The sequence below is a fragment of the Pleurodeles waltl genome, chromosome 11 (genome assembly GCF_031143425.1).
Source record: "Pleurodeles waltl isolate 20211129_DDA chromosome 11, aPleWal1.hap1.20221129, whole genome shotgun sequence".
Lineage (NCBI taxonomy): Eukaryota > Metazoa > Chordata > Amphibia > Caudata > Salamandridae > Pleurodeles > Pleurodeles waltl.
Window position 1 is genome coordinate 621,904,971 of NC_090450.1, and position 72,089 is coordinate 621,977,059.

Here is a 72,089-nt window from a genome sequence, read left to right on the forward strand (position 1 = left end):
TAAATGGCATGAGTCACAGGGGGAAGGGCACCAGCCTTCACCACGGAGGAGCTGGAGAAGCTGGTGGACAGGCTCCTACCCCTGTATGCTCAGTTATATGGGCGACCAGAGGTGCAGGTGAGTAGGCGGTTGATGTGTATGGATGCGTATGATGGTGGCGGATGACTGTATGCATGTGTGGTTGGTATGTACCTGCACAGGCGTAGAATGTGTGGCGAGTACCGTGAGTGAGGTGGTGAAATGATTTTGTGAAGTATGTGTCCCATAGGGGACGTATAGTCAGCGGTATCACAAAGCCAATTTCTGAACTCTGTGTTCCCTGATGGCAGGCCATCGCCAGGGAGGTGCAGACCCAGGGAGTCTACAACCGGTGGAGCACCCACTGCAGGAAGCATTGGGAGGACCTGCGGCGCTGGTTTAGGAAGACCTGCGAGGCCCAACTAGGGAAGTCTTCCCAACAAGGAAGGTGTGCCCGTCGGACCCTCACCCCCCTAGTGCACTGCATTCTGGCAGCGGCATATCCAGACTTGGATGGGCCCTTGAAGGCTGCACAGCAGCCACATGGGGGTGAGTACCAACACCATATCATGCCAATTTGATAGATGTCTGAGGGTGCTGGCAGATGTATGCTGTCTAGTGCCAGGTACTCTGACAGGTGTTTTACAGCCCCATGTGTACGGAGATGTTTAGGGGCAGGTCTGCAGTTCATCAGGTCCTTGTATCATGTGGGAGAAGAGTTGTATGCTAGGGTTGTGGCCACTAGTCAGGGGCATAGGCATTACTATAGCTGTAGGTGCTGAGTGTTGGTGTATACGCTGGGTGGGAGTATGAGTGAACCACATATGTACATCCATTGAGGTATTTACATATATCTCTCATGTCTTGTCTCCCCACCACTGTACTCTTGTGTTATCTGTGTACATCAGCATCATCTGGCGAGGGAGCAGTGGCACTAATGAGTGGGGATGCAGCGGCCCATGGTTCCAAGGAGGCAGAGTCTACCAACGCTAAGGGGATCAGTGGGTTGGAGGGCGATGGGAGTACCACGGGGGAGGCTACTACCACTGGCGGTAGTGACTGTGATACCTCCTCCGATGGGAGCTCCCTGGTGGTAGACCCTAGTGGGCCCACCCATTCTGTGTCATCTTACGCCCCCATACCATCACCACCCTCCCAGTTGCTCCCCACTCAGTTGCACGTGCCCGCTCACCCAGAAGGGTGGGCGTTTCCTTCGCCCCAGGTACCTCATCCCTACCCCAGTCAGCCCTGCTGCCCTCACGGAAGAGGCTATTGACCTCTTGAGGACCATGTCTGTAGGGCAGACAACCATCGTGAATGCCATCCAAGGACTAGCATCCCAGATGCAGCAGTGTAATGCATACCTGGAAGGCATTCACAGTGCCAAGTCTGGCCTACAGAGATCTTTTCAGGCTCTGGCCCCCTCTTTGATGGCAGCCAGTGTCCCTGGCCTTCCCGTCTTCCATCCAACCACCTCTGCCCCCTCCAGCACCTCACTTCCTTCACCCATCTCAAGCACACGTTCAGACAGCCATGCACACACCTCATCACACAAGAAGCACACACAAAAACACAAGCACCACACTTCCCACCACAGGCATACACACAGCCAACATACAAAGGCACACACAACACCATCCCATTCCCCCACTGTGTCCACCTCTCCTGCCTCCCTGTCTGTCACCTCTACATGCACACCCACAAGAACTGCACCATCATTCACTGCTGCTGACCTCATTCTTGCAATCAACACAACATCAAACATTCAGTCATGAACCCCAGACACCACATCTGCACTCACCACAACGACATTGACTGACACATGCATCATACTCACCAGACCTGCAGACACCAAGACAATATTCATGTACACTGGCAGCCATGTACATTGTCCCACTTTGTCCACCCCCTCCTCACAAAACACTCAAACGTTTGCAGACACCCACCCAACACACATCCACCACACCTCAGCATACTGCGTAGGCACCGGCATCCATGTCCAGCACACCTACACCAGTTGCATGCACCCCCTCTACCTCCACTCCCACACCTTCCTCCAGGTCCACCCCAACTGCCCCTAAAAACGCTTCCTGTCCAGTGTTGACCTTTACGAACCCACTGGCCCACCCGTCTCATCCCTAAATGTGCCCACCTCCTTGCCCTGTCCACTCCTTCCACTTCTAAGTCCGCCCCTGTCCGTCCTTCCCATTCTCGTGCCCCTTCCCCAGTGAGCAAGAAGCCCCGTGCTGGGCCTGGTCCATCTGCCACCCCCTCAGTCCAAGCCCGTACCCCCACCTTCTAAGGCTAAACCCAAACCCCCTCCACCTCCCAAATGTAAGCCCAAGCCCCCCACCCAGACATAAGTCCCCACCCCACCACCCCCTGTTCCTGTTCCCTGAGGTGCCTGGCTGCCCCATTAATGTCCCTTTATGGTGGAGTACCATTGGCACAAGTGGGAGTCAAGTTCGGCCCATTTGAGCCCTTCATCCTTTTTATGTTGGACTGGCCATTGGCCTTATTTGAACATTGAATTTGCACAATTTATTAAAGTTTGTGTGCCCAGTGTTTCTGTTGGCACACTCTGGAGACGTGGCTCATTGTTTCATTGTTGTGGTGTGAAGTGCACATGTGTGTGCTTTGGGCAGGTTGTATTGGCCTTGTGTCAGTTAAGTACCTCTTGTTCTGGTGTGTATGGCTTGTGATGGTGTGAAGGGTTGGGAGTATGTTTGCATTGGGTGTGTAACTGTGCCCTTTCTTCCCTAGTTTAGTAGGTTGCAGTACTTACCATCATCGGCTTCGTCGACCGTCATGGTCGTGGAGGTATATGGCAAGGAGCAGCACTGGCATGATTTCCAACTCTCTCTCCATGTCTGCTTCGGTGTGTTGTGTGTGCCTACAGTGAGTGTTTCCTTTTATTTGGTTTGTTTCCGCCAGGCTTTGAGTAGTGGTGATTCCTGCCCCAGAACTGATGGCGGAATTGTGCGTCATTATTTGTTGGGCGGGTGATGCCTTTGTGTCGGCCTGTGGGCAGCCTCTTCCATCGATGTCGGCACTCCTCTGCAGGCGGTGAGTAGTTTTCATGCTGCCTGATTTTCATGTGCTTTATTATTTGGTGGTCCAGACCCAGCCAGCCTGTTGGCGGTTGTTACCGCCACCGCCGGCGGTGCAGTCTTTCCCACCATGTTCATAATGACCACCTTAATTTGAGAATTATTGAAAATTTGAGGATGGTGGTCTATGAAATGAAGCCACCTCCTAGACCTGCACAATATGAAGCACCATGAATTCTTGGGAACGTGATGCTCATGAGAGGAAAAGGAAGAGATACCAATGTAGGGAGAAGAAAGCTATGCATTTTTATGCAGGTGGTAGATGGAATGCTGAGCAGACAAGGTGGAGAACGGATATAATAGAAGGGGCTAAATTGTATCTGGTATTGATCACAGATGTTTGAAGTACAAGAACAGAAATTGAGCTACTTAACCAATACTACACGCTGTGAGGATAATATATGAAGCAAAAAACAATGTAATAAATTCAACCAAGATATTTATTAAATGTGTATGGCCATCAGAACAGAAACCAAAGATGGTACAAACTCATAAATGTACAGAACCTGCGCAGAACAGTATTTACAATTTTAAAATCAAAAATATATATCTAATCAATACAAAACGAATTCATTTATAAATAGTAAAAAAATACACTTAAATACAAAAAACACAAGTAATACGACAAAAAATTAACACACAACAATTACTAACAAGGACAATGTGCCACACAAGACATGACGATGTAACTGTGATACCACAACAATCAACATACGCATAAATAACATTTAGGTGTTTATTACAACCATGGCGGCCGGTGTTAATGCAACGGTAAAACCACCAACAGGCTTGTGGTAAAAAAAATGGAATCACGACCGTGGCGGAAACCACCAACATAGACAGCCACTTTAATACTCCGACCGCCACAGCGGTAGAAACAAACACCCCAGCGGTAACCGCCAACAGACAGGCGGAACACAATGTACCGCCCACAGTATTACAACAGTCCAATCTGTCACCTTTTCCGGGGCGGATTCACTGCGAACAAAAACACAGTGGAAACAGGACTTGGAAGGGAAAATGCTCACCTCTACACACCCCACGAGGAGCCAGGACGCCATGGAACCAGAACTCCAGATTGTCCCTGCCTTTGTCTTCCTGCTCCTCTACCAGGAGCACGAACGCCGGCGGCGAAGACCACAGTGAGTACTGCACCTTTGACACAGGGGAGGGGGGAGGGAAAAAAGAGTGACACACACGCAACACCCCCACCCCCACCGTCACCCACTACAACACACAAACTAATACATCATGATACATTACAGTTACACCCCCCAACCTCCCCGGAAGAATGCAAAGACAAAAGGAAATTATTTGAACGTTTGTAATCTATTAAGATCCAGTACTCAAAAATATATATACACTATAAACATATATATATACACCAAGAATACAAGTCGAAGGTATTGCACCATTAAAGTCCGTGGACCACTGGGCCCAAAATGCATGGGCGAGGCCCACACAAGATACCCGATCAAAACGGAGAGAACACTGCAGGGGCATCAGATAGAAATACAACAGGCACCTCACGGGGATGAGTGCATGACGCCAGATCCACAAGGGGGCTCCATGCCCACTGCTGTATCCTGGGGAGTGCAAAGCCGCAGTCTCACAAGTCTCTCAAGTGGGTGGGTTACCCACTGCTGTATCCTAGGGAGTGCAAAGCCGCAGTCTCACAAGTCTCTCAAGTGGGTGGGTTACCCACTGCTGTATCCTGGGGAGTGCAAAGCCACAGTCTCACAAGTCTCTCAAGTGGGTGGTTTGCCCACTGCTTTATCCTGGGGAGTGCAAAGCCACAGTCTCTCAAGTCTCTCAAGTGGGTGGTTTGCCCACTGCTTTATCCTAGGGAGTGCAAAGCCACAGTCTCATAAGCCTCTCAAGTGGGTGGTTTGCCCACTGCTTTATCCTGTGGAGTGCAAAGCCACAGTCTCACAAGTCTCTCAAGTGGGTGGTTTGCCCACTGCTTTATCCTGGGGAGTGCAAAGCCACAGTCTCTCAAGTGGGTGGCTTGCCCACTGCTTTATCCTGGGGAGTGCAAAGCCACAGTCTCTCAAGTCTCTCAAGTGGGTGGTTTGCCCACTGCTTCATCCTGGGGAATGCAAAGCCACAGTCTCACAAGTCTCTCAAGTGGGTGGTTTTCCCACTGCTTTATCCTGGGGAGTGCAGAGCCACAGTCTCTCAAGTCTCCCAAGTGGGTGGTTTGCCCACTGCTTTATCCTGGGGAGTACAAAGCCACAGTCCCCCAAGTGGATAACAGTCTCCACTGGTTCTGGAGGGGATCTGTGGCCAGAGTGCTTCATCCTGCCAAGGACTGAGGTAGTGGATGTCTTTCTCCACTGGTTCTGAAGGGGGCTTTGTGCCCAGAGTGCTTCATCCTGCCCGTGGCGGCCTCAGCAGCACCGGTGCTTTCGGCACTCATTGGCCTGCGGTGCTGGTGGCGGCAGAGTCCTTGGCAGCGGTGCTGGTGGCGGCGGTGTCCTGTGAAGCGGTGATTGTGGCGGCGGTGTCCTTGGCAGCGGTGCTGATGGCGGTGGTGTCCTTGGCAGCGGTGCTTGTGGTGACAGTGTCCTTGGCAGCGGTGCTGGTGACGGCGGTGTCCTTGGCAGCGGTGCTGGTGGCAGCGGTGTCCTGTGAAGTAGTGCTTGTGGTGGCAGTGTCCTTGGCAGTGGCACTGGTGACGGCGGTGTCCTTGGCAGCGGTGCTGGTAGCGGCAGTGTCCTGTGAAGCAGTTCTTGTGGCGGCGGTGTCCTTGGCAGTGGTGCTGGTGGCGGCGGTGTCCTTGGCAGCGGTGCTTGTGGCGGTCTTGTCCGCTGTGCAGGTTTTCGACGACTTGCCTATCTTTCTGTGCCCCTTCCCCACCTTGGATGGTGGCGCAGCTGTCTTCCCACTCCCAACTGTACTCCTGGCAGAGCCTTTAGCGGTAGATGTTTTGCCTTTCTCCCGCTGGGTAGTGGCCAACCTTTTATGCTTTTGAGGTTGGGGACTGTCCGTGGTCTGGCCCCTTGGCACACTGGCTGTCCTGCTGCTTGGCCCACTCCAGAAACCGGTTACTGGTGGCATCACTGTTCCCGCTGATGTTGTGGCTGAGGTTCTGGGTTGGGACCCGGAAAGGCGGGCCCTAGGGGACTGAAGGGGTGGGGAAGGGAGGGGAAAAGGTCAAGGTTGGGGAGGAAAAGTTTTTTGGACACACTGGGATGGGTAGATGGAGGGGGTTTGGGAGTGGAGGAAGAGGTAGTGGTTGTAGGAGGTGTACGTTTGCTGACTTTGGGTGAAGGTGCATGGGCTGGAGGCTGTTGTGAGGTGGATGGCTGTTAGGTGGGTGTGTGGCTTCATTTGTGTACCTTGGGAGGTGGGCTCACAGACACACTGGGAGAGGACACAGGGGATGTGTGTATGGTAATGGGGGTGGTGAGTGCAAGTGAGCGGGGTGTGGTGATGGTTGTGCTGGTGATGGACGTAGTGGCTGAAGGTGTAGTGCATGCAGGTGTGAGTGGAGACGAGACAGGGAGGGAGGAGGGAGACGAGGAGGAGGGGGACACAGTGGAGGCAGTGGATGTTGGTATGTCTGCATGGGTATGATGCTTGTGTGAGTGCCTGTGGGATGTGTGGTGCTTATGTTTGCCAGAGCTTCCCTTGTGTGTTGAGGTGTGTGCATGCTGGTCTGATGGTGTGCTTGGGATAGGCTGAGGTACAGGTGTTTGGGTCTGGGTGAAGGAACTTGGAGGGGGGAGGCTGGACACAGGGACAATGGCTGCCATCAGTGGTGAGGCCAGAGTCTGAAAAGGTTGCTGTTGGGCTGCCTGACCAGAATGCCCTTCAGGTATGCATTGGTCTGTTGCAACTGCCTGACTACACCCTGGATGGCATTGAAAAGGGTAGACTGCCCAACAGTGAGGGACCTGAGGAGGTCAATGGCCTCCTCACTGATGGCAGCAGGGCTGACAGGGGCAGGGGCTGAGGTGCTTGGGGCGAAGGAGATGCCCACCATCCTGGGTGAGCAGCCACGGGGCACACGCTGAGGGGCTGCTGGGAGGGCGGTGCTGGTAGAAGGGGTGGCAACTGTACCTGTAGATGCGGTGGGCACAGAGGGGCCCGCCACCGCAAGGATACAGGGATACATGGTGCGACGGGCACCCCTCCCACATTGGGAGGCCATCCCAAGCTGGGCCTCCGCCGTCTTCTTGCTCCAGCGGCGAATGTCCTCCCATCTTTTCCAGCAGTGGGTGCTCTGTCTGTGGTGGACCCCCAGGGTCCGGACTTCCTTGGCGATGGCACACCAAATATCCTTCTTCTGGTGGGCGCTGGCCTACAGGAATAGTACAGGGGAAAAGGAGAAGATATAACCGTCCGCACCGTCACAGTCATTTACCCGCATCCCTACTCTTGCCATGACGCACATGCACTCACCGTTGTTTCATGCACGCCTCATTCTCCCCCCCCATCTTACATCCACACCACTCCACACAGGCATTGCCCATTCGTCATGCTCACAGTGTACTTACCTGTTTGTCTGCAGGACCATAGAGTAGCGTGTACTGGGGGAGGACCCCATCCACTATTTTCTCCAACTCCTCTGTGCTGAAGGCAGGGGCCCTTTCCCCAGACACATGAGCCATTGTCTCTTCCAGACTGAGGTCACAGCAGCACTTGCAGTGTAGGTCCTCTCCTGTCGAGGTATCAAGTGAGTGAACAGAGAGAAAATGGTGGTGACATCTGCGGCTGTGCGTACCGTCACCGCCGGCGTACATCGTCATTGGCTCCTGGGACCCATAGGGTCCAATGTTAACCAATGCAGGATTGCGCCGCTGTCTTCTACTGCCTACCGCGACGGTGTACAACGCCAGTGCAGTTACCTCATATCCCCTTGTCCCACAGTACAGGTCAGGCAGCCGCCATTTCAGGGGGCCACATGGCATTAATTTTAAATGCATCACACATATCTAGGCCTTGCATACACACTAATACAGGCACATAGTGGATTAAAAAAATTGTGGAATAAAGTTGTGTTTTCGTACCTCAGTGTTGGCTGACTCTCTGCTCGCTGTTCTCCTCCATAGAGCACGTCCGCTGGGGCAGGTGAGGAGATGACGGCATCCTCCGGTGTACAGACCGCTGGTGGACCTGTTGACAATGGAGGAGCGACATGTAATTGTCACCTACAGACTTGATCATGCCACAATCCAGGAACTGTGTGCCCAGTTGGAGCCAGACCGGATGGCAGCTATCCACCATCCCACAGGAATCCCCCCTCTAGTGCGGGTGCTGTCAGTACTCCATTTCCTGGTAAGTGGGTCTTTTCAAACTACAGTGGCCATTGCATCAGGGATGTCCCAGCCTATGTTCTCAAACGTGTTGCCCAGAGTGTTGTCTGCCCTGCTGAAACACATGCGCAGCTACATCGTTTTCCCACAGGTGGAGGATTTGCCTACAGTGAAAGGTGACTTCTATGCTCTGGGACATATCCCCAACATCATAGGTGCCATTGATGGGACACATGTGGCCTCGGTCCCCCCCGCAGGAGTGCATAAGTGTACAGAAACCGGAAGAGTTACCATTCGATGAATGTGCAGATGGTGTGTTTGGCAGACCAGTACATCTCCCATGTGAATGCCAAGTTTCCTGGCTCAGTGCATGACGCTTACATTTTGAGGAATAACAGCATCGCTTATGTGATGGGGCAACTCCAGAGGCACCGTGTGTGGCTATTAGGTGAGGACATGGACCCTATACAGTGTGACTAGGTGTCTGGGTCTGGGTATCTCTCTAAGAGTTAGTGTGTGTCTAACAGTTGTCCCTCGACATTTGCAGGTGACTCTGGTTACCCCAACCTGTCATGGCTACTGACCCCAGTGAGGAATCCCAGGACAAGGGCAGAGGAACGCTACAATGAGGCCCATGGGCGAACTACGAGGGTTATAGAACGGACCTTCGGCCTCCTGAAGGCCAGGTTCTGGTGCCTCCATATGACAGGTGGTTCCCTATTCTACTCACCAAAGAAGGTGTGCCAGATCATCGTGGCCTGCTGTATGCTTCACAACTTGGTTTTGCGACAACAGGTGCCTTTTTTGCAGGAGGATGGTCCAGATGGCATTGTTCTATGTCTTTGTCCTGGATCTCAGGGACTGTTTGCGGGGTGGTTCTCCATCTGCAGGGGGTGGGGTGCTAGTGTCATGGTCCTGTGGCGGTGCCTCCTGTCCACTAGCGCCGGCAGAGGTGGTGGGCAGTTCATCATCCAGGCTAGTGTCAGGGGCCCCTTGTTGTGCCACAGTGTCCCTCCTGGTGTTGATGAGTTCCTTCAACACCCCTACAATGGTGCCCAGGGTGGTATTGATGGATTTGAGTTCCTCCCTGAACCCCAAATACTGTTCCTCCTGCAGCCGCCGGGTCTCCTGAAACTTGTCCAGTACCGTTGCCATCTTCTCCTGGGAATGGTGGTAGGCTCCCATGATGTTGGAGAGGGCCTTGTGGAGAGTGGGTTCCCTGGGCCTGTCCTCCCCCTGTCACACAGCAGCCTGCCCAGTTACCCTGTGTTCCTGGGCCTCTGTCCCCTGAACCGTGTGCCTACTACCACTGCCCCCAGGGCCCTGGTGTTGTTGGGGTGGTGGGTTAACCTGGGTTCCCTGTAGTGGTGGACACACCGCTGCTTGACGTGTCCTGGGGACAGAGGGATGGGCCCGCTGGGTGGGTGCTGTGCTGGTGTTTGCAGAGGGGGAGGCTCTGTTGTGGCTTATGCCAGTGTGAGGGGAACTGACTGTCCCGAGGTCCCAGATGGGCCGGGCTGGTCATCTAGATCCAGTTGGACAGAGCTGCTGTCATCACTGTGGGCCTGTTCTGTGGGTGGGGTGGACATGTCTGGACCCTCCTGTCCGGTGACGTTGGGTAGGGGTCCTGCAGGGGTGTAAAGGCATGATTATTGCATCTGTGTGTGCCATGGTGTACAATGGGTGGGTGACACGGTACCCCAGTGCTTGCATTCTTGTGTAGGACCTTGTGTGCTAAATGTTTAGGGGTGTGTGTGGGTAAGTGCAGTGGCCATGCATTGGTGATGGGTGTCCATGCTTTGGTGTTGCATGCAGGGCTTGGTGTTGGGATGGGTGGGTTGTGATAATGGGACATATGTGAGGAGTTGGAGTGATGGGGGTAAGGGCGAGGGTTGGGTATAATTGATAGCATGCAGGTAGGGTGGGTAATGAAGTAGTGAAAGATTTGCCTTACCAGAGTCCATTCCTCCAGCTACTCCTGCGAGGCCCTCAGGATGCAGTAGAGCCAAGACCTGCTCCTCCCATGTTGTTAGTTCTGGGGGAGGAGGTTCTGGGGGAGGAGGTGTGGATGTTGTGTGAGTCATGGTGTTGAGTTCGTGTGGATGCTAGTTTGTAGATGGTGGTGTCTCTCTATGGCCTTCAGTCGCAATTGTGGTCGTAAGGGTTTGTGGGTGATGTGGGTGTGTGTTTTATATTGTATTGGGTGTGTGGGAGTGGTGTGTGTATGTGTATCAGGTGTGTGTATTTCGATTTGTCCAATGTGGATGTGTTTTGTTAGCGTGTGTGTATTTTGCGGCGGTGTGTACAGCCAATGGAATACCGCGGTTGAAAGACCGCCGCGTGGATTAGTGGGTCGTGATAGTGTGGGCGTATTCCTTTTGGTGTGACGGTGGAGGTTTTGTTATCGCCAGTTTATCACTGACCTTTGGTGTGGCGGACTTGTGTGGGTGTATAAATTTTGGCAGATTCCCAGCTGTGGATCATAATAGCTGTGGCTGAATTCCGCGGCCGCAGTGGTGTGTTGCTGGTCTTCTGCACGGCGGTAAGCGGCCTTTACCGCCAATGTTGTAATGACCCCCTTAATCTTATAGCTATACCCAAATACAGTTCAATACAAATATTTCATATTTCAACTATAACAATAGTACAATTCAATATAATGCAATCTTATTATATGAATAACAGTTGTCAATTAGTCCTGTGTTGCAACAACATTGAAAGAATCATCCATTCTGTAGAATAATCCTTACAAGATGAAACAATAGATCTTCACACATACAATAGTACGAACCAAGCCTACGTGCGTTTCAGCGGTATTCCTCTAAATAGGGAGGCTGCCTTCATCAGGGCAGTTCCATTACCACTTGATAATACAAAATAATGCAGGTTCCGCCAACACTGAAAGCCCTTCAAACGGCAGATAGCAACAGGAACAATGATAAAGTATAATTCAAAAGGAAAAGAAGAGGCGACATTCTCATTCAAACAATCCTCACAGGAAACCTTTTTTGGGGGGGCCACACCCCTAGAGTAACATATCCAATTTTCATTTAAAATACCTTTTTAATTACCAAAAGTGATGAATTTTACGATGGAAACGAAACCGGGGGCATCCTTCGTATGGTCCATGCCGGTCATAAACATTATACTTCCATCTTTCAATTTGCGGAGGTCTTCAACCGGGTATTGCGGAAACAACAACATTGATCACAGGTGTGACTGAGGGAGAAGGGGAAAGAAAGACAATCAGATAACAAAAAGAGATGAAGCAAAAAGAGTATGATGACATGAGCATAGACAGTGATGGCGATTCTGAAGATAGTCTTTTGGATGTGTTATTATTTGAACATTCACTCCTGTATAATGAAGCTGGAGGTAACGATGGGGACAATCGTATTGGAGGCGGTGGCAAAATTACCTTTCCTACTACTCCCGATAGGAAGGCTGTTACTCCAGTGGGACCTATTTCTACTAGTGTGCCTTGCAAACCAAGAAGCGAGGGCTTGTGAGAATGTGTCCCAGTTGATCCTGCTAGCGCACCTGACCTTTTTGGTTTCTTATCTTTAACTTATAAGGGGACGCGTTAGAGGTTCGATGGACCTTTTGACTGCGCTTAGAGAATTTCCCACCATAAATCCCAATAAATCATGAATCATCAATGAACAGCAGTAAATACCTTTGGAGACAGTAACTCGTCATGCACCAGGACCCATTAGGCCATGAATAATCACACAGTATAGTAAAAGTTAGAAAGTTTATTTCCCTAGATTAACAATGCTAATATCATGTAAAATAATCTCAACACCACCTAGTACGCATATAAGAACAACACTGGTTTACCAAACCTTCTAAAGAACCTCAATTTAATAAATGCATTGGTCACTAAACATTCTAAAGTCACCATACACATTAGCAATGAAAGAAACTGCACAATTGAAATAGCATATGTTAGAAATGGGGTCTTTGGTTGGCAGTCAGGTAGCCCCCTGTCCAAGCCAGGACCCTCACTCTAGTCAGGGTAAGTCACACACAGTCCAAATTATCCCGTGTCCACCCTTTCGTAGCTTGGCACTGAGCAGTCAGGCTTAACTTAGAAGGCAATGTGTAAAGTATTTGTGCAATAAATCATACAATACCACCTATAACACCACAAAAATACACCACACAGTGTTTAGAAAAATATATAATATTTATCTGAATAAATCAGGTCAAACATGATTAAAGATAAAATAAGCAAATGTAGGGATATCACTGAAAACAATATCAAGTAGAAAAAGGGGAGTTTTGGGCTTGGCAACTACCCTTAAATGGCAAGTCAAATTGGCAGTAAAACTGCACACACAGGCCTTGCAATGGCAGGCCTGAAACAAGGTTAAGGGGCTACTGAAGTGGGTGGCACAATCAATGCTGCAGACCCACTAGTAGCTTTTAATCTACAGGTCCTGGGCACATATAGTGCACTCTACTAGGGTTTTATAAGTAAATTAAATACCCAATTGGGTGTGATCCAATGTTACCATGCTTAAAGGGAGAGTGCATATGCACTTTAGCACTGGTTAGCAGTGTTAAAGTGCGCAGAGTCTAAAAAACAGCAAAAATGAGGTCAGAAAAAGAGAAGGAGGTAGGCAAAAAGTCTAGGGATAACCCTGCAGAAGGGCCATTTCCAACAGCATACACCTAGGTTCAGTAACTGAGGAACATCAAGTATTTGTAAATAGCAACTGTCAACTTGTCAGGGTTTCCCTTACTAACCTTATGATTAGAATAGCTTGTTTGGGCTTCATGCAAAACAATTTTAGTCAACATAAATTTGGAAAACATCTAACTATGGCTCTATATTAGCATTTGTTATACCTCTTCTCATAGGGATCAGCAAGCTTTGATTCTCTTTGTCGGTTGGACATCTGTTCAGTCAGCATCACCAACAGGTCATGAAAGGGAATGGTTTGAAAATGGGAGATTCTAAGTTCTCCAGAACATCAGAAAGCAATGTCTAAGGGATCAGCATTCAGCATCAGAAGTCAAAACAATAAAGTTAAGTAGAATCCCCTAAGGAGGAATTGAAATAGCAATGAGCATACCTCTACGGAGGTACAATAAGAGTGATTCTCTTCTCTCTGTGCAATCGGTTTAAGTTAAAAGCTTCTTGAGAACTTCCCACCTTGCCATTAGTCAAAGATTCATACGTTTTCAATTAGTCCAAAGAAGTAAAAGTTTAAATCTAAGATATAACTAAACTGTCTTTCACATGTCGATGATTGGCTCTCTTATCCTGTTCCCACCGTCAGGCTTGTCAGGTAACATTTCAGTATCCATCCGTAATCCAGTTAGTGCATCCATTATTAGCTCCTGGGAACATCACTGTCTCATGCATTAACTATCCAATGTTTCAATAACTAGTACATATTCTGCTAGCAAGCAGCTATCTTGGGAAAGTTAAAGTAAGAGTCAAACTATTGTAAATAACTCCCTCCTCTACTGATGAAGGAATCTGTTTGCAGACATAACAATCTCTTGCATCTATTGTATCAACATAATCATACAATAAGCGATAGAAAACATTAGAAGAAAATTCTCCCTGTGCATTATTTACATGCAAATATTTCTCATCTATCCTAAATCAATTTCTGTGAGTGTAGTATTTGTCTCTATAGCTGAAGTATGGTTGACCCCATTCTTGTCAAGAAAAGTTATACTCACAATCAATAACAGAGTCAATATTATGCATCCAATCACCTAACTAATACCCATATATTTACAGCATCTATTCTTCCTACCATTTTGGCTAAGGTTAATCATGATCTGTAAAGAATCAGAAAGTAGAAACAAACATTTATAGCTATGCAGCAAAAATCAAAAACAAAACCTTCTTTAGCAGTTATTTATAGCTTTCAGTCTTTCTTACAGAACCTTTGTCAAAATCAGGTAGCTTGTTAAAATTGGCTTAGCAGCTTGTCAAAGCAGATTATCGTAGTCTTTTCAGGTTACTCTCAATAGTCTCTTTTTTTTCTTTCTCTCAGTTTACAGTTTTCACAAAGTTCAGTTCATTTATCTTTTTCATGTACCAAAATATTGACCTAAAATGTCTTGATCAAAACAAAAAGACAAAAATCATTTCTGCCACTCACTTGTTGTTACATACACCCATACAGGACCTGCATACCTTCGACTTGCAATTGTCTTTCTTTTCAATCTTCAATCTCCATTTAACTCTCCATCACTCAAATATTATTTCCTTGTTGGTTCTACTTCCTCCTCAATTGTTGTCATGTCACTGTCATTACTTCCTTTCTCTTTTCTTGTGACTTCGGCCACTTATCTCCTTTCAGTGGACCTATTATCATTGCTCTTTTCAGTGCTGGATTTGCAATTTCTCATTGGTCTGCAGGATTTTCTCTTGATGTACCTGCGACTGGTTCAGGAGGAGTCAGAACACTTTGGCTTTGATCTGCCTCAACTCCTTCCCCCTCTGGGCTTGTCATTTGCTCTGTCTGACTTTCACGACTGCCTGCTTCTGGAAGAGCCGTCCTCTGACTAGACTCTCCTGCTACCTCAGTTGAGGTTGATTCGCTATCACTTTCCTGTGGTTCTTCTCCTTCGTCTCTCGCAGGAGTATTTGCACTGGCTTCAGTTTGCTCCAACTCAGCCTCTGATTCTCCTTCTCCCCTCTACAAATATGGAGACTGCCTGGACGTTGTTAGTTCTCTCAACAACTCCTCTTCATTGTCCAACAGACATGGCACTTTCTGAGTATGGCTGGCATGAATCCACTTTGAAACTCCAGCTCACTTCACAGCTGTAGTAGTGATCAATACTACTTGGTAAGGAGCCTTCCACCAAGGCTTCACAACCCAATCACCCGCTCTTAGGGTGTGGCCTTGGTCTTGAGAGGGTTTCAGTGTGGTGGCTTCCACCTGATGAGAGAGAGAGCGAACCACATCAGCCAGACCTTTGTAGTAGTCCAGCACCATCTCATCTATAATGTTCACAAGAGCATTGGGCAGGGACTGCTGGCAACCCTATTGCTCTGCCCATGAGGATTTAATGCGGCAACAATCCTGTTTTCCTTTCGGGTGTCTTTCTCATGGTCATCAGAACTAGCGGTAGTAAGTCAGGCCATTTCAGATTCGTGGAAACACACACGTTCGCCATTCTTGACTTACAGGTACTATTCATCTGTTCCACAAGTCCTGAGGCTTCAGGGCGATAATTACAATGCAATTTATGCTCAATGTTTAAAGCTGAACATAACAATTTGATTACTTCATTGTTGAAGTGACTTCCTCTATTTGATTCTAAAGAGACCGGAATCCCAAAATGTGGTATCAGTTCCCTAAGCAGTAACTTGGCTCCTGTGAGGGTGTCATTTCTTCGTGTAGGATTAGCTTCAATACAATGACTGAACATGCAAATAATTACAAACACACATATCTCAAACTTCCACACACATGCATCTCAATGAAATCCATCTGCATTTTGCTAAATGGACCTCCCGCTCTTCCAGTATGGCTCATGTTGATCACTGTTCCTTTACCCACGTTCATCTGTTGGCAGATGATGCAACAATGGCAAACTGCTTCAGCAACCTATGTAAATTTAGGATTTAACCAGGTTTGTTTGAAGGTACGGACCATTGCTTCCCTCCCAAGATGTGCTTGACCATGAAAATATCTAGCCATTTGAGTTTACAGGCTATTAGGTAGAACCACTTGTCCATCCCCAGACACCCAGCTGTCATATTCGCATTGAACACATTTTAGTTTTATCCAATTCCTTTTTTCATCTTTGTCAACATTATCCTGTAATTTCTTTCAGCTCTTCTATGGTATCTACAACATGCAATGCATAATTTGGGCACATTTCATCTTCTGGTACCAACTCCCACTTATCTTTGAATGATATACACTTCAATGCGCAAAATCTTGCGACTTGATCCGCATATCCTTTTTCCATTGGAACAAAATATTGTGATTTCAGGTGTGCACTGCATTTCACCATGTCAGTCTTCTCAGGTAATTGAAAGGCTTGTAACAACTCATGGACTCTTTCACCATTTCTCACTGGTGAACCAGCAGAGGTCAGGAAACCTCTCTTTGACCACAGCTGACCAAAGTCATGGACTATTCCAAACCCATACTGGCTATCAGTATAAATGGTAACTTTAAGCTGTGCAGAAACATGGCATGCTCCAGTAAGGGCTACCACTTCCACCACTTACGCAGAATACATTCCTCGAAGCCAAGACGCTTTGAGTATACTACAAATTGTGTACACAGCATATCCTACTCTCAACGTTTCCGTACTATCTCTTAAACAGGAACCAACAACAAAAATAATTTGGTCATTATCCTCTAATCGGGTATCTCTAATATCATGCCTTGGTTTTGTGCACAATTCAGTCACTTCCAGATAATCATGTTCATCTTCATCCAATTTGTCAATTTCAACATTCTCCTTTGGAAATAAAGTTGTCTGGTTTAGGACTGTACACCTTTTGATGGATACATTAGGGGACCCCAGGATGACCGTCTCATAACGCATCAGCCTGGCACTGGTGAGATGCTGAGTTTTGGTTCTGGTGAGTAAAACTTCAATGGAGTGAGGGACCATGACAGTTAAAGGATCTCCCATCACAATGCTCTCACTCTGAGTGAGGCTCAGTCCAACCGCTGCAACAGACCGCAGACAGCCTTTTAAAGCTCTGCAACTGGGTCCAAAGTTGCTGAAAAATATGCTACTGTGCGGTTTACACCACCATGGACTTGAGTCATGACAGACAAAGAACATGCATCATGACAACATAAAGGGTTTTGTGTAGTCAGGCATTCTCAAAGCCTGGGCTTTGCTCAGACTTTCTCTTAGCTCAGTGAAAGCTTTCATACAGGCTTGGTCTAACACTAGGGGATCAGTAATTTCCTTGTGTGTCAGCTTCTGCAATGGCTATGAAATTACTTAAAAACTGGGAATCCATTGGCGACAGTAGCTCACCATTCCCAAACACATCCTGAAATCTCTCTGTGTTGCTGGTGCATTCATCCGCAATATGGCTGTGATCCTTTCTCTGGATATCTTCCTAATTCCTTTCTCGATTACGTGGCCCAAATATTTGACTTCTTCCTGACAGTACTGCAATTTAGTTCGGGACACTTTGGCCCTCATTATGACCCTAGCAGTGAGTGATAAAGTGGCAGTAATACCGCCAACAGACTGGCAGTAATTACTGACAAACTATGACCATGGCGTTGATAACTCCCATAGACAGCCAATGTACCACACCATCCACCAGTCTGGAAAAACCACACACTCCGGCGGTTGCCATCAACAGCCAGGCGGAAGACAAAGTACTGCCCACCATATTAAAGACCCTACAATCCGCCACGTTGTCCGGGGCAGTACCAACACCATCAAAAGCCTGGCGGAAACATCACTGAAGATAAAAGACTCACCATCAGAGACACAGGGGAAGAACAACGCTGCCATGGCACCCGAAGTGCAAGTTTTTCTGATGATCTACGTTATGCTCCACCTGGAACACCAACGCCGACAAAGATGATGACGGTGAGTACAGCCGCATAGCACACAAGGGAGGGATGGAGCAAAACAAGAGTGACACACACAGGCACAACACAAACCTGATACACACCATACACACGTCCAACTGCACATGAAAAACAACTTGCACCCGATGCACAGCAGAATAATGGAAGGACAACAGGAATGCACCAAGGTGAATATATTAATGTCAACAGCTAATAAATAATCAAACTGTCCATGAAATAGATATGTACACATGTACACAAAGGGACACTGCCCAGTCCAATGTTCAAAGGGCCCACCTGGCCACAAGACACACTCTAGAGCCCAACTCAAATCATGACTTCATCCGGATAGAACTCTGTAGGGGCATCAGTTTGCAAGTAGGCAGGGACCTCAGGGGAATGGGTGGCACCTCAGCCGAAGTTGGGAACCAGCCCACTGGTTCTGGAGGGGGCTCCATGCCCATTTCTCTTTGCTGGGGAGTGCAAGGCAACAGTCTCTCAGATGGGTGACTTTGCCACTGGTTTTGGATGGGGCTCCATGCCCATTACTCTGTCCTGGGGAGTGCAAGGCCACAGTCTGTCATATGGGTGACTTTCCCACTGGTTCTGGGGGGGCTCCATGCCCATCACTCTGTCCTAGGGAGTGCAAGGCCACAGACTCTGGAGTGAGTGACTTTCCCACTGGTTCTGGAGGGGGATCCATGCCCATTTCTCTGTCCTGGGAGTGGAAGGCCACAGTCTCTGGAGTGGGTGACTTACCACTGGTTCTGGATGGGGCCCCCGGCACAGCAGCCCCTGGAGGGTGGCCTACATGGCTTCCGCTGGTGTTGATGGCTGCAGTGTAGTGGCCGATGGATGTGCCTCCTGGGCAGCCTCTGCAGGTGGTGATGGCTGCAGTGTGGTGGCAGATGGAGGTGCCTCCTGGGCAGCCTCTGCAGGTGGTGATGGCAGCAGTGTGGTGACAGACGGAGGTGCCTCCTAGGCAGCCTCTGCAGGTGGTGATGGCTGCACTTCCTCAGCTGTCTGTAGGGGCCCCATGACTGCTGGTGGTGGTGGAGGTGTCACCCTGACATCCTCCGCTGGAGTAGAAAGCTTAATCCTCTCCATGACATGGGGCATGGAATGCTTACCCTTCCTGGCAGAGGTTGATGGCTTCTTCCCCTTCATTGCAGGTTGTACGTGGTTCTTAGCCTCCTGGGCAGGAGTCAAGGGCTTCTTCCCCTTCAAAGCAGGAGGTGCAGGCTCCTTCCCCTTATTGGCTGGAGGTGCAGGCTCCTTCCCTTTCTTGGCTGGAGGTGCAGGATCCTTCCCCTTCTTGGCTGGAGGTGTGGTATCCTTCCCACCACTGTCCCATGGACTATTTGGCTGAGGTGCTGGGCTAGATCATTGGTACCCTGCTCTTACGGGCAGGACGGGAGGGGGAGGGAAGAGGTCAAGTTGGGCAAGGAAAAGCTTCTTACGGATGGTGGGGCGGGAGAAGGGAGGAGTGATGGGAGTGGAGGTTGAGGGAGTGGTTGTAGGAGGTGTATGTCTGCTGGATTTGGGTGCAGGTGCATGGGCACTATGCTGATGTGAGGTAGATGGCTGTTGGGTGTGTGAGTGCCTGCGTTTGTGTCCTTTAGCAGGAGGGGGACAGACGGGGGGGAGAGGACACATGGGATGTGTGCATGAATGTTGTGGAGGTGTCTGCTAGTGAAGTGTGGTGATGCTGGTGGTGGATGTTGATGTAGTGCATGCTTGTGTGAGTGTGGACGTGACTGGGAGGGAGGATGAGGAGGAGGGGGACACAGTGAAGGCAGTGGATGTTGTCATGTCTGCAACTGTCTACTGTTTGCGTGAGTGCTGTTGGGATGAAGTGTGGTGCTTGTGTTTGCCTGTGCCGCTCTTGGGTGTTGTATTGTGTGCATGCTTACCAGTATGTGTGCCTGGGATGGGTTGGGGTTGAGGAGACTGGGAAGTAGCAGTTGGAGGGGGAGACGGTAGAAACAGGGACAATGACTATCATTAGAAAAGAGGCCAGAGCATTAATCAATCTCTTTTGGGCCGCCAAACCACTGTAAATGCCCTCCAGGAATGCATTGCATTGCTGCATCTGGGATGCCAGCCCCTGGATGGCATTCTCAATGGTTGATTGCCCTGCAGAAATGGAGCTCAGGAGGTCAATAGCCTTCTCACTCAGGGCAGCAGGGCTCATTGTGGCAGGGCCTGAGGTGCCTGGGGCGAAAAGAAATGCCCACCCTCCTGGGTGAGCGGTCACTGGCAACTCACTGAGGGGCTACTGTGAGGGCGATGCTGGTACAGGGGTTGGTGGCTGTACCTGCAGCTAGGGTGGTCACAGAGGTGTCCGCCACCACCAGGAAGCTTCCATCAGAGGAGGTATCTGAGTCTGTGTTGTCACCTCCTGTCTCCTCTCGACCACCGTTCACTGATTCCCTTGGTGTCGGTGGACTCTGCCTCCTGGATCCTGTGGGATCCAGCACCCTCTGTCTCCAGTGCCCCTGCTCCTCCACTAGACTATGCTAATGCACACAAGGACAGGATGACAGAGCAAAAAAGGGGGGGTTGAGAGAGAGAGGAAACACTGAGTCAATGTCTGCACCAACACAACAGTTGGCATACACAGCACCGTCACACACAGGGAACAGGCTTAAGCACTATGCATTGCACTGCCAATGATATGGCTAGATGCTAAGACAAGATGAGGGCCACACACCGCCAATTGCACCCCTCCTGGTACCCACAAAGCCCTGCCTGAAATGGAATGCTAGATTAGCTGCATTTGATATGCACCCATTACCATAGAGTTAACCCACACTGCAATGTCTGGCCTGGCCTTAGGGGCACACACTAACTCACATCCACCACCCAGATCCCACCCCACCTGCCAAAATCTTTTGAATGATACCTACTGTACTCACCCCCCCAGGTGGCTGCTGTGATTCCCTCAAGCTCCCATCCAGCTCAGGGTAGGCCACCGCCAGTATGCAGCCCATCAGGAGGGTCAGGTTCCGATGGGCACCCCTTCCTCATTGGGAAGCCATCCCCAGCTGGGCCTCCGCGGTCTTCCGTGCCCAGCATCTCAGGTCCTCCCACCATTTCCGACAGTGGGTGCTCTGCCTGCCATAGACCCCCAGGGCCCGCACGTCCTTGGCGATGGCACAACATAATCCCTACTTTTGATGGGTGCTGACCTCAGAGGCAATACAGATGGGAGAACACCATTAAACACACAGTCCAGCCTGTGACACAAATGGCCCACCATACCCGTTTCCAACACCATTGGCACACACATCGCCTGGCGCACACCATGTACACCACCACAAGACAATCTCCCTCCCACTGATGACACAATGCTTGCACACACATCTCCATGCATCCTTTCCACATGCATTGTGTCCAATTTGTACTCACCTGTTGGTCTGAAGGCCAATACAGCAGTCCGTACTGGGGTAGGACCCCATCCACCAGTCGCTCCAACTCCTCCAAAATGAAGGCAGGGGCCATTTCCACGGTCACACGGGCTATGGTGGGTTCCAGAAACAGGTCACAGCAGCACACACAGTGTAGGTGTTCTCCTATTGAAGGTCAGGAAACAAATGAGGAATCAGATAGAAAATGGCGGTCACATCTGTGGCGGTGTACACCGTTACCGCTGGCACAGATCCCCATTGACCACTGTACTCCATAGAGCCCCATATTATCCAATGATGAATTGCACGGCGGTGCAAGACCGCCTCCGCCACGACACATAACATCGGCATAATTACCTCACTTACATCTGTTCTTACATACAGGACAGGCGGTCGCCATTTCAGGGAAGGGGACAGTCATATCGACACTAACTGCGTCACAGATTAGATTGGCACCTACCTCGCCATTAAAACTGTCCCATTACATAAGTGCACCAAATATACTGAAGTTGTGGTTCCATTGTTCCAGTTGTGACAGCCTACTCACTCTTGTGTCCTTTAGATACCTACCACTGCAGATGAATAGGAGGTGGAGACATACCCCCGTGTATAGACCCCTTGTGGACTTACTACACTGGAGGACAGGCACAGTATCCTCACCTATAGACTGGCCAGGGTCACAATCACAGAGTTGTGTGCCCAATTGGAGCCAGACCTGATCTTATCTATCCGTCATCCGAATGGGATCCCCCCTCTTGTGCAAGTGCTGTCAGTGCTCCATTTCTTGGCAACTGGTTCTCTCCAAGTGCCAGTGGGCTTGGCAGCAGGAATGTCACAGTCAATGTTCTCAATCGTGCTGGCAAGAGTCTTGTCTGCCCTGGTGAGACACATGTACAGCTACATTTCTTTCCCCCAGGTGGAAGATTTGGCCACTGGGATAGCCGGATTCTATGCAATGTGACATATCCTCAATATTATTGGGGCGATTGACGGGACACATATTGCGTTTGTCCCCCCCGCCAGAATGAACAGGTGTTCAGGAATCATAAGAGTTTCCACTCACTGAATGTGCAGATGGTGTGCCTGGCGGACCACGTCAATGCTAAGTATCCTGGGTCGATGCATGATGCCTTTGTTCTGAGGAATAGCAGCATCCCAAATGTGATGGCCCAAATACAGAGGCACAGGGTGTGGCTAATGGGTGAGCCTTGGTCCCCACCCACTGTATGTTAGTGTATGCCTTCTGGTGTAAACTCCATAGGATTGTGTTAGGCTAAATGTTGTCCCTCAATACTTGCAGGTGACTCTGGCTACCCAATCTATCGTGGCTGCTGACCCCTGTGAGGAATGCCAGGACAGGGGCTGAGGAACGTTATAATGAGGCACATGGGCGAACCAGGTGGATCATTGAGAGGACCTTCGGTCTGCAGAAGGCCAGGTTCAGGTGCCTCCATTTGACAGGTGGATCCCTGTGCTACTCACCTGCAAAGGTCTGACAGATGGCAGTGGCATACTGCATGTTGCACAACCTGGCCCTCTGACACCATGTACCTTTTCTGCAGGAGGAGGAGACTGGAGATGCCCGTGTGGCAGCAGTAGACCCTGAGGACATTGAGGATGAAGAGGCTGAGGATAAGCATGAGGACAATAGAACATAAGTTATCCATCAGTACTTCCAATGACACACAGGTGAGACAGTGCAACTACACATTCCTATGACTATTGGTGTATTCTGTGTGGCTGTAGCATGATGGCATTAACCTCCTTTGCATCTCAACTTACTGTCACCTATGCTTTGTCATTTTACAGCTGTTGGTGATATAACAACTGTGTACTGATGTGCTGACTACAGCCAGCTACAGGTCATGATTTCTATGCTCTCACATTGTACAGTTCATTTGCACTAAATGTGACAATTTCCATAAATACACATTTCTAATACATAAATCACTAGTAGTCAAGTTGTGTTCAAGGTGTTTATTGTAGTGCTAAGAAATTGAGGGGAAAGTGAAATGGAATGAGGGTGATGATGGAGGAAAGTCCACGGTATTGTTCCAGTGTGTTTGTAGCACAGGTGCAGTGTCCAAGGGGCCATAGGAAGGGAAGCAAAGGCAGTTCAAAATGGACAAGGTAACTGAGTGGAAAACAAGGGAGAAAATCAGTAGAGTCTCATTTTCTGGCAGTGTCTTGGCAAGTGTCTCTGGCTTCTGTCTGGTTCGCAAGGAACGTTTGCGGGGAGTAGAGGGTTGGTCAATGGAGTGGCTAGTGGTGGGGGCTCGCTGGTGTGCTGTTGCCTCCCTCATGATGTTGGCCATGTCTGCCAGCACCCCTGCTATGGAGATCAGGGTGGTGTTATTGGCCTGCAAATCCTCCTTGATCCCCTGCAACTGCCCCTCCAGTAGTCGTCTGTTCTCCTGCATGTTGTCAAGTATCTGGCCCATTTTGTCCTGGGAATGTTGATAGGCTCCCAGGATGTTGGAGAGTGCCTCCTGGAGAGTTGGTTACCTAGTCCAGTTCTCCCCTGGCACAGAGCAGGCCTCCCAGTGTCCCTGTTGGCCGGTGCCTCTGTCCCGTGAACAGTGTGCCCACTGACACTGACTCCAGGTTCATGACTGTCTTAGGTATGAAGTGTGGACTGAGGTCCCTGTACAGGTGGGTACACTGCTGATTGATGTGTCCTGGGGACAAAGGTGTGGGTACACTTAGTGGATGCTGTGGTGTTGGATCCTGATGGGGGAGGTTCTGTGGTGGACTGTGAGTGGGCTTGGGTGACCTGCTGTCCAGTGGTCCCTGATGGGCCAAGGAGGTCATCCAGATCCTGAAGTCCAGAGTTACTGTCATCACTGGGGGCATCTTGTGTTGGGGGACTGGGTAGTCGTGGTACCTCCTGTCCACTGACATTGGCTGGGGTACCTGTGGGGATGTAAGTGATGTATTATGCTTCATGTGTGTGACATATTGTATATCCCTGGCTTTCCCTCTGTCGTTGGTGTTGCCCTGCCACCTTTTGCTTGTGTATGGTGATGTAATGTGTGATTGTTAGTTTCCCTATGCTGTGCATGCTTTGGTGACGGGTGTCCATGCAGGGCTGGGAGGGCTGCCCATGCATTGGTATAGCATGAAGGGCTTGGCATTGGGGTTAGTCAGATGTGTAGGTGCAGTATGTGGGATGGAGTGGGATGATGGGAGTGAGAGTGAGGGCGTGAGATGGCATGCAGGTATGGGAAGTGATAAGTGGTAATTGTTAACTTATCAGTGTCCAGTCCTCATACTACTCCAGTGAGTCCCTCAGGATGCAGTAATACCAAGACTTGCTCCTCCCATGCTGTGAGCTGTGGGGGAGGAGGTGGCAGTCCACGGCCAGTCCTCTGTATGGCGAGCTGGTGCCTTGCTGCTATGGAACGTACTTTCCCCCGCAGATCGTTCCATCTCTTCCTGATGTCGTCCCTTGGTCTTTGATCCTGTCCCACCGTGTTCACCCTGTCCATGATTCTCCACTATAGCTCCATCTTCCTTGCAATGAATATCTGCTGTACCTGTGCTCCAAACAGCTGTGGCTCTACCCTGACTATTTCCTCTACTATGACCCGCAACTCCTCATCTGTGAAACAGGGGTGCCCTTGTGGAGACATGGGTGTTGGGTGGTGTGTTAGTGAGAGTGTGTTGAGTAATGTGGTGGGGTGTGTGATGTGGGGTAAGTGAGGGATGTATAGCTGTAAGCGGTGTGTGTGTCTAGTTGTCGCAGTGGTCTTAGTGTCATTCTTGTGGCAATGATTTGTATTCATAAAGGATTGTGGGTAATGTGGGTGTGTGTGTTATAGTGGTGTGGGTGTAGTGTGTGTGTGAGTGTCAGATGTGTGTCTTTAGTATTTAGTATCGATGTGATGTTGTTTTGTATGTGGGTGTCCATTCTGAGCGCAGCGGTATGTACCGCTAATGGTTTACACCATTGAATGTCCGATGTGGTGATTCATGGGTCATAATGTGATGGACATGGTTCTGTTGGCGTAACTATATGGGTGTTCGTATCATCACATTATCACTGACCTTTGGGCTGGTGGATTTGTGTAAGTGGCTGTATTCTGTCGGATTGATGTGTGTGTGTGTCATAATACAGTGAACCAATGTTCGCCACCCGTGGCGGTATGTTGTCGTCCGTCACCGCAGCGGTAAGCGGGATTTACCGTCAATGTCATAATGAGGGCATTTATCTCTGTTCTTCCTTAAGTGATTCAGAAAGGCAATAGTATCATACTTGCATTCCTCTTTTGTCCTGAATGCGACTAACAGGTCATCAATGTACTGTACCAATGTCGATTGGAAAGGCATTTCCAATGACTCCCGGTTCTTCCTTAAAATCTGGTTGAAAATGAATGGTGACTCTGAAAACCCTTGAGGAATTCTATACCAACAGTAAACTCATTCCAATAATTTGAAACAGAAGAGAAATTGGCTATCCTCATGAAGAGGTACAGAAAAGAATGCTTGTGACAGGTCCACTACAGTGAACCATTCAGCATTGCATGGGATCTGAAACAGAATTACTGCTGGATTTAGCACTACGGGACAACACTTAGGCGGTCATTCTGACCGCGGCGGGCGGCGGTCGCCACCCGCCATGCGGTCACCGCCGAATGACCGCCCCGTGGTCAAAAGACCGCGGCGGCCATTCCAACTTTCCCGCTGGGCCGGCGGGCGACCGCCAAAAGGCCGCCCGCCGGCCCAGCGGGAAAGCCCTTGCAACGAGGAAGCCGGCTCCGAATGGAGCCGGCGGAGTTGCAGGGGTGCGACGGGTGCAGTGGCACCCGTCGCGATTTTCACTGTCTGCTCAGCAGACAGTGAAAATCTTTGTGGGGCCCTGTTAGGGGGCCCCTGCACTGCCCATGCCAGTGGCATGGGAAGTGCAGGGGCCCCCAGGGGCCCCACGACACCCGTTCCCGCCATCCTGGTTCTGGCGGTGAAAACAGCCAGAAACAGGGTGGCGGGAAGGGGGTCGGAATCCCCATGGCGGCGCTGCAAGCAGCGCCGCCATGGAGGATTCCCTGGGCCAGGGGAAAACCGGCGGGAAACCGCCGGTTCCCCTTTTCTGACCGCGGCTTTACCGCCGCGGTAAGAATAGCCCTGGAAGCACCGCCAGCCTGTTGGCGGTGCTTCCGCGGTCCCCGGCCCTGGCGGTCATGGACCGCCAGGGTCGGAATGACCCCCTTAATCACTATGGCCCTCATTCTGACCCTGGCGGACCTAGACCACCAGGGCCGCGGGCAACGGAAGCACCGCCAACAGGCTGGCGGTGCTTCATTGCCCATTCTGACTGCGGCGGTAAAGCCGCGGTCAGAAAAGGGGATCCGGCGTTTTCCCGCAGGAATACCCCTAGCAGGGCTGAACCTCCATGGCGACGCTGCAAGCAGCGCCACCATGGGGATTCCGACCCCCTTCCCGCCAGCCTGTTTCTGGCGGTTTTGACCGCCAGGAACAGGATGGCGGGAACGGGTGTCGTGGGGCCCCTGGGGGCCCCTGCACTGCCCATGCCACTGGCATGGGCAGTGCAGGGGCCCCCAAACAGGGCCCCAGCATGATTTTCACTGTCTGCATAGCATAGCAGACAGTGAAAATCGCGACGGGTGCAACTGCACCCATCGCACCCCTGCAACACCGCCGGCTCCATTCGGAGCCGGCTTCTGTGTTGCAGGGCCTTTCCCGCTGGGCCGGTGGGCGCTCCTTTGGCGGGCGCGCGCCGGCCCAGCGGGAAAGCCAGAATGGCCTCCGCGGTCTTTTGACCGCGGAGCGGCCAAATGGCGGTAACCGCATGGCGGGCGGCTACCGCCGCCCGCCGCGGTCAGAATGACCTCCTATGTCCTTTACTTTCCTCAAATCCTGAACAATTTGAAATTTCCCTCATGGCCTTCACAATCGCATTGTCAGTGAGTTCCATGGGCTGCTGAATACCTCTTTCAAAACATTTGTTGGTTTACAAATTCTTCAATTATTGGTGCAATTCCTTCAACGGTTTCTTGTGTCATGTGGTATTGAGGAATCTGGGGAAAAATTGCATTTGGCTTGACTGGGACCTTAATTGGCTCAACTCCTTTTATTAGACCAATGTCTTTTCCTGTAAAATCCCACAGTTTCATTTTGACTGTTCCCTGTAAGGCAGAAGGAAGATCTCTCACTGAGAAAACTAGAAAGAAGCTAATCAAAGGCTACTCCTCATTCACTGTGTCACAATTGTTTTCTGTGGGCAAGTCATCCTCATCATCACTATTTTTCTGGTTGGCAATTCCATCATTTTAGCATGTGATTGAACATCTTGTTTTGCACAACAAGTACCTTCCCAGTAAGGATACCGGACTCGAGTCACAAACAACGAATTTATGTAATCCTTTAAAGTTGCCAATTTTAACCTGGACTGGTTTTGTAATGGGGTTTGTCAAATACTGATTTGCAACTCCTACAATCTGGACAGTTTTTCCTGAAACTTTTGCCTCTCTTACTGTAAAGCGTGTAGCTCCTGTGTCAACTAGAAATGTGACTTTGTGACCAATTGCTTTTCCTTTCATATACAGACTTTTCTGATCTACTGCTAGTGATGCTGCCAACACGCATTATTCCTCGTCTGAACTGTTGCTCACCCAAATATCGTTCATTTCATCCTCACTGTGTAAGGGGTATTGGTATACTGTGATATTACCCTGATTATACCTTTGGCCTGTGACCTTCTGAGGAAGCATCACCTGCTGCTGCTGCTCCATTGGGGCTTGAGGTATTTTAATTTGTTGTGTAGGTACCATTTGAACTTACGGTTGCACTTGTTGTGACTGGGCTATCTGTAAACATGGCAATTGCACTTTTTGCATGGGCCGGAAACCTTGTATCTGCTTCACATTGTTTTGCAAATTTGGCTTGCGACCTCTCATTTTTGGTCTCAAACTATATCACTTGTTTGTTGAACAGTATCTTCCTGACTCACCATCGGGCACTCCCGTTTCCAATGTCCGAGGCTGCCGCAGGTGTGACATGGCAACAGTCTCTTCATTCCTTGTACATCACCCTGAACAACAGCAGTACTCTAATCTGGACCAAGGTTCATACTTCCCATTCCTCCACTACCTCTACCTCTTGCTTGATTTTGAAATTACACATTTCCCTGCTGCTGTTGCAGAAAACTTCCCTTCATTCCTGTCTGTGCCGCTTTAATCTGCATCACCATTGCCTTCTATTTCAACTTTCTCTGCTTCAACTCAATCTTGTTACTACAATACTTTGCATACTGCAATTCTTCATCAATCAGCAAATCAAATGACTCTTAATCATCTGGCTAATCTCGGGTTCAATCCTTAAAAAAATCTGAACACAAAATGTATTATGTCTTTCGGTTCAATTGTCTCAGTACCATTGTAATGCTTGAACGCTTGCAACAATCTCTCATAATAGGCATGTATGGATTATTTTGATTCCTGGGCTGTCCTGTCTATTATCTGCCAGTCAACATTCTTGGTCAAAATTCTTGTTTTAAAAAATTAAATCACTTTATAGTAATATTTATTTACGTCAGTAAATGGTGCACCTGTTACTGGATCTCTCTGAGGTTCTCTTGTTGGCCAATCTACACTCCTTTTGCATCTGACCAATAAGTCTGCTGGGACTACTATCTCTAACAGGGTGTTCAGATCATCCCATAAGCATTTTGTGAGCTTTACAAACCTATCTGTCTGCTGCTATCATTCTACTGGCTTCTCTCTAAATCTACAGTAATCATTTGTGAATGACAGAATGTCACTTTGGCTCCAGGGGACATGGACAAAATTCCCTCCTGGAATCTTTCTCATTGCTAGAATTTTCACTGGGTCCTTGACCTGCGGCACATTGGCCGTTAGACTCGCAGAATCCCTTTTCCTCTTTTCTCTTTTCTTCACCCATCTGCCTTCCCACTTGTCTAAAGCTCCCCAGGTTTAAATGCTCTGAATTAATTCCATAAGGTGAATTTTCATTCATGAAACTCTCATGTTTTCAAAATCTTTAAGTCAGAATCTAACCTGTATCTCCTTCTCAAGTTGTTTGTTTGATCAATTTCTCTATCATATTTCTCTGCTAGTTTCTGATGTGCTACTCCTGCTTTGCTAGTAAACAGCTTACACAAGTACTGCAACTCATCCTCTTGGAATGTGTCAATCCTGTCTAACTCCATCGTTCCCTCAATCAGGTCTTCTGGTTCTAGTCTAAGCCTGTTCAAATTCAGGGCACTTCCTCCGCTGGACTCTCCTTGAGCACTACTCAGTTTTTCTAACCACTCAGTTAACTGCTGAGCTGTCAAACACTGTAATGAAACGTTGTTATGCCTCACACCTGGCACCTGCTGTAAGGTTAGGTTTGGAGTTTCTGGTGTCACCATGCTTGGGTTAGGACTCAAGAATGACCTCACCTCATTATTTGGAAGAGTCCTGAAAGGACTGAAATCAATTAATGGATCTGTTCCATTGAAAGTTGGTTTCAAGGGGGTCATCATTTTTGCATGCTCTTCAAGTCTTTCCCTCGCTATGCTTCAGGATCTTCTGCTCACTGCTCTTATTGTTACCCTGGGCGAACAACAATATGACTGGACCTATGGTAACTGGTACTGACACTGCATCTGGTCTTGGTCTGACATTTGGGTCTCTCTGGTACATTATTCCTGTATTCTGGCTAGTCAATGTAGACAATGTAGACATCTCTGTCTGTGATCCTGCTATGGGATGGAATCTTAGGATCGTCTGTGTCCGAATTGGGGAAATCAAGTTTGGGGTAGACTTTATCTGGACCAATGTCGGCTTCTGGTAAGTTTGTCCTGTTGACAGTACTAGGTTTGTTGCAGTATCTATAATAAGTACACCTGGGTAAATTCTGGGAATATCCATCAGTGGCATAGACTTTTGGATTACTGCAGTAGTGGGTCCACTATGGCTAACCTGTATCTGCCTCTTGTTCTGTTCAACTGGTATTGGGGCTGTAGGGTGTACACTGGTGCTTGAACTTCCCTCATGTGCTGCATATGGCTGGGGACAATTTCTCAGTAACTGTACAATGAACTCGTCATCGTGACTCTTCATCAAGTGTCAAAGACTTTCTAGACTCTGTTGATCTCTGCTCTTTGCCATTAGAACAATACAAATCCCTCTTTCTAGTACTTTTCCTAGCATTGTTCCCGTTTTCCTGGGAGATTGCAGGAAACAACTTATTTCCCTGTAATGCGTCAGTTCTCCAAAATGTTTGCTCACTATCCCATTTAGCCTCCGCTAGTGTCTTCTAATTTTTTCTCATTATTCTCTCAAATTTCAGATGCTGTTGCTGTCTAGCATTAATTTCCAAATTGCTAATGCTTTGAACTGTGCTGGTCTCGGAGGAGGTTTCACATCATACAGCACTCTCCTCAAATTCTCTAAAACCCTTAAACTAAACGTTCCATGGGCCGGAAATGCTAAGCTCCCATCTTTCTGTGTCTCTTTGCACCGCTGTTTCAACCAAAGACATGGCGCAGCAATACACTATATGTGGGTGTACCTTTTTCGGTGTAATTTCCCCTTTTCTTGTTGGAATAAACATATCTCCCCTTAAGGCACTCTTTAAATCTTAGAAAAATGTAATTCCTGTAATTTACGCTACTTTCAATCAAATCCGGAAGCGACTTTCAATCTCAAAATCCTTTTCTCCATCCTTCTCAATCAATTGCTCTTCACGGTTGTCCACCAATCCGTGAGCGACCCTTCTCACTAATCAACCTAGCCCAGCGCGGCTCCAATGACTTCACACTCACACGTACAGCAGCTGACAGTCTTTCGGCTTGCTCTCCTCAATTCAAATTTGCTCAAAACTAATGCAAAATATTGCGAGCACTAAACAAAATCAAAATTGAATTTGTCCGTTTTCTACAGGTAGGGTAAGACAATTGCTTCAGAAATCTTAGTGATTTTTTTCACTCTAACAGCTACTCTCTCTTTCTCAGTTTCCCTGATTCACAAGCAAAATTTGACCCGCAAATTTCACTCTCAACTGGTCATTGGTTCTGTCCTGGTGCACATAGGACCTGCCAAATCTCAGTCGAAAAAACTTCTCACTCACTTTAACACGCACGTAGAGTTGTTAACTACGCCCCATCGACCTATTAAACCAGACAAATTACAACAAAAAACAAGTGTCCCACACAGTTTTCAATACTCTGGAGTCTTAGACCACGCAGGGTTCGCATACCAACAACCACGTGGACAATTCTTTAGCACCAAGTGCCACACACATGTGAAGTTCCATGAGTTACCAACTCTCACACTTTGGAGTACACAAACTCTTTCAACAACTTCATTTGGAGTACGCAAACTCCCAAAATCCTCACAAACATCCCAATTCACCTGTGATTTGCTTAAGCTGTGCAATTGCAAAACCTAATCCGTTCACTCTATCACTAGAGCGCAGAGAACATTCTTAAACAAGCATTGACAAGCTCCAAGGTTCTGGGAAAGTCACTGAAGGTTCTTAGGGCAACATTTTCTTTCCAATTTGCATCATTGAATCCGAGAATTTTAACATTTACCACTTTCTCTCACCGATTCACAAATTATTTGATCTCTTTAGGAGACTAACCAAACTACTCTGTCATCATTTTAAAGCAAAAGGGACCATATAATGGGTTCTCGAAGAGACCAATCGTCCATCCTGCTATCATCTCTGGTGTGATTGGCTCTTAAGGAGACAAACCATCAAACCCTCTTATCATTTCTAGAGAGCAAAAAGGACCTTATGATGGCCTCCTAAAGAGACAAACCATGAACTGGGACATATAGGGCCTGATTACAACTTTGGAGGACGGTGTTAAACCGTCCCAAAAGTGGTGGATATACCACCTACCGTATTACGAGTTCCATAGGATATAATGGACTCGTAATACGGTAGGTGGTATATCCTCCACTTTTGGGACGGTTTAACACCGTCCTCCAAAGTTGTAATCAGGCCCATAGTGAGCTCTTACTGAAAAAAACATGTACTGGGCCTTGTGGTGAGCTTTTAAGGAGACAAACCATGTACCACGCCTTATGGTGAGCACTTAAGGAGACAAACCATCCTCTGCTACCATTTCTGTTAGCGTGTCTGACCCTATTTGTTTTCTTATCTTTAATTTATAAGATGACGTGTTAGAGGTCCGAGGGACTTTTTGACTGCGCTTAGAGAATTTCCCACCATAAATCCCAATACAACATAAATCATCAATGAACAGAAGTAAATACCTTTGGAGTCAGTAACTCATCCGCACCATGACCCATTTGTCCATGAATAAACACACAGTTTAGTAAAAGTTAGAAAGTTTATTTCCCTAGATTAACAATGCTAATATCACATACATTAATCTCAACACCACCTGGTACACATGTAAGAACAACACAGATTGACCAAACCTTCTAAAGTATCTCAATGTAATTACTGCATTGATCACTAAACCTTCTGAAGTCACCATACAAATCAGTTATAAAAATAACTGCACAATGGAAATAGCATGCATCAGGTTTAGCAACTGAGTAATATCAAGTATTTGTTAATAGCAACTGTTAACTTGTCAGGGTTTCCCTTACTAACCTTATGATTAGATAGCATGTTTGGGCTTCATGCAAAACTATTTTAGTCAACATAAATTTGGCAAACATATAACTATGGCTCTGTCAAAACAGATGTTGGTACCTAGAAATGAAAGACAAAATTTGCAACAAGAACATTAGCATTTGTTATACCTCTCCTCATATGGATCAGCAAGCTGCGATTTTCTTTGTCAGTTAGACATCTGTTCAGTCAGCATCAGCAACGGGCCATGAAAGGGAATGGTTTGGAAATGGGGGACTCTAAGTGCTCCAAACTATCAGAAAGCAATGTCTAAGGGATCAGCATTCAGCATCAGAAGTCAAAGCAATAAAGTTAAGTAGAATCCCCTCGGGCGGAATCGCAATAGCAATGAGCACACCTCTAAGGCTCCTTTCTCTGTGCAGTCAGGTTAAGTTAAAATCGTCTAGAGAACTTCCCAAGTTGCCATTGGTCAAAGAATTGACTTTTTCAATTAGTCCAATAGAAGTAAAAGTTTAAATCTAAGATATAACCAAACTGTCTTTCACATGTCGATGATTGGCTCCTCTTCTCCTGTTCCCACCGTCAGGCTCGTCAGGTAACATTTTAGTATCCATCCATACTCCAGTAAGTGCATCCATTTATAGCTCCTGGGAACATCACTGTCTCACACATAAACTATACAATGTTTCTATAACTAGTACACGATCTTCTAGCAAGCAGTTCTCATGAGAAAGTTAAGACATCTGCTAACGTTTGGTCAACGCAGTTGAGAAAACAATGCCTTAATTAATTTCTATAGACATACATTTCCCAAGATTTATTAGAACAGTACAGTTTAACATGAGGCACTGCAAACTAGGCCCGAAACTCGCTAACTTAAGGCCTACAAATTATAAAGCAAATACATAATGCAAATTCATTAATACATCATACTACTGTATTTTCTTAAAGTAAATACTTCAATTAATATTATTAAGCCTGTAATAAAGACACTTTGTGAATAATAGCAGCCAATCAAGTGGGCACATTTTCCAAGTCGCACATTATTTTCCTATGCTAAGTCAAATTCTATGCAGATTCATAATCAAAATACATGAATATTTATTAGCAAAAATTCAGCGTTCACAATGCTACTGTGAGTACGGTTGATGTTCTCACAGTACCAGTTACTATTGGCCCGGTAGTTCCTATGTATAATTCAGAAGACTCCGGGAGAAATGTGTAGAATCTGGCAGCACCCAATAGTGTTGTGGGACCAACTAATACTCCAAATAGTTCAAGTACTGTAAAATTTGTGGCTTTAATTCCAACACATACAAGTACTCCTTGTGTAGCAAGTGCATATAAGACTTTGAACATATCAGGATGTACTTCAAGAGGCACTCAGAAGATGCCCACTCATACTATTACTGTATGGGAACCACCTGTAAATATGGGGAATGGTGCCAAGGGAAACAACTGTACACCTGAAATCCTTCTAGTAACTAGATTTATTAGTGCAAAGGAGATTGACGCATGGGTACAATTTTTAAAATAAAAACGCTCCATCTAAAGAGGGAATACGAGTGCAGAAGTGAGTCAGGGAATAATTCCATCGACACAGAGAGAAATAATTTTGGATGTAGCAAAGTTGGCAATAGAAATGGATGCAATGACTGATTTAAATCTTGCCCTAGAACAATTGGAGACTTACCAGGAGGTTGAGCTCGCAATTATGTGTGGGGACATCACTAAGTGAGCGGGTCAAGTTTATGATAATTTTGCAGAATTGGCTCAGAAATATGAGGTTGATTGAAATATAACTAAGGCTTTGCAGAGGAGCTTTTGAGTGTGATTTAGTGAGTAGGACATTGCTGAAATGTGAATTCCAAGGTTGAAAACTCAGATGAAATAATTAATTCAGAAGATCAGGAAATTGAATGAATTAGACAAACGAGAGACTGAATGGGAAGAAAAAGAAAATAAGTAAAGAAACCCTCAGGTAACCTACCTCCAGCTGGAGGAGAGGAAGGTGTTACAACCTTCCCTTTAAGAGAAGTGCCTGGTGGAGGTTATGTGCATGTGACATGGAGCAGGAGTGACCTTGCATCATTCACCAATTATTTCCAAAAATTACTAGAGAAGCCAGTAGAATAGTATCAACAGGTTGAAAGATTTGTGAACATTTCACAGGTATTGTGGATTGATTTGAATACGTTGTTTGACATTGTTTGTTCGGAGTGATGTGTGGACGGAATGTAGGATAGCAGTTCGATGGCCTGAGGTGGTACTAACTAGAAATGCATTGACAAAGGTTCTTCACCTTTGGCAATAAAAGAATATCAGGAGGTCACGACATTCCTGAAAGGGAAAGTGCCTCCTCAGAATGTTGATTGGGTTAAAATTGAGAGAACAACTCAAGAACCAAATGTGTTGATCAATGCCTACTATGAGAGGTTGTTGCAGGCTGTAGGAAAGTCCTCTTTTTTGTCCTGGTCACCCCCAAACATTTTGGACAGATACTGGTGGTTACTAACCCTTTGCTGTGCCCTGGGTACTGCTTAACAGTCCCAGGCCCAGTGCTCTGTGTAAAGTGGATATGCAAATTAGGCTAATTATTATTGGCAGTATTAACCTACCTACAAGTCCCTAGTATATGGTAGGGCCTGTAGGTTTAGGGACCCCAGCATAGGTAGTGCCCTAAGAGGTGCACTGCTGAGGTGCATAGTGTCATTTCTAAATGCAGGCATGTCTTGCTGGTTTACTTTAAACTAAAGTTATAAGCAAGTTTTGACTTTGGAATTAAAAGTACTTCCAAAGTCTTAAACTACATTATATATACACATAGGTCACCCCTAAGGTGTGCTCTATGTGCCCCTAGGGTTGGGTGCCATGTAACTATAACCAGGGAACTTATAAATCTTTTTAATAAGCCCTGGGGAAGTAAAATAGCCAAATGTGTGTTTCCCTCACTGTAGTGAATGATCTCAATAGGCTAAAATGGGGAGACTTAATTTTAATTAATAAAGTCCCCTCAGGTGTCAGAAATCTCAAGTTTGGTGTCAAATTATTGTTATAATAAATCCCACAACTTACAGTTGTTGGATTTAATATAACTAGTGCAGGTAAAGAGTTTTAAACTCTACCTAAAACGTTGCCAAATTCAGCTCTGTAGTGCCAATCTCTGATTGGCGAGCCTCTGGCAGCCTGGCTGCCTTTATGAGGTGTGAAATGGCCTGGGCTGAACACAAAGGGATGTGCCTGGGGGAGGAGAACTGCCTCAGCAGATGGGAAAGCAGGAAGCGGGAAGGCTGCCAAACTGGTCTTCAAAGGCAGGGAAGGATGTTGGAGTAACCCAGCACCTCCCTCCCATCCTACAACCCCAGAAAATTAGATGCCCTCTTGATTAGATTAGGTAGAGGGCAGGAGAGGGGTGTGTTTAGGATTTGTAGCCACACCAGTGGGTGGGCTCAGTCAGATGTAACCTCCAAAAATCAGTTTCAGCCGTGATGGATGTTTGAAGAATGTTACTCCCTAGCATTGACTTTTGCCACACCACACTTCCCAGGAAGTGCTCATCACAGGAGGAAGGACCCTACATCTGACTGGAGAACCAGGACCCCCCTGTGTTTCACCCAGGAGCAAGGATAAATATGGCAGGGGTGCACCCACACCTCAGATCCCTACAAGGAAGAACATCATGAGAAGAAGGACTACCCTGCTGGACTACTGACCACCACCTGGACACTGCACACTGAAGGAATGCACCAGATGCACACTTGGGCTTCACCACAAGAAGCACTTTGCCTGGCTTCAACTGGTTCAAGGAGGGGCTCCCTATTTGCTACAGGTGAATAATTGCTAACTGGAGTCCCCTGTCTCAGATCCTGAAGAAACTAACCAGGTGACCACTGTCCACTAGCCAATTTGGAGTTTGAGCCACATGCATTCTGGGAGTTGTAGTCCACACCCTCAAGGAGCTACTCAGAGCTTCTGGATCCTTGGGGTGAGCTGTGGACTCCAAAAGAACCTTAAAAGACTTTCTGGAAGAAAATCCAGAAGCTTGGAGAAGACTGGAGAACTTTTTGGAAAAAGCTCCATAAAGGGACGCCACGGCAACTCTAGCCGGCTTGCCTCAACCGCGACCTGACCTGACTTGCAGGTTCGTCCCGCTGAAAAAAATATGCAAAAAAGTGAATGAGTCCAAATGTAGAATGTTGACCGGGTGCTCCCGCACAGTGTATCTGAAAGGGCTCCAGAGACTTCAGATCAGGATTCAGGTTTGCCCTGGTCGAAGGATTTTCATCTTGAAAAATCATCTAAGTCTGAACGTAGCAGTCTTCACCGAGGTCTCCTGCGATTGCATATCTGAGAAGGGGCTCCAGGGAGGTCGGATAGGATTGGCGACTCCGTCCCACGGAAGAAAATCTTCGAAAAAACTACTAAGTCTGAAGGTAAACTTTTGACCGAGGCCTCCTGCTTGCTGTAGCCAAGCAGGGCTCCATGGCGGTCAGCCTTAAACTTTGACTTTGCCCCAGTCGAGGCAAAGATTGGTGACAAGATTGGTGATATTCATTTCTAAGCGCTAAAAACACTAATTCTTTAAAAATTCATAGCTACCGTTCCCCTTATCCAGTTTTATTCATTTTGGTGTCATTTTAAAGCCAAATATATTTCCCATTTGTATAAAGTGGTTTTGGGTTTTTAAGCTGTTTCCTGTGATTTATTTAATTACTATTTCATGACACTTGAACGCTTTACACTTTGTTTCCAAAGTTAAGCCTTGTTGCTCGTTGCCAAGCTACCAAAGGTTGAGCTGAGTTAATTTATGGTGACCTAACTGAACTTAGTGGTGGTTAGTCGCCTAGTGCTAATTCTAGGTACTTACCTGCCCTTACCAATAATCCACTTTCCAACACAGGCGGCAGTGGTATGGAGACACCAGAAGCAGAGGATATGAAACTTTTTGCATCATGGTTTGTGACAGGTTGAGGTCAGAATCAGCATGGTGATCCTGCAACATTTGATCTCTTAGCAGAATAAGTCTATTGATGAAATTTTGTGTTATACAAAATACTGCCATGATTAGATAGAGATGAAGCAAAAAAAGCTTAAGGAAAAATTGATGGTCTTTCAAATGAAAGCAACTAAAAGAACTAACTAAGCACCCTTAGCTGTAAGGTGTGTGGGCACAATGCATGGTGTATACCAGCAACCACAAAATCCCATGCAAGGTTGAAATCAAGGAGTCGTTATAGATCCGGATACAAGAATGGATGTCAATAGTCTAAAAAGATCAACTTTGCATCACATCTGCAATAGAGTGGGGCACTGGAAGTGGGAATGTTGTTTAAAGCCAGCTAATCAGGTCCAAAATGCTGGATTTGTACCTTCTTAGAATAGTAACTCCAATCAGATGCAGGATGTGCAAAGACCCAGATATCAGCATTTTAATGTGCCCCAAGCTCCAATAATGAAAGTCTTTCAACCTCCAATGCCACAGCAGAACTCTGTTGGGTCACATCAGATAACGAATCAGTGTTTGAGAAAGAATACAAATCTGACACAGGATAATAATGCATTTAAACAATTTTCCCTGTTCAGTTTAAATGAGGGAAATGGCTACGATCAGTCAGCCAAGAGTGCTTGAGGTGGGCAGAAGACTGCGTACTTGGCACAGCCTTACAGGTGGATCAAAGTGGACCATTTATGGATAGTGAACTGGATGGCTGTCCTGTATCATTCGTAGTCTATACTGGTGCTACCCATTCTACTTTGAGAACAGTACAAGTCCCAAACCTACCCTTCTCGGACAGCACAATCCAAGTTATTGGTGTGGAGAATAAACAAATGACTGCCCACAAAACTACCTCATTTGAAGTTAAAATAAACTCTTTTGAGGATTAACACACGTTTATCATATGAGATTGCAGTCCACTGAATCTCCAGGGAAAAAACTTGCTTACAAAATTAAATTGTGTTATCTTTTGCACTCCATTAGGAATAGAGGTGCAAACCCATGATGAGGATGCTGTCTTTAAGCTAATGAAAAATGAACCGTGCTGCATGATGCTGACATTGCTAACACTTGATGATTTGTCCCCAGACTTGAGAGAAACTGTCAAACATGAGGTGTGAGATTTTACAGGAAAGGATATCAGACTGATTATAGATATAGAACCTGTCCGGATTTCTGTTACGCCTAATGTTGATTTTTTGAGAACACCACAATATAATTTGACACCAGAACAGATTGCTGGGATAACTCCTGTGATTGAATCCATGATGCAACAGGGAATTTTGAAGGAGATAATGGGAAGTCATTGTCAAAAATGTAACACAAAATTACCAATATTACTCCAGATACATCTACGTTATTAAAACCAAAATTATTCTTGAATGTGGCTAATGTCTTCAGAAAATCAGAATTGCTCAAGCAATCATTCACTTAATTTTCTTCCCCTGAATACGTACTCATATGAGTGAGAGAAGACGACTTTCAACCTAGATGCAAATCTGAGAACCCAAGAAAAAACACACACTACAACCAAAACATATCTCAATCCATTGCACACGATCATCTCAAGGAAATCTATTTGTTTCATATTAAAAGGTCCTCATGACCTTCCGATATGACTCAGTGCAACAGCATTTCTTTTTCCAACATTGTTCTGCTGACGCACAACACATCTATGACACAACACTTTTGCCATCAATCTGAATTTAGGGTTGAACCAAGTGTGTCTAAACCATCTCACCATAGCATCCCTTCCAATATGGGCTGGACCATGGAAATGTTTAGCCATAGGAATTAACAGACTATTTGGCAACACCGGTCGCCCATCTATTAAAGCCCAAATACCATCATCTTTCATGACACAACTTGATCTAACTCCACTCTATTGTTCCTCATCAGACACTTCCTCCTGAAGCCTCTTCACTTCACTTCATACCAGGTATGATCAGAGATCCAGAAGATGTCATAAAGCCTCCCCGAGATCACAGTTTCCCAAAGTCATGAACAACACCAAACCCATAATGTCTAGTGGTAAAGATTGTCACATTCAATTGATTCACAACACAACATGCTCTAGTAAGAACAATCAATAAGGCCACTTGAGTAGAGAATATTCCCTGAAGCCAGAAAGCTTCAACAACTCCACAAAGAGTACAAACAGCACAAGCTGCTCTCAGACTTCCTCCACTGTCTCTTACGCATGAATCATCAGTGTAGAGGACATTATCTGTTTTAGGTGATGATTCATCTCAGATGTCTGGACTCGGTATGGTGCACAGTTCAGAACATCAATACAATTGTGTTACCTTTCACAATCTTCAGCAATCTTCTGATTTTATACTGCCAACGGAGTGACAGGATTCAAAATCCCACAGCGTTTGATAGTTACATTTTCTGAAGCCAATATACCTTGCTTGTATTTGCTAAGTCAACTGCTTGTGAGATGTTGTGTTCTGGTTCTAGTCAACAAAAGCTCAATGGAGTGCAGCACGTACACAGTTAATGGGTGAACAATAACAATATTTTCATACCTCTCCATACTAGTGCTGACTGCAGCTACTAATTTGAGGCAGCCAGGCAATGCAGAAACAACAGGATCTAATGTGGGTGGAAAAACAGGCCACGGTCTCTTAACATTCCCTTGTGTTTGAGTGAGCACTGAGAGTGCACAGACCTCCCCTCACTGCTGAAAAGTGCAAAAGATTAGCTATAATCGGGCATCCTTAGAGCCAAGGCATGACAGAAACATTTTCTCAGCTCTAGAAACGAGACAAGACAGTTGTTATATATATATCCAAATTGTATTTCACTTGGGTAACCCCCAAAGAATCGTTCCTTTGCTATTTTGTGACTACAATGTGCAGATCTAAAGGTCTCCATGAAACAATAACCAGCTGATGGGAACTGCCATTATAAATGTTCTGAGACAAAACCCTATAGCTTGACTTGTCTACACCTCTGGAAAGAAAAGACATCACGTCTCTCCTAAAAATTGCTCCTGTGAACTTCATGCATACCCAGGGCAAGTATATTGTAGGATTGTTTTCATGGGCAAGAAAAACAATGTGGCTTTTCTTTAGGTTTGAGAGATCTACTGCATATCTGTGGGTACCTGCTGGGAAGCAGAGCAAACTGCTCGGTTGCCCCGGGAGGGATATAGGGATGATAGGAATGTCCTTGATCCTGAAGAAGCCCTGTTATGTGTGCTATGGCTTAACAAAATCCCTGGGGTCAGTTTCAGCTTTAAGTCAGATGTTCAGGGGCCTATTCACAAACCTTACTTTGTAGAACATTCAGTAGTATTACAAAAGGTACAAAACAAGCTACAAAATGCTATTCACTAACCATTATACAGAGGTCTATACCTCCACTGCTCTTATCTTTTCTTTATGGAGAACTCTGCCCTGGTTGCAGAGATTTCTGCACATATACACATATTTTTTGGTACTAAATTTGGAAGGGATACGAGAGTGGCTGCAAAATGGGAAATGTTTGTTAACAAATGGGAGGGGTAGATGCAGCTATACGGAGGGGATAAGGGAGGGGCAAATACCCAACTACAATATGCCCATTTCTGTTTACAAGCTTCACTCCTAACGTTACTCATGCAAAAAGGACCAAAACAAAATTAAATGTACTTCAACTTAGCCTTGCAGTATGGCTCGCATCACACATGGCCAACCACTGCAACACTCCCATAGAAAATAACAGTCAACAAATAACCAGGACACATTGGAAAATAAAGGAACCTTTATATTTTTAAGGCTAAAAAAGTAAGCTTTTAAACAAATCCTTTGCAATGTTATTACACATTTAAAAAATATCTTTTTTTTTTTTAAAGGTAATCCTTTTAAATTGTATAACAAGAATGCAAGGAGTGATTGTTCTGAATTCTACCACCCGTCTACAGGCGAAAAAAAAATCAACACCAACTAATCACATCCATGCTGACTACGTAAGTAATGAACTCACAAACCTAGCAACTTTTTCAGCCTTCACTATGTCAGTGAATGCATTCGTTTCTTTGCCGCTCATGTTTAGGATTTATTTTTTGTGGAGGAGAAAGAAGCTTTACAGGCAAAGGATCAGCATGTTTGGGAAGTCTAGGTAAACAGTCAAAGCAAGAGTGTGATTCATCTACAACCCGCTCACAAGCTAACCCTGCCCATGTCAAAAATACTGGCCACACTCCATTTCACACTCCCTGAAACTGGTCCCAGGATGCTTGTTTCTGGTCCAGGGAAGACCTGACCTGGCAGTTCAGGCTGGACTGTTCCCATGGGGAGCAGAGTCAAGACTGATTTGCATATGGCTGGATCCAAACTGGGATGGCATGGCAAGCAAAGAAACTGATGGATTAAACCCAGATCTGTGACTGGGGGTAAATGTTTGATTTGTTCTGCATTCCGTCCATCATCTGTTGTTTTTGCATTTGTCACCCCAAGTGGGAAGGGTATGCCCAGACGTGGGTCCCGTGCTTGCTATGCCACCAGATTCAAGCTAGTCTGGCTGATGAAGGGTGATACCGTGAAACCGGTCCCAGGATGCTTGTTTCTGGTCCAGGAAAGACCTGGCCTGGCAGTTCAGGCTGGACTATTCCCATGGGGAGCAGGGTCAAGACTGATTTGCATATGGCTGGGTCTAAACTGGAATGGCATGGCAAGCAAAGAAACTGATGGACTAAACCCAGATCTGTGACTGGGGGTGAATGTTTGATTTGTTCTGCATTCCATCCATTATCTGTTGTTTTGCATTTGTCGCTCCAAGTGAGAAGGGTATGCCTAGACATGGGTCCCGTGCTTGCTATGCCACCAGATTCAAGCTAGCCTGGCTGATGAAGGGTGATACCCTGAAACCAGTCCCAGGCTGCTTGTTTCTGGTCAAGGGACGACCTGGCCTGGCAGTTTGGGCTGGACTGTTCCCATGGGGAGCAGGGTCAAGACTGATTTGCAGATGGCTGGTTCCAAACTGGAATGGCATGGCAAGCAAACAAACTGATGGATTAAACCCAGATCTGTGACTGGGGGTGAATGTTTGATTTGCTCTGCATTCCGTCCATGATTTGTTGTTTTTGCATTTGTCGCCCCAAGTGGGAAGGGTATGACCAGACGTGGGTCCCGTGCTTGCTATGCCACCAGATTCAAGCTAACCTGTCTGATGAAGGGTGATACCCTGAAACCGGTCCCAGGATGCTTGTTTCTGGTCCAGGGAAGACCTGGCTTGGCAGTTATGGCTGGACTGCTCCCATGGGGAGCAGGGCCAAAACTGATTTGCATATGGCTGGGTCCAAACTGGAATGGCATGGCAAGCAAAAAAACTGATGGATTAAACCCAGATTTTTGACTGGGGGTGAATGTTTGATTTGTTCTGCTTTCCGTCCATCATCTGTTGCTTTTGCATTTGACAATCCATTTCACGGCCTGTGGAACATTTTAGAGGGTCATCTTTGACAACATAGACATCTTTCAGGCATTCTAGTCTTGATGCTTGCATCAAGTACTGAGCTACATCAACAGAAGAGTAGACCAACTCATTGATGTTCCATAGTCAGCGGTGGAAAGGCAGAGATTGACAGGGGAGTTTTGTGCTTTTGCTCACTTCCCTCATGTGGCAGGTGCCAATAACTATACTAGATGGCACCTCACCTCACCACAAAGCACATCTTTTCTAGAACAGACACCACTGGCGTTCCATCAACATGCATGCTGCCTGTGATGCCAGGGCCATCTTCACTTATGCATAATTTGCCTTTCCTGGAAGCACACATAGCAGCTACATGTTCTGTCAGTCACCTTGTTTGATTGCTGTGCACTTTGGCGACATGTTGCCCATTGGTAAATAACAGCATCTCATTGTAGAGGTGCCATATTAAACATAGTCATTAATCAGTACAACACAGTACATACACATTGCCCTGACACATATTTAATCTATGAAGGTATGAAGTATTTCATTTGAGCCACTTTCTAAGAATTTCACATCTTTGTTGCAGGTGATACTTGGTATGATCTCTCTCCCCTGACCTCCTCACACCCTATAAATGTACAACCACACTGCCTCAGCAGAGTCATTAGGGCACACATATATACATGAACCAAAATTGAATGCACATTTAGGCTCCTTAAATTATGATTCTGATGTCTTGACCACAGAAGATTTGCTGGTGTACTCCCCAAAATGTGTGCTCATGATTTTTGCAGCATGTTGTGTGTTGTACAATATTGTCATGTGATGGGCGTTGCAGTTAGATCTTGACCCTGATCTACACTTACATCCATTTCCTGGGGTGGGATACAGCATAGAGGTCAGGGTATTCTGGCACAGGATTGACTAGTTAAATACTTCGTTTTCTGCAGCTACTAGTTTGGTTACTATGTTTATGTGGTTGGACAGTCTCTTGTCAATGATGAATGTTGTAGTACTGCACCACCTATATACCATCTAGGGATAACTCTGTTTAATTTTCACAGTGTGATCAACAAACATTCTATGCACTAGTTAAAAATAAATTACCATTTCATTCTCTTTAATGTTCACATGTTCGAGTACAGGCTCTCACATACTACACCTATGCTTGAGAACATACACACTCAAAAATTACTTTTAAGAAATGTCATACACAATCTTAGATACAATTTGTAGGATCCTCTATATTTGGATTTCTCTACATGCAGGGGTCTCCCTTCTGCATGCAGTGGTTGCTCTTCTACACATAGAGTCTTCCCTCCTGCATGAAGAGTCTCTGCCTCACATGCAGGCATCCCCATCCCACAAGAGAGGCAAATATATTCATTCTCTGGGTGGAGATCTCCATCTACTGCAACAAACAGGAAATTCCTTACAGGTAGAGGAAGTCAGCAGACATTTTCTGTTCATCCTATCACCACAACTGAATGCTCCTCCACCCTGCTGCTCCTTTGTTTATTAAAACTCCCAAGAGAGCCGAGAGCAAAAAATAAGAGGACCATCCAGTTCACTGATGAAGAATTGGAGATTATCTGAAAGGGGATCCTCCAACGTTAACTACAGTTTATGGAGGGCTTGAGACTCAGATGAGCAATGCAGCGCAGCCAAAACATGGTGGGACATTGCCATGCACTTAAGTGCAGTGAATATCCATACCCAACAGAAGATGCTATGCTGCAAGTGCTGGAAGGACCATCATCTCTAGAATTGGGTTAAGACCCAAGACATTCTGTTTCTTGTACGTCCAGCTACATTCTTGGCACCCTCGTATGACACCACAGTACAAGAGTGTACTGAGAGTAGTGTGGCTGACCCTCCATACTCAGCTGGAAGAGTTTGAGCAACTGACAGGTAATAGGCGTATGATGTGTGATTTGTAGACCAGGACAGATTTTTAATTGCTCCAGCTTAATTCATGTTATTTTGGTAATTTTATGTGTATTTCCTGACATTATACCAAGTGAGAAATCCATTTTGGGAAAAATGTAATGTAAGAAGCAGGGAAGCAATGCAATTGGCATGAACACAAGCAACATTATCTCAACACAAGGAACAGTTCTTTAACATAGGAGGTCAATATAAATTTCAGTTTGAATTATTACCCAAATAGACCATTCAGGTAATTGTTTGAGAATGTAACTGCAGTTCACAATATGAGCTGCCATTATTTTTATATTGACATGCGAAAATCAACTGAAACATGCTTTTTCAAGTTGAATTTATTACTGTTGAGTCCTGCTCAGGTAATTGTTTTTGAGAAAAATGTTTTTTTTTTAATAGGTGGAAAACATCATTGGGAATTGAAGGCTACTGAATATACAGTAGCAACTTCTTATTCCTATCTGATGGCTTCTCCTTCTGATTTGTTCAGCACTGGGTTATTTTGGAATGAGATTTTGGAAGGAAAGCAACACTCTCTTTTTTATGCAATCTCTGCTGCATCTAGCCCCTTGGAATCTTTTACTTTTTTGCAAAAAATCGAACAAGCTCAGTAAAGTACTTTGCAAAACGTTTGTTGTCTGCGAGAAGGCAGGCACAGCTATTTTTATTCATCTTTTGTTTTCTTTATTATTTATTGTTGGACCACCAGGAATTTGGAGTAGGGGCCATTGTAGAGTTAAGGTTTTTGAGGGATAAATATATGCACATTTTTTGGATGGAGTCCTGGGGTTATAATATTTGTTTTCTCCATTTCTTTATGTTTTTGTATTGATTTTGTATAGATTTGTTAATTATTTTACTATGTTCCTGTTTTACTGTTTGGGGCCTGGCCATCTGCAGTAGGCCTTGTGTGTATTTTAAATGCATTTTTCAAATTCTCACCTCATTTGCGCTTTAGATTTTCTAAAAACCATTTTAGGAGATTATGGCTGAGACCACCGGCACCACCAGGCCATCGACTGGCAGCAACCTGGCAGTGCTGGCAGTTGGAGTGTGGCGGCTCTGCCACGGTCATAATGTGGCAGTTGGACTGACCCTGTCGGTGGCGATCTGAGCGCCACCGCGAGTCTAGCGAATGAGGCCCTGAGTGTTTGTGTGTATGTGTATGTGCGCTCTTCCTCCTTTGCTGGCCATGTTGTGGTGGTGAGTAACCACCATTTTGTGCAGCCAGTGTGTGTTTCAATCATTTGTTTCCACTTTTAAAAGATATTTTTGTAAAACATTGATAGATGAAGCTCATGTATTTTTTTTTTTTTTTTTTGTGTTTAGTAGCCTGTAGTGCATAGTTCTTCTTTTTGATGAATGTATTTGATCTTTGTCTGCCTTCCATGTGCCTTGAAAGGCTAGGATGCCAGGTATTATTTTTAATTAATGCATTCACTTTTTGCCTCCTTTTGACTCCCATGGGAAACAATGCAATTTTTTAACTGTATTTTTCAGAGTTCGCCTGCCTCCTTCTTCCATCTGGTACCCTATTGTAAAGTATTTTTTGTGCTATGAATTTTCACCCAAAAACAGCTCTCATCCTTAGCAGGGTGAATGTGGTTGAGGCCACGCCAACTGCTAACTGTTACAGTGTTGTGTAGCCATTTTAGCTATAGCTCCATGCATGTTATTTTAATACACTAGGCTAAGCAGCTGTGCACCCTAACCTAGATATATTTGATTTGGCTTTATTGTATTATTACAATAGCCACTTTTACGGTCTTGTTTTATTTTCTTTATCTGACTGTTTTTGCCTAGGCTAGCACGCTGGTCTCAAACAAGACATTCTTGCTCACTCTGTGCTTCATCCAAGGCTACAGCACGGTACATTGCCGGTGAACGTGGTAGAAGTTTAGTCTCCAACATTCTTAGAAAATACACATCCTTACATAGGGACATTTTCTCAGAACATCAGCAGTTTTATTATAAAAACACTTTCCTGTCCCTTACACGTTAGAGGGAGAGTCCAGCCAGAGAACCACAACAGTATGCTGATTGCTGAATGCTTCTCTACATATGCTAACGCAGACCGCAGGCCTTTGCTCAGGTGTGGGGGATGATGTCTTCCCAGGGGAACCTGAAGGGCAGAATTAGAGCTTAACATGCTGTGCTCTATCATAGCTTAGGTAGGAGTTAGGCTAGCAACCGTAGTGACAATATGATAGCATTATTTCTATGCTTAACTCTCCTAGTCACAATTTTAATACTGTCATGCTGTGTAGGCCTGGTTATTGCAGCTCATGCTTTGCTATCTAAGATGCAGTTGTTTTATTAAAATCATTATTGAAACATATACTGCCTCTGTTTGTCATTTATATATGAGACCAAGGTATCTGAGAAAAACGGATGAGACCTGAGTGACCACGGCTTCACTGAGAAACCAGTTATGTCATGCGCTTGGCTGCCCAGTCAATCCCACCCTTGGGTGGAGATGAGGCACCGCTAGTTGGCCGGAGCAGAACCCGGATTGGAGCGACAGGGGTCACCCACAGTGGGTCAGACTTAGGCGGTCATTTCGAACATGGCGGTTCAGCATGGTGGGCCGAACCGCCATATAAAAAACAGGGTGACTGCCGCCAGCAGCAGCCGTCACCCGCCGCCAGGCAGCCTGGCGGCGGGAGGAAACACCATCCGCCAGGGTAGCTGCTCTACCCTCCGGATAATGTTTCAAATGCCGCCATCCTTTTCCTGGCGGGATAACCTGCCAGGAAAAGGCTGGCAGAGGGGGTGCCCCGGGACACCCCTGGGAGCCCCTGCACTGCCCATGCACTTTGCAAGGGCAGTGCAGGGGCCCCCGTGCAGGCACCAGTCACGCATGTCACTGCCTGATTTACGGGCAGTGACATGCGTGACGGGTGCTGCTGCACCCGCTGCACAACAACATTGGTGGCGGCTCCTCATGGAGTCGCCCTCAATGTTGCGGCCGTGTTCCCCGCCAGGCCGGTGGACAGAGACACTGTCTCCGCCCGCCGGCCTGGCGGGGGGATCATTATACGGCCGGCGGGTTTTCCAGGAGGCTGGCGGTAGATGGAAAGACCGCCAGCCCGAACACGGCGGGAATTCCCGCCGTATTCGAAATAAGGGCCTTAGTCTCCAAGGCTGTGGGCGATTCTGCCACTCAAAATCGAGTAGTCTCATTAGAATAATCAGAGCCTACACAACAAAAGGAGGAGTTTACCAAAATTAGCAAATTTACCCATTCCATCCCTCTATCAAAAGAAATGGACACTATAGTGCAAAGAAAAAGAGAGTGTTTTTTTTCTACAATCTGTGCTCCATAATTTCCACTGAAGTAGGTTTCTCCTGAATCCTGAGACTTGAGGACTTCATTGCTCTTACTTTAGTAAATAAGTACGATATGTCGCTAGTTGGTTTTCCATGACCGTCTCTGTCTTGGATTTTCCACTCACTCTGTGTTTTCATTTAGTCTAGTTGCCTGTTGCATGTGCTGCAGAAGAATAATCATTTGGCCAGGTCACCAACATCATTTATAATAAGAAGAACCTTTTTTCCTGTGATGTTATCCCTGTTAGATCCAGGTCACAAGCATCATTAATAGGGAGCTTTGAAAAAACCTGCCTTAAGGTATGGGTTGATTGGGAGAGACAGCAGACATCCTTCTTTCTACTCAGGTAAGAAAAGAAGCACTAAGAACTGGAAGGAGGGATTATTTTTCTCCCTCATTGTTGGTAGAATCTATTGATAGCCAATAGTTACAGAGGTCGAGAATTGGGTTGTTAAGTATGCATCTGTTACTGATAGGGGGGTAGCTATTGCTCAGTCTGATCAAAACATTAAAGGGGGTAGGGTGCAGTATAGTTATGCTCCGTTTTTCAACACTTATCGCAGGGGGTGGACTGGAGCAGGTAAGGTGAGTAAGCTACCCAATGTGGCAAGAGACCTAAGGAGAGACTAAAGAAAGAATAAACATGAGAAACACAATTGGACAACTGCTTTGTGATGTTCTTAACTCTTTCACTTTATTAAACTTTATTGCATGATTAAAAAAAACCTTGCAATACAATAAACAATACAAGTGCAGTAAAGTGACTCAAGATACCAACCCATGTCCATCTGTTTAGTACATTTCAAATAATTTTAAGAAAGGCTCATTTCCAACAGTCATTGCCAAATAACTTAAAAATATATAAAAATGTGAGTCCCCCACACTCCAATCAAAATCAAGTTTCTGTAAAAAAACTATTATAAGCGTGCCAAATCTTGCTTAACAATGCCAAACTCCACTCTTATCTGGGTGGGCGATGAATGGGAGGGGAGCTAAAAAGCAATCTATAGCTCTTAAGTAGCATTTTGTCCAATGTTGCACTATCCCGACCCTTAAGGTCTTCCCTTCCATACGCCAATGGCGACAAGATCTTAATCTGTGCTACCTGGAGAATCGTCAAAAGAGTAGGTCCTTGCAGTTTTGTAGCTACGGACCTAAGACCGACATTCAGTGCGTTGCCCTTCCTTATAATTTCTTCCAGCTGATCACTGTATCCCCATGCCCATTAAAATAAACTTCAAGGCATTTAAAACTGCTTGTTGACTCAAGTCTTTCTTGATCCAGGCCCCACGTTGATTTTCGGGATCTTGACTTTTGAATAACCAGAATCTTGTTTTATTTGTATTGATTACCAGCACATTCTTGATTGAGTAAGCGAAGGTTGCATCAAGAAGGCGCTGCAGACAAACGTTTGTTCTGCTGGTCAGGACTAAGGCCCTCATTACAACTTTGACGGGCGGCGGAGGCCGCCCGCCAAAGTTGCGCCGCAGGAATACCGCACCGCGGTCTGAAGACCGCGGCCGGCATTCTGAGTTTCCCGCTGGGCAGGCGGGCGGCCGCCTTAAGGCCGCCCGCCAGCCCAGCGGGAAACAACCTTCCCACGAGGACGCCGGCTCGGAATCGAGCCGGCGGAGTGGGAAGGTGCGACGGGTGCTACTGCACCCGTCGCGTATTTCACTGTCTGCTATGCAGACAGTGAAATACAAGCGGGGCCCTCTTACGGGGGCCCCTGCAGTGCCCATGCCATTGGCATGGGCACTGCAGGGGCCCCCAGGGGCCCCGCGACACCCCCTACCGCCATCCTGTTCCTGGCGGGCGAACCGCCAGGAACAGGATGGCGGTAGGGGGTGTCAGAATCCCCAAGGCGGCGCAGCATGCTGCGCCGCCTTGGAGGATTCTGACGGGCAGCGGAAAACCGGCAGGTGACCGCCGGTTTTCCTGCACTGACCGCGGCCAAAGCGCCGCGGTCAGAATGCCCTAAGGGGCACCGCCAGGCTGTCGGCGGTGCTCCCGCCAACCGCGAGCCTGGCGGTCACAGACCGCCAGGCTCGTAATGAGGGCCTAAGTAATCTGCGTACATAAAATTCAAGAGCTGAAAACCCCACCAATTTGGGCGGATGGGAATTGATTGAGTTTAATCCAGGAGACAAATCCAAGTTCAATAGTGTTGGAGCGAGAGCACAGCCCTGCAGGGACCCTGAATTGTTTTTTTTTTGTCCTCATCTAGCCTCCAGCTTATCAAGTATCCTCCTTGGGGCATTTCTTCGAAATCGGCCAGCCTCTACGTATGATTTCTGCATCAGGCACCCCTCAGAAGAAAACCAAGTCTCAAGCTCTTTGCCCTTAACGGGTCTCCTCCCAAGCCTTTGAGACTAGCCAGTGGTGTAATCATAGGACCTCACCTGTTATTCCTTTCCTGCCACCTCTTTAATGGCGCCCAAAATACAGTTTCTTACTTTCTGTCTTTGTAATGCCTAAGTCCAACAACATATTATACCTCAGGGCTTCAAGCGACGCCATATACATAGGGGGGAAGGTGCTAACCCACTTACTACATATCTCCATCCTGGCCAGCAGCAACATGAAAAATAGTAATTTGGCTTGATTCTTATTCAGACCTTCTGAGTCGGGGAGACATCCAAAGATAACCACTGAAAGGCTTACCTGACACAACAACGATAGGATACTATTGATTGTTTCCCCCACCTCTCTCCAGAAACGAGAGAGCTAAGGGCACTCCCAAAACATATGCCCGTCATCCGCTAAGGCCAAGGCACACTTCTTACACATAATCGTGCTGCCTTGTTTGCATTTAGATGGGCAGGTTTAACTGTGGAGTATAAAAGGGTTGTAGATACTTGCCATAGTTCTTTAATCTGTGATTCTGGAAGTCGTTCTCTCCATATCTCCTCTGACAAACTGAACTCTCCCTCTATGACTTCCATCAAGGTTCACTACCATCTCGCCAGGCCTTTCCTCCAAAGTGCAGCTTTGTGTAGTAACTCTTCTACCTTATTCGAGTCCCCTATTCCCTCCTTCACACTGTTCGCCCAGCTTGCCATCTGGAGATACTTAAATCTAGAAAACTTGCCCTTCACAGCTGCATCCAAATCTTCAAACATGATTTACTTTCCGACCTCGAACAGTTGCCCCCAACACCCTAAGCCTGCCTCTTTCAATGGCTTGGCCAAAACATCTCCCGTCCAGGACGGTGAGCCTGGGGAATCCCAGATGGGTGCGTGTTGACTATAGTGTGGACAATTAGTGGCTTTCCTTATTACAAACCACTGCTTTGCAGCATCCTGCATGATTTTAAACCTAACTTTCTTAAAGTATTTGGTATTCCCAAATTTGTACAAAAAGTTGCCCTGCATTCCATGATTAGTCTTCATCATTTCTCTAAAAATGTATCGCAACTCTTTGCCCCCGTGCCATTCATTACCCTGGACATATTTTTCATAAAGGAAGCCCAGGCATAGAGATGTAGATCTGGGATCGCTATCCCCCCTTTCTCCTTCTTCCTCCTCAGTTTCTTCCATGAAATGCTTACTCCTTTAGAAGCCCAGATAAAACTGCTGATTTTACCCTGCAATTTATTCAACCACTCTTTATTAAACCTTAAAGGGATTGCATTAAAGATGAACAGGAGTTTAGGTAGTATAAACAATTTGACCAAGTTCGCCCTGCCTATGATTGTCAGAGGGAGGTTTGACCAACTTTTCATTAGCTTACATGAGTCTCTCATAATTCTCCAGAAGTTAACTTCCACTAAGTTTGCTATGTCCTGAATTATTGTGACCCCTAAATATTTAATCTCGCTCTTAATTGGGATATTCTCCGTCTGCATATACCACGCAATAATTTCAGTTTTTTTCCTGTTGACTCCATATCCCGCGATCTGCCCGAACTCATTTGTATGGTGCTCTAAAATTGGTAGTGTTTGTTGTAAATTTGTAGTATATATCATCAAATCATCTGCATACAAAGTTACCTTTCTTCCCCATCCTCCACAAATGAATGGCAATATCCTCTGATCTCTTCTGATAATACAGGCAAGGGGCTCTCTGTACAAATTAAATAACAACGGGGACAATGGCTAGTTCCTCTTTCAATTTTAAAAGGGGGTGTTAATGAACCATTGACCAGAACTTTAGCGACCGGGTCATGGTAAAACCTCCGCAATACCCTTGTAAACCTCTCTCCTAAGTTAAAAGCTTGACAATTAGTGTCCAGATACACCCAGTTAACTCTATTAAAGGCCTTGGTAGCGTTGATTATAATGAGGGCTAATGGCTTCTTCGCAACTTGAGCTTTATCAACTGATGCTATTACACTATGAGTCAATTTGTGCAGATACCTGTTTTTTAAAAAGCCTTTTTGATCGCCCTGAATAAGCTTACGTAAGATCCTTCCCAATCTTACTGCAAGGAGTTTTGTACAAATTTTATAATCACAATTTAACAAAGAAATCGGTCTGTATGAATCACAGCTTCTAGGGTCTTTCCCTGGTTTTAGAATTAAAGTAATAGTGGCCTCCGTCCAGGAGGGAGGTAATGGACCCCCCCTCCTCTAGAATATTGCTACACAAGTCCACCAGGTACCTGCTGAACTGTCCCCTAGAGCTCTATATAATTCAAAAGGTAGGCCGTCCGGGCCAGGGGGCTTCCCTGACCTACTTGCCTGCACAACTCGCTCTATTTCAACCTTGCATATCTGCTTGTTTAAACCCTTATTATCCTCCTCCTCGAAGGCCGGCAAGTTGAGGTCCTTTAACCATCCCCTCACTGACTCCAGTGATATTATCAGGTTCTCTGAATAAAGCTCCTTGAAGTACTCCCAGATAACCTCCCCAATCTCCCTAGTACAACTGCAGACATCGCCTGTTCTCCTACCATAGATCTCTCTCACCTTATTCCTAACCTGATTCATCCTTAATTTCTAAGGCAGTAATTTCCCACAGCTTTCTCCATGCTCAAACTGTGCAAACCTACTAGCTTCAAACCTAGCTTTTATCCTGTTATCCACCACAGCTACCAGCTCCTGCTTTAGGTATCAACACTGCCTCTTTAGTACTTCAGCCTTCTCTCCTTCAAAATCCATGGCAATCAACTCTAGCTCTGCAAGGTGTAACCGCTGTTCTATACACGTGATCTCTTCCTTATAGGCCTTTCTTTTGATAGAAGAAGCTCTTACCAGCCTTTCTCTCAGGAAGGCCTTGAAGGTGTCCCAGACTATGGCGGGAGATGCTGAACCAGAGCTTATAGTAACAAACTCATCCACCTTCGTTCTTAATTCTGCTAATAATTTCTCATCCAATAATAAACTCCTATCTAATGTCCACCTACTCCGAGAGACCCTCTCCTGCATCCAGATATATTGGATTACTGCCGAATGGTCCGACAAGTGGGATGCTACATGAACTACCTCCTTGACCTGGTCCCTCAGTCTTCCATCTACTAATACATAGTCTATCCTAGACATATTGTGGTATGTATACCCACGTTTTGACCAGTCCTCTCTCTCCAAACATCATGTAAGCCTAACTGAGACATCATTGCTAATACCTTAGACTGCATCTTTTCATTGATTTTCACCCTGTTACCTGAGGACCTATCTAAATTATAATTCAGTACTACATCAAAGTCCCCCACCCATATTAAGCGATTGGGATACTGCAACCCCTGATGGAAAAGGTCCAACAAAGGGGAAGGGTCATCTCTATTAGATCCATAGTAGCCTACTATAGTAAAGACCGGTTCAAACACCGACAGCCTTCCAATTGCCTACCTACCCGTCTTATCCACTGCCCCCCAGAAAGAAATGTTAGGGTGATTTCTACCTAAAATGGCCACCCCTTTACTTCCCCCTGCCTGTCTAGTACTTAAAAACTGCTGAAGCCATCTGCATGAGCTGAATAATTCTGAGCATTCTGCGCTAGACATGTGTGTCTCTTGCAAAATTATAATATTCTCACAGGTATCTCTCAAGTACTCCATCAACCTTCTCTGCCTACTTTTTACTCTTAAGCCATTCACATTCCAGGACAGTAGTTTTAACTCGTTCATCCCTGCCATCTATATGCTGATTTCTAGGGTAACTGGTAGAGCTCCCTATGCTGTTTCAATGCACTACTAAATGAGGACCTCCTTTTTTTCTTTTCTACTTTTTTGGGATTTTTCCCCCTCTGCTCCCCACCCAGTGCCCAACCCTTCCACTACCCTCCCTCCCTAACTCCACAACCTCTACCCCTACCCCAAGTGCCCAGGAATACCCATCCTATCTCTCTAACTGGGCGATGTGTATCTCCCCAGGAGACCCGTCGCTAGCCATTCCTACAATACCGTGCCAATGGAAAAGAGGATTCAACGAGGTCTTATCTTATCCTACAAGCAAGTTTCACTGAGAGTCTTCATTAGGTCATCCACCTCCTTCCAATCCTTAAAGTTGTACATTTTATAGTTAGCCATGACTCTCAGGGAAGCTGGGAACTTCAGTTGGGCTGTAGCCCCCAAGCCTTTCAAAGCTTCAATCCTTTTTCCCAGCTCCTCACCTTTTCTATTCATAGTTACAGTCAACAAATCCGACCTGATATCAAATCTAATCCCTTTGGCTGCTAACAGCTTCTGTTTCAAAGCTCCTGCCAAGATGCGCTCTTTAAGTGCATACGTTTGGAAATTAACTAATATTTTCCTGGGCTTATTCCTGTTCGGGGTTTTCCTAAATGGATCCCTGTGCACTCTCTGGATGTCTCTTGCGATATCTTCTACTGTATCTGAAATCTGCACACCCTGCTTAATCAACCGTGTCACCAGGCCTTTTAGATCACTCCCTTCCATCCCTTCTGGAACTCTTAGGAGCCTCAAATTGCATCTTCTTTGATTATTCTCCAAACACTCGATTTTCGATAAGACATTATCTTCGTTAGATTTCAACCTCTGAATCTCAACCTTATTCACTTCTATTGCCGACTTCAAACCCCCCACCTGTTCCACTAAGGCCATGGTCCTCCCCGCTAGGTCATCGATATTTTCCCCAAGGGTCTCGCATAGGCCTTGTATTTCCTTTTGGTTAGTAATTGAAGTATCAACCCACCTCCCTTAACCTCCAGAGATAGGGCTCTTAACATTCCCGCGATTGAGTGATTGGGAACCTCCTCCGCTCCTCCCCACCTAACTCCCCTTATTGCATGTCGTCTTCTCTGAGGGGTAGCTCCTGCAGAGGAAAATTCTGGAGCTGAAGACCTTCACCTTGACTCTGTTGTCTTGCTTCTTCCGTGTCCCTCTTGGGTCCGAGATCCACCTTCTCCACTTCCAAAGTTGATACTTCTCCACTAAGCCTCCTCCTCCCAAGGCCATCCATCGAAAGGCCCTGGGGAAGACCACTGGTCACCATTTGCTCAGTCCCCAGACTCTCTAATGACTGAAATCTATTAGGGTTACAAAAGTCATAAGAGACATGCCTGCCCCCCCTCCCATGTGCTGTCATCCAAGGTTCCCTTCCTCTCATGTACTGGGTGGACTACCTGCACAGTTTGCTGTGGTAAGACTGATTTCTCCATACCCTGGAGTTGAATCCCAAAAAAGTATTTAAAGAGGGAGTAATCCTAAGGCTCCTTTCCTGAGCACCCCCAGTATTTACAGGGGGCTTATCCTTCCCCCTACCACCTCTGCCACTGGGTCTAGCTTGATCCCTTTGCGCTTTAAAGCAGGCGCTACTGAATCGAGCCCCAAATTTCCCTTAGCCCTGGTGTTTTTCCTGCTGCTCCTTAAAGAATAGGTAAGACCAGCGCCTTTACTTCCCCTCAAACTTTTACACGTAAACATAGCAGAGTTCTTCTTTCCAGAAACAGTCTCAGAGCTTTCTGCTGTTAGGGAGGAGAACAGCACATTACCTTTGATCTGCTGCCTCTGCTGCTCCTGCAGCGTGTGTTCCTTCTGCTGTATGCATTCAAAATACTCCAAGAGCCTATTGCTGATTTCACTGCTTGTGCTGTCCCTGCCACAGTTAATATTTCCACTCTGGAAGGAGACCCTCGAGGCAGCCTCTCTGCTCAGCTGAATCCCAGCGGCAGCTCGTGCCCACTGATTGAGGGCGTCCTTCATCTTGCATGCACCTCGGAGCCCCAGGCCTCTGGCAGAAGGTATTTTTAAAATAAAAGTTAATCCCCCGTTAGACCGTACTGGCGACCTGTTACTACGGGGGATAATTACTGTGTGCCTCTTCTCCTCTGGATGCCGCTCCGACGCCGCATCTCATAAAACTAAGTTTTCTGGCCCACACGAGCATCTCACGGCCATTACCTACGCTGCCACCATGTTTAACCCCCCTGAATTGTTTTGATCAGCCTGGAGAGGTGGGAACCGTCCCCAATCTTTATCCTGAGTTAGGTGTCCGTATGCAGTAACTCCAAAGCTCTAAGAAGGTCACCCGGGATAATAAGAAGGGCTATTTCTTCCAGAGGTTCTGTCAGAGTCACCAGATCCTCAGGGTCTGTGCACGTTCCCAACACGTCCACCACTGAACAGCTCCAAAGACTCTGATAGATAAATCGCAGAGACTGAGATAGTTCAAGAGGGGAAGAGGGGATTAGGAAGGGAACAGCTGGGAAGGAGACCTGTAGTAAGAAAAAGGTTAGAACACACAATTTGAAAATTATATCTCCTGAAATCATTACTAGACTATGATTCTAAGCCTAGTCACTCTGAAAACATGAACAATCTAAGAGTTAAGTTTAAAACGACTAAGTTTCAAGATGGCCGGATACCTGTAGGGGAATCAAGATGAATTAAATGAAAACTTTCTTATTCAAGTCCTTTCCTTTACATGAGAATCAGAAAAAACATTCTGACTAAATTTTAAACCAGTCATATAAATCCTGTTTTGAGAATGTATACTAGGACCATACAATATTGCATCTAGAAACTCTGGCCTTCTGTGTACTCTTAAAATGTTTCAACACAAATTGCGCATATTGCAGATATGTAAATGTATATATAGTAAACACCATAAAAGGATTGGGCACCATGAATAACACAATATGGATTCAGGAAACAAATCACATAACTTGTCAACTTGATTATTACACAATAAATATCTTAGAATAGTAGCATACAACAAACAACATGAATTAAACTCGAGGAGAGAATTGTGCGTCTTGCCAATTCAAGTGTTACCATGTAAAATACCAAGAAATGGTAGCACGCAATGAATATCAAAGTCAAATCATCATTAATCGAATTGAGCGTCTTGCCCACTCGTAAAACACGATGCAAATGTCAAGGAATAACAGCTCACAATAAATAACAAGATCAAAGTACAATGAAACGAATCGCGCTTCTTTTGCCGATTCTTAAGCCACCATGTAAAATGTCAAGAAATGGTAGCGTGCAATGAACAACAAAGTTAAATGCTCATGATACGAGATGTGCGTCTTGCCAATTTGTAAAACATCATGTAAATGTCAAGAAATAATAGCGCGCAATGAACAACAATGTTTAAACACCATAAAACGAATCGCGCGTCTTGCCGATTCTTAAGCCACCATGTAAATGTCAAGAAATGGTAGCACGCAATGAATAACAAAATCAAACCTTTATGAAATAAATCGCGCGTCTTGCCTATTTGTAAACTACCATATAAATGTCAAGAAATGGTAGCGCGCAAGTAATCTGTTACTCATTTGAGAATTTAAACCAAGAATATGAAAATTCTAAATAACGGTGTTGAGACAGTCCAACCACCGTCTTACCGCCTGGAACAATGATCACCAATGAAGGATTAGGGCAGAAGACTGGAAGATCCAAATAGGCCGCTGGGACGGGAACTCAGGAAGAAGCTGCTGCTCTGCACCGGGACCTCTGAATAGTGAGCACTGGGAGTCGGGCTGGCTCTCTTTTATAGTGTCTTGGACCAGCCCAGAACCACGCCCAGGCATGTTGCAGGGAAAGTCTCTGGAAGGCCCTGGAAAGGGGGCACACCCTAACACACTCTGAAAACCTGCAGCAATACATTGCAAAGGAACAGTATTTGTAAGCATATTAAAAATAAGTTTTCAGGATTGAACTCTGCAATGCAAAAGGTTAAACCACAACATATCAGCACAATACATAAATTACTTTGTTTTGAGAGTGCTGGGTTTTTGCATTTTTGTCGCCAATAGAGCGTGTACTGTTCTGGTGTTGACAGTACTTCCCTCTCCCAGACGTGCTCTAGGGCCTGGTTTGCTTGGATTAAGATGATGAAAGCATCTCACAAGTACTGGAGCATGAACATCAGATGCGGAAACCCATGAGTTACTTTCAGGACCATAACCTTTCCATGAGATTAAGTACCATAGATTACACCCTCTCAGTTTAGAATCCAACACTTTCTTGACTTCATATTCTTCTTCCCCTTGTACTAGAACAGGAGCTGGATGAGGGTGGACCTTTTGGACTGCCTTTTTCAAGAGGGAAGTGTGGAACACTGGATGAATCTGTAAGGATCTGGGCAATTGTAGTTTATAGGTCACTGGATTGATTTGCCGAAGGACAGTATAAGGACCTATGAATTTAGGGTTAAACATGTGCTTCTTCTTGAAGTCTAAGGGGGTCATTACAACATTGGCGGTAAAAGGAGCTTACCGCCGTGCAGAAGACCGCCAACACACCGCCACGGCGGCGGCATTCCGCCACAGCTATTATGACACACATCTTGGAATACGCCGAAATTCAGACACCCACACAAGACCGCCACACCAAAGGTCAGTGATAAACTGGCGGAAACAAATCCTCTACCTCCACGCCAACAGAAACACGCCCATGCTATTACGACCCACGAATCCACGCAGCGGTCTTTCAACCGCGGTATTCCATTGGCGGTACACACCGCCGCACTCAAAATACACACACATCTCCAAAACACCGCCACATTGGACAATTCCAAATACACACTCCTGAAACACATACAAACACCACTCCCACACACCCAATACAATATAAAACACCCACCCACATCATCCACAAACCCCTACTACCAAAAATTAGAGACGAAGGCGACAGAGAGAGAGAACAGAATAGACAACACCACTACACATAGGCACACAACACCATAACCCACACAACATCCACGCACAAAACACCACACACCACTACACTCACCACGTCGATCACCACATACACCACCCCACACATCACCCACACCACCCCATGGCACGCCAAAGACACCCCCGCTTCTCCGAGGAGGAGCTCAGGGTCATGGTGGAGGAAATCGTCCGGGTAGAGCCACAGCTATTTGGTTCACAGGTTCAGCACACATCAATAGCCAGGAAGATGGAGTTATGGCGCAGTATAGTGGACAGGGTGAACGCCGTGGGACAGCACCCAAGAAATAGGGAGGACATCAGGAAGAGGTGGAACAACCTACGGGGGAAGGTGCGTTCAACGGTCTCCGCGGACCCCCACTTCTTCCCCCACAACTAACAACATGGGAGGAGCAAGTCTTGACCATCTTGCATCCTGAGGGCCTCAGAGGAGTCGGTGGAGGATGGGACACTGGTAAGTCAAATCTTAACTATCATATCCCCCACCCTACCTGCATGCTATCACACACCCCCTCCCTCACCCCCTCCCCTATCACTACAACTCCTCACTAATGTACCCATGACACCAACCACCCATCCCAACACCAAGCCCTGCATGACACAACTAAGCATGGACACCCATCACTAAAGCATGCCCACTGCACATACCCAGCACACCCCCCCAACCATCACCACACAAACCCACACACAGGAATGCTTGCACTGGGGTACACAAACACGAACCCATTGCACACCATTACACACACACATGCAATAATCATGCTCTTATGCCCATGCAGGATTCCGAAGGACCGTCACCACACCAGAGGGTCCAGACAACACCACTCCACCCCCAGAAGAGGCCCACAGTGACGAGAGCAGCTCTGCCCTACTGAATCCTGATGACCAGCCCGGACCATCGTGGGCCTCGGGACAGTCGGTTCCCCTTGCACAGGCGCAGCCCAACACCAACCTTCCACCATCTGGTAACACCAGCACAGCACCCACCCAGCGGGCCCAAACCAGGACAGGTCAATCAGCGGTGTGTCCACCACTACAGGGCACCCAGGGTAACCCACCACCCCAACAACAACAGGGACCTGGGGGCAGTGGTAGTGGGCACACAGTCCAGGGGACGGAGGCACAGGAACACAGGGGGAACTGGGAGGGCTGCTGTGCGACAGGGGGCGGACAGGCCAAGGGAACCCACTCTCCACGAGGCCCTATCCTCCATCATGGGAGCATACCACCACTCCCAGGAGATGATGGCGATGGTCCTGCACAAGCTGCAGGAGACCCTGCGCCTGCAGGACAAACTGTATTTGGGGTTCAGGGAGGAGCTCAGGACCATCAGCTCCGCCCTGGGCACCATCGTAGGGGTGCTGAAGGACATACAGCAGACCTTGAGGAACACCGTGGCACTCCAAGGGGCCCCTGACACTAGCATGGACGATGAACTGCCCACCACCTCCGCCGGCGCTAGTGGACAGGACGCCCCGCCACAGGACCAACACACCAGCACCCCACCCCCTGCAGACGGACAACCACCACGCAAGCGGTCCCTGAGATCCAGGAACAGGACAGAGCAAGATGGCAAGACCCCCGCCAGGAAATGAGACCACCCTGATTGTCACCCCACTGTCCCACTTTGTTATCCTGTCCATACTTAAACTGCCCCAGCTCCACTTCCTATGCCCAGATGGGCAGTGCACCTGTGAGACTAATAGACTGGACTCTGCCATGGACATTCCTCCACCATCACCCATCCTCATTTTACAAACCCCTCCCATTTCTGAGCACTTCAATAAACACCCTTGAAACAAAAAACAATCTGGAGTCAGTCTGTGATTTAGTAAAAATGTATTATCAATGACAGTGTCATAATGGGTGTACCATTGTAAAGCTAACATACCTATGTCACACATCACAAGCCCTTAAAGGATGCAAGCAGTTGACACGTATGGTAACCACACCTGTGAAACCGTAATGGGAGGGTACAACTCAGTTACCAAATAGTGATTTAAATCGAAAAACAGGATAGAGGTAGACGTGTGAAAGTTAATGTAATGCTAAAAATGAAAATGTTCTCACCTGTGTCTCACTGGAAATATTGCTGTATGACTGACTCCATGTTGTCGTTGTCTTCTTCCTCAGCTTCATCCTCATCACTGTCCACAGGCTCCACACTCATCTGGATCATCCTCCTGCAGAAAAGGCACCTGGCGTCGCAAAGCCAAATTATGGAGCATGGAGCAGGCGATGATGATGTCGCACACCTTCTTCGGTGAGTAGAATAGGGATCCACCTGTCATATGGAGGCACCTGAACCTGGCCTTCAGGAGGCCGAAGGTGCGTTCGATCACCCTCCTAGTCCACCCATGGGCCTCATTGTACCGTTCCTCTGCCCTGGTCCTGGGATTCCTCACTGGGGTCAATAGCCATGACAGGTTGGGGTAACCAGAGTCCCCCAATAGCCATACACGGTGCCTCTGGAGTTGAGCCATCATATCAGGGATGCTGCTATTCTGCAGGATGTAGGCGTCATGCACTGAACCAGGGAACATACCATTTACCTGCGAGATGTACTGGTCTGCCAAACAGACCATCTGGACATTCATCGAATGATAAGTCTTCCGGTTCCTGTACACCTGTTTACTCCTGTGGGGGGGTACCAAAGCTACATGGGTCCCATCAATAGCACCTATGACGTTGGGGATATGTCCAAGGGCATAGAAGTCACCTTTCACTGTAGGCAAATCATTCACCTCAGGGAAAATGATGTATCTCCTTACGTGTTTCAGCAGGGCAGACAACACTCTGGACAACACGTTGGAAAACATAGGCTGGGACATCCCTGATGCCATGGCCACAGTTGTCTGAAAAGACCCACTTGCAAGGAAATGGAGCACTGACAGCACCTGCACGTCAGGGGGGATTCCAGTCGGATGGCGGATTGGTGACATCAGGTCTGGCTCCAACTGGGTACACAGTTCCTGGATTGTGGCACGGTCAAACCGGTAGGTCACGATGACATGTCGCTCTTCCATTGTCAACAGGTCCACCAGCGGTCGGTACACCGGAGGATTCAACCATCTTCTCATATGTCCCAGCAGACGGTGCCTACGAAGGACAACAGCGAAGAACCAGTCATTATTCCTCCAGGTATGTACCCACAGTCACACACAAGACTACACCACTCACAAAACCCTTCCTGTATGTGTGTTGAGTGTAGGCCTAGCTATGTGTGATGCAGTAGGAAATGAAGCCATGTGGGCCCCTGAAATGGCGGCTGCCTGACCTCTAAAGTGGGACAATGGGATTGTGGGGTAACTGCGCTGGCGTTGCACACCGTCGCGGTAGGCGGTCATAGACCGCGGCGCAATGCTGCATTGGTTAACATTGGACCCTATAGGTCCCAGGAGCCAATGAACAGGTGCACTGGCGGTGATGATGCGCACCGCCGCGGATGTCACCGCCGTGGACGTCACCGCCATTTTCTATCTCTTCAATCAGTAGATACCTGACCTTCGACAGGAGAGGACCTACACTGCAAGTGCTGCTGTGACCTCGGTCTGGAAGCGACGATGGCTGCTGCGTCTTGGGAAAGGGCCCCTGCCTTCACTGCACAGGAGTTGGAGAAACTGGTAGACGGGGTCCTCCCCCAGTACACGCTACTCTACGGTCCTCCAGACCAACAGGTTAGTACACTGGGAGCACGTTGTATGGGCTAGACCTGGGTGGAGAGGACTGGTTTGAAGAGGGAAGGGGGCAGAGTTCATAGAACATTAATGCATGGGAATGAATGGGCCACATGGCCAGAGTAGGGAGGGGGCCACTCACAACGACGGTGCAGTTGGTAATGACTGTTCCTCTTTCCTTGTGCATGTCATGTAGGTCAGCGCCCACCAGAAGAGGGACATTTGGCGTGCCATCGCCAAGGACGTTCGGACCCTGGGGGCCCACCAGAGACGAGATGGAGTAAGAGATGGGAGGACATTCGCCGCTGCAGCAAGAAGACGGCGGAGGCTCAGCTGGGATGGCCTCCCAACGTTGGAGGGGTGTCCGTCGCACCATGACCCCCCTGATGTTCCGGATCCTGGTGGTGGCCTACCCGGAGTTGGATGGGCGCTTGAGGGCATCACAGCAGACACAAGGGGGTGAGTACAACCTCATTCTGCGGACTTTGCGTGCAGTGGAGGTGTCTGGGTGGGGGAGTTGGGCTGTGGGTGTCCCTAGGCCAGGGCGAGTTAGGTAGGCAAGGCCCCTCCGTAATGTAGGCCATGTGGCCTCTACCCCACCTCAGCAGAGTGCCAAGTCGAGGTATAGTTGCCCCTGTGGCATCCATGTGCGCAGATGTCCACCATTGCCATATAGGCCATATCCCAGAAATTGCATGTGCAGAGGGCAGGAGCACAGCGTAATGCAGGGGGCAGCTGCGTTTGTTTTGTCCGCCAACGGTAGCGGTATGCCATGCACTAAAACCCTCTTTCGTCTGTCTCCCCCCCTTTTTCTGCTCTCCCTGTCCTTTTGTATATCAGCATCAACAGGCGTAGGTACAGTGGCACCGGAGCACGAGGGAGCTGCATCCCATATGGCCATGGATGTCCACACCACGGACTCTGAATGCACCAGTGGGACGGAGGGCGAGGGGAGCTTCACGTCGGCCACCGGATCAACAAGCAGCGACACGGACTCGTTCGACGATGTGGGCTCCCTTGTGGGGGCGGCACCATCTGTGCCCCCTACCTCTACAGGTACAGCCACCACCTCCCCTACCAGCACCGCCCTCCCAGCAGCCCCTCAGCGTTCGCCCCGTGCCCGCTCACCCAGGAGGGTGGGCATCACCTTCGCCCCAGGCACCTCAGGCCTTGCCCCAGTCACCCCTGCTGCCCTCATTGAGGAGGCCATTGACCTCCTCAGCTCACTCACTGTTGGGCAGTCTACCATTGTGAATGCCATCCAGGGTGTAGAACGAGAGTTGGAACACGGTAATGCATTCCTGGAGGGCATTCATTCTGGTCAGGCTGTCCTTCAGGGAACCCTGCAATCTTTGGCCTCAGCACTGATGGCAGCCATTGTCCCTGTGTCTAGCCTCCCCCCTCCAACTTCCTCCACCCAGACCCAATCTCCTGTACCCCATCCCATCCCAAGCACACCTACAGACCAGCATGCACACAAGTCAACACAACCAAGTAGCTCAAGCAAACATAGGCACCACACACACCACAGGCACTCACGCAAGCCTCAGCCACATACAGACACAACAACATCCACTGCCTCCACTGTGTCCCCCTCCTCCTCTTCTACCTCCTCCCTCCCAGTCTCGTCTACACACACACCTGCATGCACCACATCTACAGGCACCATGAATCGCACCAGGACACCCAGCACCACAAGCCGCTCACCTGCACTCACCACCTCCACTGCCATTTACATGTCCCCTGTGCCCTCTCCAAGTGTGTCTGTGACGCCCCCTCCCAAAGTACACAAACGCCGTCAATCACTCACCCAACATCCATCCACCTCACGACAGCCTCCAGTACCTGCACCTGCACCCAAAACACCTAAAGTGACACCTCCAACAACCACCTCCTCTTCCTCCACTCCCAGACCCCCTCCAGCTAACCATCCCAGTGTTCGTCAGAAACTGTCCCTCTGTAAAGTTGATCTTTTTGCCCCCACCCCCCCTCCAATTCATCAGTCCTGTCGTAGTTCCTCAGCCAAAAACCCTCCAATACCAGTGGTGCCTGTTCAAGGTTTTTGGAGTGCACCGGCCACCAGGGCAGGCAGTAGGACCCGGAGCCAAGGCACTGGCAGCCCACCCCCTGTAAAGGCTCTAAAATTGGAGAGTGGACGACGGGACCGTGTTAAGACTCCTGGTGGGAAAACAACTGACATGGGTTCCAAGGGGATTGGAGAGTCAGCTGTGACTCCATCAAAGGTGGGGAAGGGCCAGAGGAAGTCTCCCCAGCCTGTTGTGAGTGTCACGGCGGAGAAGTGCGCCATCATTTCCGGTGGTCGAGACACAACCACCAGCACCGTTGTTACTGGTCCAGAGACCACCGCCAGAGTCACAGCCAGGAGGGCCCAAGTATCCTCACTGGTCAGGAGACCACCGCCACCGCCGGAGTCATTGCCCAGGAGGGCCCAAGTATCCTCACTGGTCAGGAGACCACCGCCACCGCCGGCATCATTGCCCAGGAGGGCCCAAGTATTGTCACTGGTCAGGAGACCACCGCCACCGCCAGAGTCATTGCCCAGGAGGGCCCAAGTATCGTCACTGGTCAGGAGACCACCGCCTGAGTCATTGCCCAGGAGGGCCCAAGTATTGTCACTGGTCAGGAGACCACCGCCAGAGTCACAGCCCAGGAGGGCCCAAGTATCATCACTGGTCAGGAGACCACTGCCAGAGTCACAGCCCAGGAGGGCCCAAGTATCGTCACTGGTCAGGAGACCACCGCCAGAGTCACAGCCCAGGTGGGCCCAAGTATCGTCACTGGTCAGGAGACGACCGCCACCACCGGAGTCAGTGCCCTAGAGGGCCCCGGCTGCCACAGCCCCGCTGGGCAATGATGAAACGTCATTCCACACACCAATGTCCAGTGTAGAAGACGTCATGCCACACACCAATGTCCAGTGTAGAGAACGTCATCCCACACACCAATGTCCTTATCAGAACCGCCATGGCAAAGCACCGCTGAACAGTGCAAAGACCGCCATGGCAAAGCACCGCTGAACAGGGCAAAGACCGCCATGGCAAAGCACCGCTGAACAGGGCAAAGACCGCCATGGCAAAGCACCCCTGAACAGGGCAAAGACCGCCTAGGCAAAGCACCGCTGAACAGGGCAAAGACCGCCATGTCAAAGCACCGCTGAACAGGGCAATAGACCGCCATGTCAAAGCACCGCTGAACAGGACAAAGACCGCCATGGCAAAGCACCGCTGAACAGGTCAAAGACCGCCATGGCAAAGCACTGCTGAACAGGGCAAAGACCGCCATGGCAAAGCACCGCTGAACAGGACAAAGACCACCATGGCAAAGCACCGCTGAACAGGGCAAAGACCGCCATGGCAAAGCACCGCTGAACAGGGCAAAGACAGCCATGGCAAAGCACCGCTGAACAGGGCAAAGACCGCCATGGCAAAGCACCGCTGAACAGGGCAAAGACCGCCATGGCAAAGCATCGCTGAACAGGGCAAAGACCGCCATGGCAAAGCACTGCTGAACAGGGCAAAGACCGCCATGGCAAAGCACCGCTGAATAGTCCTGAACAGCCATGGCAAAGCACCGCTGAACAGGGCAAAGACAGCCATGGCAAAGCCCCGCTGAACAGGGCAATGCACCGGGTAGGAATGAAAGGACCACCACATCAGGCATCCTTATCCCATGTGCAGCTGGGACAGTAACAAGACACGACCTTTCACGAGGACATTCATCCAGTCTGGGCACCAGTCCCCCCCAGTACCAGTAGAGACCTGCATCAACTTGAGAGACTGTGGCTTTGCACTCCCCAGGATAAAGCAGTGGGCAATCCACCCACTGTAGAGACTTGAGAGACTGTGACTTTGCACTCCCCAGGATCATGCAGTGGGCAACCCACCCACTGTATAGACTTGAGAGACTGTGGCTTTGCACTCCCCAGGATGGCACAGTGGGCAACCCACCCACTGTATAGACTTGAGAGACTGTGGCTTTGCACTCCCCAGGATGGCATAAATGGGCATGGAGCCCCGTCGTGGATCTGGCTTTGCAGTCATCCGGCTGAGGTGCCCCCCTTCCCTTCACCCTGAGGTGCCTGTAGTATTTCTATCTGATGCCCCGGCAGTGTTCTCTCCGATTGTGGTAAGGTATCGTTTGTGGGCCTCGCCATGCATTTTTGGACTGTTGGTGCACGGACATTGTTATGTACATATATGCACTACTTCTCGTATTGTATATAATTATGACTGATTTTCAAATATATATATCTGTATATTTTTGTATGACATGTATATTGGCACATTACATTGTTTGACCGATTTTCGCTTTGTGTATTCATTCTTCCGGGGGGATTGTGGGTTGTTACTGTGATTTTTTGTGAATGCATTGATGTGTATGTTGTAATATGCGAGGCTGGGGGTGGGGGTGGTTGGTGTGTGTCCTCCTAACTTTTGCCTCCCCCCTCCCCCATGTCGTAGGTGCAGTACTCACCGTTGTCTGCGGTGCCTACGTAGCTGTTGGTCATAGAGGAGCAGACACACAAGGGCAGGGAGTATTTGGAGTTCCAGGTCCATGGATTCCTCGTTCCTCGTGGGATATGTTCAGGTGAGCGTTTTCCCATAGCAAAAGCTGTTTCCGCCGTTTTTTTATCCACGGTGAATCCGCCCCGGAAAAGGTGGCGGATTGGCAGGTTGTAATCCTGTGGGTGGTACATTGTCTTCCGCCTGTCTGTTGGCGGTGACCGCCGCGCTGCTTGTCTGTACCGCCGTGGCGGGCGAAGTGTTAAAGTGGCTGTCTTTGTTGGCGGTTTCCGCCAGGGTCATAATTCCCTTTTTTTGTCCGCCGGCCTGTTTGTGGTATTTCCGCTGCTTTAACACCGTCCGCCAGGGTTGTAATAACCCCCTATATGTTTTGTGGAAAGCCACACTTTGTCACCTGGTTGATATTGCGGTCCCTCACAATGTTTCTTGTCATAATGCCTTTTAGATTTTTGTTTGGCTTTTTCTAAATGTTGTTTAATCAGTTTCTGGGTTTGATGTAAATGCTGAATGGTTTCTGACACAGCTGGAGTAAGAGAACTTCCTTGAGGAATTGTGACGGGCAAGGTGTCAGGATGATAGCCAAATAAACCAAAAAAGGGTGTAACACCAATAGAAGTGTGGAATGAGTTATTGTAAGCTAACTCAGCTAACCAGAGCATAGATGTCCAAGCATGAAGTGCCTTTTCAGCGTAGGCCCGTAGGTATTGTTTCAAAGTCTGATTTAGTCTCTCCGTTTGACCATCTGTTTGAGGATGGTGACTAGTAGATAGCGTAGATGTCACTTGGAGTGTTTTACACCATGTCTTCCAGAAATTGGAGGAAAATTGTGACCCCCGATTGGAGAGGATAACCTTTGGCAGTCCATGATAACGAACCACTCTGTTCAGTAAAACAGTTGCCAATTCACTAGAAGTGGGCACATTTTTACAGGCGATGAAATGTCCATATTTCGTGAGACTATCTACTACCTCCATAATTACTGAATGCTGTTGAACCACTGGCAGACCGGTAATAAAGTCTAAAGAAATGTGCTCCCATGGACGACTTGGAGTTGGAAGTGGATGTAACTACCCTTTTGGTTTTGAATGACTTGTTTAAATGCGAGCACAAACTTCACATTTGTTTACCATTGCTTTTACATCTTTTGTTAGGGTAGGCCACCCGAAACAGCGTTGGATCAGTTCAAGAGTTTTAGGAGTACCTGGGTGACCTGCCGTAGGTATAACATGCAACCAATGAAACACTATCTTGCGAAGTTTGGTAGTGGGTACGAACAAACGAGCGTCATGAAAAGGGTAAACCTTGCTTGATTGACCTTTTGGGATCTGCTTGGGCCCATGTTTGCCATTTTTCAACAGTGAAAGAGTTGCGAATTTCTTCAAAGAAATCTTCAATTTTTATGATACATAGAACCTTGTCAGGAGCAATGATAGCTCTGGAGGCTTGAAATGCAGGCAACGTGGTAGACTCTTGACGGGACAAGGTGTCAGCTTTGCGATTATCTTTACCAGGCCGGAAGGTTACTACAAAATCAAATTCTGCAAAAAAAAGCATCCAGCGTAATTGCCGAGGGGTCAAAAGTCTGGCGGAACTCATGAATTGAAGATTACGATGATCAGTATATACTGTAACAGTGTATTTGGCACCCAACAAATGATGTCTCCATTCTTTAAAGGCATCACGAATCGCCAGAAGCTCTTTTTAAGCAATGACATAGGGGGTCATTCTGACCCTGGCGGTAAATACCGCCAGGGCGGAGGTTGGCGGTAGCACCGCCAACAGGCTGGCGGTGCACCACCAGGCATTTTGACCGCGGCGGTACAGCCGCGGCCAGAAGCGGAAAGCCGGCGGTGTACCGCCGACTTTCCGCTGCCCATGGGAATCCGCCATGGCGGCGCAGCTTGCTGCGCCTCCATGGGGATTCTGACACCGCATACCGCCATCCTGTTCCTGGCGGTTCGCCCGCCAGGAACAGGATGGCGCTATGGGGTGCCGTGGGGACCCTGGGGGCCCCTGCAGTGCCCATGCCAATGGCATGGGCACTGCAGGGGCCCCCGTAAGAGGGCCCCACAAAGAATTTCAGTGTCTGCTTTGCAGATACTGAAATTCGCGACGGGTGCAACTGCACCCGTCGCACCTTCCCACTCCGCCGGCTCCATTCTGAGCCGGCGTCCTCGTGGGAAGGGTGTTTCCCGCTGGGCTGGCGGGCGGACTTTCGGCGGTCGCCCGCCAGCCCAGTGGGAAACCCAGAATGACCGTCGCGGTCTTTTGACCGCAGTACGGTCTTCTGGCGGTTCCCGCTTCCGCCCGCCAAGCTTGGAATCACCCCCATAGTTCTGTTCGGCTTCGTTCAACTTCCGAGACATATAAGCTACAGGATGAAGTTGACCAGTGTCTTTATTTTGTTGTGATAAGACGGCTCCTATTGCTACATCTGCAACGTCAGCTTCCACCATGAAAGGTTGATTAGCATCAGGATGAGTAAAGACTGGGGCAGTGGAGAAAGCTTCCTTCAAAGTCGAGAAGGCTTGATCAGCTTCTGGGGACCATACAAACTTTTCTTTCTTTCTTAGTAGCTTAGAGATTGGAGTCACTGTCTGGGAGAAATGATTTATGAACCTCCGGTAAAAATTTGCAAACCCCAGGAAACATTGTACATCACAAACAGTCTTTGGGGTGGGCCAATCAGATACGGCTTTTACTTTCTTTTCTGCCATCACCTTACCTTGAGGGGTAAGAATAACCCCTAAAAACTCAACTGTGGTAACATGAAACTCTCACTTGGTTAGTTTGCAATATAAATGGTGTTTTCGAAGGGCTGCAAGAATTTTCTTGACATGTTGGACATGTTCGTTTTCATTGTCTGAGTAGATCAAAATGCCATTGATGTAGACTATGGCAAATATGTCGAGGTACTCTCTAAGAACTTCATTCAAGAAAGATTTAAATTATGCTGGAGCATTACACAGACCAAAAGGCATGACGGTGTATTCAAAAAGGCCATATCTTGTTTTGAATGCTGTTTTCCATTCGTCACCCTCTCTCATTCTGACCAAATGATAAGCACCTTAAAGGTCAAGCTTCGTGTAGATTTTTGCTTTCTTTACTTGTTCCAATAAGACCGGAATTAGGGGCAAAGGATATTTATTCTTGATGGTGACTTTGTTCAAACCCCTATAGTCGATGCAAGTTTGAAGTTCTCCATTAGCTTTTCGAACAAAAACAAAGGCGAAGCTGCAGGAGACTTAGAGGGGCAAATGAAGCCATTCTCCAAAAATTGATCTAGGTATTTTCGTAAATGTTGATTTTCATGTTCTGACAGGCCATATACACAACAGTTGGGAAGTATCGCACCTGGGGCTAGATCAATTTGACAGTCATAAGATCTATGAGGAGGTAGGGTCTCTGTTCCTTTCTTATCAAATACATCTTTGTAAGATGAATACTGTTTAGGCAGCTAAAATCTTTTTCTCCTCGGCAGTAGCTATGTAAGAGTTGCAAACTTTTGGTACTTGAATCTTTTGGAGACATTGTTCGTTACATAGCGCAGATGAGAACACAATTTTTCGTTCTGCCCAATTGATCTCCGGATTGTGATGAGTTAACCATGGCAAGCCGAGGATAATCCCATATTGGGGAGCATGGATCACGTCAAAGATGATTTTCTCTTTATGTTTCTTTCTTTGAATCTTATCTTCACAAATCATCGACAAGGGGATAGTCTGAAGAGTTACCGGACCTCCAGTCAAGAGTTTTCCATCGACTGCCTGGATGATTTCTGGGGTCTTCTTTTCAATACATGGGATCCCCCATGCACAAACCAATTAGACATCAACACAATTCCCAGTAGCCCCAGAATTGACTAGAGCTTTTTTGAAATAGATCTTTTTCTTGACCTGAACTCTTATTTCCAGTTTAAGATGTCTAGATTGTGAAGGGTCCACTGTGACACCCAAGACCAACCCTTCGCTGCATCTTGGGTGTTTTAGTTTTCCAACTCGACTGGTGCATTGGCTGCGACCTTCTGAACTGGACCTTGCTTGTTCTTTGGTTTGATTCGACAATCTTTGGCAAAATGACCTTTACGCCCAAAATAAAGACATTATCCAATTTTTCTGCGGAGGTCCTTTTCATCTTTGGTCAAAGGTCTTCTGATGGTTCCAATTTCAATCGGTTCCGGCATTCTTTCTTTCGGAGTT